Genomic DNA, 72089 nt, shown 5'->3' with positions numbered 1-72089 from the left:
AATCTAAAACTGGACACACAGGCGAGGTTTAAATCATAAAAAGTTAGAGTGTTAGGCCACTTGTACTTAAGTCGGCATTGTGCCTATTGTATTAAATTCGGATGCAATTTATGTGTTTCATCGTCAATAAGAAGGTCCAAGGGATACGGTTAACCTGAAGTGAAGCATCGGAATCTAAGACTGGACTCACAGGAGAGGTTCAATTCATAGAAAGTGAGGGTGTCAGTCCTATTGTACTTAAGTCGGCATTGTGCCTTTTTTATCAAATTTGGGTGCAATTTCTGTGTCTCATCGTCAATAAGAAGGTCCAAGGTATACAGTAAGCCAGCATTGAAGCTTCGGAATCTAAAACTGGACTCACAGGAGAGGTTCAAATCATAGAAACTTAGAGTGTGAGTCCTCTTGTACTTAAGTCGGCATTGTGCCTTTTGTATTAAATTCGGATGCAATTTCTGTGCTTCGTCGTCAATAAGAAGGACCAAGGGATATAGCAAACCTGAAGTGATGCATCGGAATCTAAAACTGGACTCACAGGAGAGGTTTAAATCATAGAAAGTTAGAGTGTGAGTCCTCTTGTACTTAAGATCGGCATTGTGCCATTTGTATTAAATGCGGATGCAAGTTCTGTGTTACATCGTCAATATGAAGGTCGAAGTTATACAGTAAACCTCACGTGAAGCATCGGAATGTAAAACAGGACTCATAGGAGAGGTTCAAATCATAGAAAGTTAGAGTGTCAGTGTTCTTGTACTTAAGTGAGCATAGTGCCTTTTGAATTTAATTCGGATGCAATATCTGTGTTTCATCGTCATTAAGAAGGTCCAATGGATACAGTAAACCTGAAGTGAAGCATCGGAATCTAAAACTATACTCACAGGAGTTGTTTAAATCATAGAAATGTAGAGTGTGAGTCCCCTTGTACCTAAGTCGGCATTGTGCCTTTTGTATTAAATGCGGATTCAATTTATGTGTTTCATCGTCAATAAGAAGGTCCAAGGTATACAGTAAATGTGAAGTGAAGCATCGGAATCTAAAACTGGACTCACAGGAGAGGTTCAAATCATAGAAAGTTAGAGTGTCAGTCCTCTTGTACTTAAGTCGGCATTGTGCCTTTTGAATTTAATTCCGATGCAATTACTGTGCTTCATCGTCAAGAAGATGGTCCAAGAGTTACAGTAAACCTGAAGTGAAGCATCGGAATCTAAAACTGGACTCACAGGAGAGGTTATAATCATAGAAAGTTAGAGTGTCAGTCCTCTTGTACTTAAGTCGGCATTGTGCCTTTTGTATTAAATTCGGATGTAATTTCTCTGTTTCATCGTCAATAAGAAGGTCCTAGGGACAAATTAAACCTGAAGTGAAGCATCGGAATCTAAAACTGGACTCACAGGAGAGGTTAAAATCATAGATAATTAGAGTGTCAGTCCTCTTGTACTTAAGTCGGCATTGTGCCTTTTGAGTTTAATTGCGATGCAATTACTGTGTTTCATCGTCAATAAGAAGGTCCAAGGGATACAGTACACCTGAAGTGAAGCATTGCAAACTAAAAAAGGACTCACAGGAGAGGTTCAAATCATAAAAAAGTTAGAGTGTCAGTCCTCTTGTACTTAAGTCGGCATTGTGGATTTTGAATTTAATTCCGATGCATTTTCTGTGCTACATCGTCAATAAGAAGGTCCAAGGTACACAGTCAACCTGAAGTGATGCATCGTAATCTAAAACTTGACTCACAGGAGAGGTTCGAATCAAAGAAAGTTATAGTGTCAGTCCTCTTGTACTTAAGTCGGCATTGTGCCTTTTGACTTTAATTCGGATACATTGCCTTTGTTTCATCGTCAATAAGAAGGTGCAAGGTATACAGTAAACCTGAAGTGAAGCATCGGAATCTAAAACTGGACTCACAGGGGATTTTCAAATCATAGAAAATTAGAGTGTCAGTCCTCTTATACTGATGTCGGCATTGTGCCTTTCGAATTTAATTCCGATGCAATTTCTGTGCTTCATCGTCATTAATAATGTCCAAGGTATACAGCAAACCTGAAGTGAAGCATCGGAATTTAAAACTGGACTCACAGGTGAGGTTCAAATCATAGAAAGTTAGAGTGTCAGTCCTCTTGTACTTATGTCGGCATTGTGCCTTTTATATTAAATTCGGATGCAATTTCTCTGTTTCATCGTCAATAAGAAGGTCCAAGGGACAAAGTAAACCTGAAGTGAATCATCGGAATCTAAAACTGGACTAACAGGAGAGGTTCAAATGATAGAAAGTTAGAGTGTCAGTCCTCTTGTACTTAAGTCGGCATTGTGCCTTTTGAATTTAATTCCGATGCAATTTATGTGCTTCATCGTCAATAAGAAGGTCCAAGGTACACAGTCAACCTGAAGTGATGCATCGTAATCTAAAACTTGACTCACAGGAGAGGTTCAAATCAAAGAAAGCTAGAGTGTCAGTCCTCTTGTACTTAAGTCGGCATTGTGCCTTTTGAATTTAATTCCGATGCAATTTCTGCTTTTCATTGTCAATAAGAAGGTCCAAGGTATACAGTAAACCTGAAGTGAAGCATCGGAATCTAAAATGGACTCACAGGAGAGGTCCAAATCATAGAAAGTTAGAGGGTCAGCCCTCTTGTACTTAGGACAGCATTGTGCATTTAGTATTAAATTCGGATGCAATTTCTGTACTTCATCGTCAATAGGAAGGTCCAAGGGATACAGTAAACCTGAAGTGAAGCATCGCAATCTAAAACTGGACTCACAGGAGAGGTTCAAATCATAGAAAGTTTGAGTGTCCGTCCTCTTGTACGTAAGTCGGCATTGTGCTTTTTGAATTTAATTCCGATGCAATTTCTGTGTTTCTTCGTCAACAAGAAGGTCCAAGATATACAGTAAACCTGAAATGAAGCATTGCAATCTGAAACTGGACCCACAGGAGAGGTTCAAATCATAGAAGGTTAGAGTGTCAGTCCACTTGTAATTAACTCCTCATTGTGCATTTGAATTTAAATCCGATGCAATTTCTGTGCTTCATCGTCAATAAGAAGATCCAAGGGATACTGTAAATCTGAAGTGAAGCATCGGAATCTAAAACTGGACTCACAGGAGAGGTTCAAATCACAGAAAGTTAGAGTGTCAGTCCTCTTGTACTTAAGTCAGCATTGTGCCTTTTGAATTTCATTCCGATGCAATTTCTGTGTTTCATCGGCAATAAGAAGGTCCTAGGGATACACTAAACCTGATGTGAAGCATCGGAATCTGAAACTGGACTCACAGGAGAGGTTCAAATCATAGAAAGTGAGAGTGTCAGTCCTCTTGTACTTAAGTCGGCATTGTGCCTATTGTATTAAATTCGGATGCAATTTCTGTGTTTCATCGTCAATAAGAAGGTCCAAGGGAAACAGTTAACCTGAAGTGAAGCATCGGAATCTAAAACTGGACTCACAGGAGAGGTTCAAATCATAGAAAGTGAGAGTGTCAGTCCTATTGTACTTAAGTCGTCATTGTGGCTTTTTTATTAAATTCGGGTGCAATTTCTGTGCTTCATCATCAAAATAAGGTCCAAGGTATACAGTAAGCCAGAAGTGAAGCATCGGAATCTAAAACTGGACTCACAGGAGAGGTTCAAATCATAGAAACTTAGAGTGTGAGTCCTCTTGTACTTAAGTCGGCACTGTGCCTTTTGTATTAAATTCGGATGCAATTTCTGTGCTTCATCGTCAATACGAAGGACCAAGGGACATAGCAAACCTGAAGTGTAGCATCGGAATCTAAAACTGGACTCACAGGAGAGGTTTAAATCATAGAAAGTTAGAGTGTGAGTCCTCTTGTACGTAAGTTCGGCATTGTGCCATTTGTATTAGATGCGGATGCAATTTCCGTGTTACATCGTCAATAAGAAGGTCGAAGGTATACAGTAAACCTCACGTGAAGCATCGGAATGTAAAACAGGACTCATAGGAGAGGTTCAAATCATAGAAAGTCAGAGTGTCAGTGTTCTTGTACTTAAGTCAGCATAGTGCCTTTTGAATTTAATTCAGATGCAATTTCTGTGTTTCATCGACATTAAAAAGGTCCAAGGGATACAGTAAACCTGAAGTGAAGCATCGGAATCAAAAACTGGTCTCACAGGAGAGGTTCAAATCATAGAATGTTAGAGTGTCCGTCCTCTTGTACTTAAGTCGGCATTGTGCCTATTGTATTAAATTCGGATGGAATTTCGGTGTTTCCTCGTCAAGAAGAAGGTCCACGATATACAGTAAACCTGAAATTAAGCATTGGAATCTAAAACTGGACCCACAGGAGAGGTTCAAATCATAGAAGGTTAGAGTGTCGGTCCTCTTGTACTTAACTCAGCATTGTGCATTTGAATTTAAATCCGATGCAATTTCTGTGCTTCATCGTCAATAAGAAGATCCAAGGGATACTGTAAACCTGAAGTGAAGCATCGGAATCTAAAACTTGACTCACAGGAGAGGTTCAAATCATAGAAAGTGAGAGTGTCAGTCCTCTTGTACTTAAGTCGGCATTGTGCCTATTGTATTAAATTCGGATGCAATTTCTGTGTTTCATCGTCAATAAGAGGGTCCAAGATATACTGGAAACCTGAAGGGAAGCATCGGATACTAAAACTGAACTCACAGGAGTGGTTCAAATCATAGAAAGTTAGACTGTCAGTTCTCTTGTACTTAAGTCGGCATGGTGAATTTTTTATTAAATTCGGATGCAATTTCTGTGTTTCATCGACATTAAGAAGGTCTAAGGTATACAGTAAACCTGAAGTGAAGCATCGGAATCTAAAACTATACTCACACGAGTTGTTTAAATCATAGAAATATAGAGTGTGAGTCCCCTTGTACCTAAGTCGGCATTGTGCCTTTTGTATTAAATTTGGATGCAATTTCTGTGTTTCATCGTCAATAAGAAGGTCCAATGGATACAGTTAACCTGAAGTGAAGCATCGGAATCTAAAACTGGACTCACAGGAGGGGTTCAATTCATAGAAAGTGAGAGTGTCAGTCCTATTGTACTTAAGTCGTTATTGTGCTTTTTTATTAAATTCGGATGCAATATCTGTGCTTCGTCGTCAATAAGAAGGTCCAAGGTATACAGTAAGCAAGAAGTGAAGCATCGGAATCTAAAACTGGACACACAGGAAAGGTTTAAGTCATAGAAACTTAGAGTGTGTGTATTCTAGTACTTAAGTCGTCATTGTGCCTTTTGTATTAAATTCGGATGCAATTTCTGTGCTTCATCTTCAATAAGGAGGACCAAGGGATATAGCAAACCTGAAGTGAAACATCGGAATCTAAAACTGGACTCACAGGAGAGGTTTAAATCATAGAAAGTTAGAGTGTGAGTCCTCTTGTACTTAAGTCGGCATTGTGCCATTTGTATTAAATGCGGATGCAATTTCTGTGTTTCATCGTCAATAAGAAGGTCCAAGGTATACAGTAAACCTGAAGTGAAGCATCGGAATCTAAAACTGGACTCACAGGAAAGGTTCAAATCATAGAAAGTTAGAGTGTCAGTCCTCTTGTACTTAAGTTGGCATTGTGCCTTTTGAATTTAATTCCGATGCAATATCTGTGCTTCATCGTCAAGTAGATGGTCTAAGGGTTACAGTAAACCTGAAGTGAAGCATCGGAATCTAAAACTGGACACACAGGCGAGGTTTAAATCATAAATAGTTAGAGTGTCAGTCCACTTGTACTTAAGTCGGCATTGTGCCTTTTGTATTAAATTCGGACGCAATATCTGTGTTTCATCGTCAATAAGAAGGTCTAAGGTATACAGTAAACCTCACGTGAAGCATCGGAATGTAAAACTGGACCCAAAGGAGAGGTTCAAATCCTAGAAAGTTAGAGTGTCAGTCCTCTTGTACTTAAGTCGGCATTGTGCCTTTTGAATTTAATTCCGATGCAATTTCTGTGCTTCATTGTCAATAAGAAGGTCCGAGGTACACAGTAATCCTGAGGTGATGCACCGGAATCTAAAACTGGACTCACAAGAGAGGTTCAAATCATAGAAAGTTAGAGTGCCAGTCCTCTTGTACCTAAGTCGGCATTTTGCCTTTTGAATTTAATTCCGTTGCAATTTCTGTGTTTCATCGTCAATAAGCAGGTCCAAGGTATACAGTAAAGCTGAAGTGAAGCATCGGAATCCTAAACTGGACTCACAGGAGAGGTTCAAATAATAGAAAGTTAGAGTGTCAGTCCACTTGTACTTAAGTCGGCATTGTGCCTTTTGACTTTAATTCCGATGCATTGCCTTTGTTTCATCGTCAATAAGAAGGTGCAAGGTATACAGTAAACCTGAAGTGAAGCATCGGAATCTAAAACCGGACTCACAGGAGAGGTTCAAATCATAGAAAATTAGAGTGTCAGTCCTCTTGTACTGAAGTCGGCATTGTGCCTTTCGAATTTAATTCCAATGCAATTTCTGTGCTTCATCGTCAATAATAAGGTCCAAGGTATACAGCAAACCTGAAGTGAAGCATCGGAATCTAAAACTGGACTCACAGGAGAGGTTCAAATCATAGAAAGTTAGAGTGTCAGTCCTCTTGTACTGAAGTCGGCATTGTGCCTTTTGAATTTAATTCCGATGCAATTTCTGTCTTCCATCGTCAATAAGAAGGTCCAAGGTATACAGTAAACCTGATGTGAAGCATCGGAATCTAAAACTGGACTCACAGGAGCGGTTCAAATCGTAGAAAGTTAGAGTGTCAGTCCTCTTGTACTTAAGTCGGCATTGTGCCCTTTGATTTTAATTCCGATGCTATTTCTGTGTTCCATCGTCAATAAGACGGTCCAAGGTATACAGTAAACCTGAAGTGAAGCATCGGAATCTAAAACTGGACTCACAGGAGAGTTTCAAATCATAGAAAGTTAGAGTTTCAGTCCTCTTGTACTTAAGTCGGCATTGTACCTTTTGAATATAATTCCGATGCAATTTCTGTGCTTCTTCGTCAATAAGAAGTTCCATGGTATACAGTAAACCTGAAGTGTAGCATCGGCATCTTAAACCGGACTCACAGGAGAGGTTCAAATCAAAGAAAGTTAGAGTGTCAGTCCTCTTGTACTTAAGATGGCATTGTGCCTTTTTAATTATTTCGAATGCAATTCCTTTGTTTCATCGTCAATATGAAGGTGCAAGGTATACAGTAAACCTGAAGTGAAGCATCGCAATCTAAAACTGGACCCACAGGAGAGGTTCAAATCATAGAAAGTTAGAGTGTCAGTCCTCTTGTACTTAAGTCGGCATTGTGCCTTTTGATTTTAATTCGGATGCATTGCCTTTGTTTCATCGTCAACAAGAAGGTGCAAGGTATACAGTAAACCTGAAGTGAAGCATCGGAATCTAAAACTGGACTCACAGGAGAGGTTCAAATCATAGAAAGTGAGAGTGTCAGTCCTTTTGTACGTAAGTCGGCATTGTGCCTTTTGAATTTAATTCCGATGCTGTTTCTGTGTTCCATCGTCAATAAGAAGGTTCAAGGTATACAGTAAAACTGAAGTGAAGCATCGGAATCTAAAACTGGACTCATAGGAGAGGTTCATATGATAGAAAGTTACAGTGCCAGTCCTCTTGTACTTAAGTCGGCATTGTACCTTTTGAATTTAATTCCGATGCAATTTCTGCGCTTCATCGTCAATAAGAAGTTCCATGATATACAGTAATCCTGAAGTGTAGCATCGGCGTCTTAAACTGGACTCACAGGTGAGGTTCAAATCAAAGAATGTTAGAGTGTCAGTCCTCTTGTACTTAAGTCGGCATTGTGCCTTTTTAATTTATTTCGGATGCAATTCCTTTGTTTCATCGTCAATAAGAAGGTGCAAGGTATACAATAAACCTGAAGTGAAGCATCGGAATCTAAAAGTGGACTCACAGGGGAGGTTTAAATCATAGAAAGTTAGAGTGTGAGTCCTCTTGTACTTAAGTCGGCATTGTGCCTTTTGAATTTAATTCCGATGCAATTTCTGTGTTTCATCGTCAGTAAGAAGGTCCAAGGGATACAGTAAACCTGAAGTGAAGCATCGGAATCTAAAACTGGACTCACAGGAGAGGTTCAAATCATAGAAAGTTAGAGTGTCGGTCCTCCTGTACCTAAGGCTTCATAGTGCCCTTTGAATTTAATTCCGATGCAATTTCTGTGTTTCATCGTCAATAAGAAGGTCCAAGGTATACAGTAAAGCGGAAGTGAAGCATAGGAACCTGAAACTGGACTCACAGGAGAGGTTAAAATCATAGAAAGTGAGAGTGTCAGTCCCCTTGAACTTAAAGCGGCATTGTGCCTTTTGAATTTAATTTCGATGCAATTTCTGTGTTTCATCGTCAATAAGAAGGTCCAACGGATACAGTACACCTGAAGTTAAGCATCGCAATCTAAAACCGGACTCACAGGAGAGTTTCAAATCATACAATGTTAGAGTGTCAGTCCTCTTGTACTTAAGTCGGCATTGTGCATTTTATATTAAATTCGGATGTAAGTTATGTGTTTCATCATCAATAAGAAGTTCCACGGGATACAGTAAACCTGAAGTGAAGCATCGGAATCTAAAACTGGACTTACAGGATAGGTTCAAATCATAGAAAGTGAGAGTGTCAGTCCTCTTGTACTTAAGTCGGCATTGTGCCTATTGTATTAAATTCGGATGCAATTTCTGTGTTTCATCGTCAATAAGAGGGTCCAAAATATACTGGAAACCTGAAGTGAAGCATCGGATACTAAAACTGGACTCACTGGAGTGGTTCAAATCATAGAAAGTTAGACTGTCAGTTCTCTTGTACTTAAGTCGGCATGGTGAATTTTGTAATAAATTCGGATGCAATTTCTGTGTTTCATCGACATTAAGAAGGTCTAAGGTATACAGTAAACCTGAAGTGAAGCATCGGAATCTAAAACTATACTCACACGAGTTGTTTAAATCATAGAAATATAGAGTGTGAGTCCCCTTGTACCTAAGTCGGCATTGTGCCTTTTGTATTAAATTCGGATGTAATTTCTGTGTTTCATCATCAATAAGAAGTTCCACGGGATACAGTAAAACTGAAGTGAAGCATCGGAATCTAAAACTGGACACACAGGAGAGGTTTAAGTCATAGAAACTTAGAGTGTGTGTCCTCTTGTACTTAAGTCGGCATTGTGCTTTTTGTATTAAATTCGGATGCAATTTCTGTGCTTCATCTTCAATAAGAAGGACCAAGGGATATAGCAAACCTGAAGTGAAGCATTGGAATCTAAAACTGGACTCACAGGAGAGGTTTAAATCATAGAAAGTTAGAGTGTGAGTCCTCTTGTATTTAAGTCGGCATTGTGCCATTTGTATAAAATGCGGATGCAATTTCTGTGTGTCATCGTCAGTAAGAAGGTCCAAGGTATACAGGAAACCTGAAGTGAAGCATCGGAATCTAAAACCGGACTCACAGGAGAGGTTCAAATCATAGAAAATTAGAGTGTCAGTCCACTTGTACTGAAGTCGGCATTGTGCCTTTCGAATTTAATTCCAATGCAATTTCTGTGCTTCATCGTCAATAATAAGGTCCAAGGTATACAGCAAACCTGAAGTGAAGCATCGGAATCTAAAACTGGACTCACAGGAGAGGTTCAAATCATAGAAAGTTAGATTGTCAGTCCTCTTGTACTGAAGTCGGCATTGTGCCTTTTGAATTTAATTCCGATGCAATTTCTGTCTTCCATCGTCAATAAGAAGGTCCAAGGTATACAGTAAACCTGATGTGAAGCATCGGAATCTAAAACTGGACTCACAGGAGCGGTTCAAATCGTAGAAAGTTAGAGTGTCAGTCCTCTTGTACTTAAGTCGGCATTGTGCCCTTTGATTTTAATTCCGATGCTATTTCTGTGTTCCATCGTCAATAAGACGGTCCAAGGTATACAGTAAACCTGAAGTGAAGCATCGGAATCTAAAACTGGACTCACAGGAGAGTTTCAAATCATAGAAAGTTAGAGTTTCAGTCCTCTTGTACTTAAGTCGGCATTGTACCTTTTGAATATAATTCCGATGCAATTTCTGTGCTTCTTCGTCAATAAGAAGTTCCATGGTATACAGTAAACCTGAAGTGTAGCATCGGCATCTTAAACCGGACTCACAGGAGAGGTTCAAATCAAAGAAAGTTAGAGTGTCAGTCCTCTTGTACTTAAGATGGCATTGTGCCTTTTTAATTATTTCGAATGCAATTCCTTTGTTTCATCGTCAATATGAAGGTGCAAGGTATACAGTAAACCTGAAGTGAAGCATCGCAATCTAAAACTGGACCCACAGGAGAGGTTCAAATCATAGAAAGTTAGAGTGTCAGTCCTCTTGTACTTAAGTCGGCATTGTGCCTTTTGATTTTAATTCGGATGCATTGCCTTTGTTTCATCGTCAACAAGAAGGTGCAAGGTATACAGTAAACCTGAAGTGAAGCATCGGAATCTAAAACTGGACTCACAGGAGAGGTTCAAATCATAGAAAGTGAGAGTGTCAGTCCTTTTGTACGTAAGTCGGCATTGTGCCTTTTGAATTTAATTCCGATGCTGTTTCTGTGTTCCATCGTCAATAAGAAGGTCCAAGGTATACAGTAAAACTGAAGTGAAGCATCGGAATCTAAAACTGGACTCATAGGAGAGGTTCATATGATAGAAAGTTACAGTGTCAGTCCTCTTGTACTTAAGTCGGCATTGTACCTTTTGAATTTAATTCCGATGCAATTTCTGCGCTTCATCGTCAATAAGAAGTTCCATGATATACAGTAAACCTGAAGTGAAGCATCGCAATCTAAAACTGGACCCACAGGAGAGGTTCAAATCATAGAAAGTTAGAGTGTCAGTCCTCTTGTACTTAAGTCGGCATTGTGCCTTTTGATTTTAATTCGGATGCATTGCCTTTGTTTCATCGTCAACAAGAAGGTGCAAGGTATACAGTAAACCTGAAGTGAAGCATCGGAATCTAAAACTGGACTCACAGGAGAGGTTCAAATCATAGAAAGTTAGAGTGTCAGTCCTCTTGTACTTAAGTCGGCATTGTGCCTTTTGAATTTAATTCCGATGCAATTTCTGTGCTTCGTCGTCAAGAAGATGGTCTAAGGGTTACAGTAAACCTGAGGTGAAGCATCGGAATCTCAAACTTTACTCACAGGAGAGGTTAAAATCATAGATAGTTAGAGTGTCAGTCTGCTTGTATTTAAGTCGGCATTGAGCCTTTTGTATTAAATTCGGATGCAATTCCTCTGTTTCATCGTCAATAAGAAGGTCCAAGGTATACAGTATACCTGAAGTGAAGCATCGGAATCTAAAACTGGACACACAGGCGAGGTTTAAATCATAAAAAGTTAGAGTGTCAGTCCACTTGTACTTAAGTCGGCATTGTGCCTTTTGTATTAAATTCGGATGCAATTTCTGTGTTTCATCGTCAATAAGAAGGTCCAAGGTATACAGTAAACCTCACGTGAAGCATCGGAATGTAAAACTGGACCCATAGGAGAGGTTCAAATCCTAGAAAATTAGAGTGTCAGTCCTCTTGTACTTAAGTCGCCATTGTGCCTTTTGAATTTAATTCCGATGCAATTTCTGTGCTTCATCGTCAATAAGAAGGTCCGAGGTACACAGTAATCCTGAAGTGATGCATCGGAATCTAAAACTGGACTCACAAGAGAGGTTCAAATCATAGAAAGTTAGAGTGCCAGTCCTCTTGTACCTAAGTCGGCATTTTGCCTTTTGAATTTAATTCCGTTGCAATTTCTGTGTTTCATCGTCAATAAGCAGGTCCAAGGTATACAGTAAAGCTGAAGTGAAGCATCGGAATCCTAAACTGGACTCACAGGAGAGGTTCAAATCATAGAAAGTTAGAGTGTCAGTCCTCTTGTACTTAAGTCGGCATTGTGCCTTTTGACTTTAATTCGGATGCATTCCCTTTGTTTCATCGTCAATAAGAAGGTGCAAGGTATACAGTAAACCTGAAGTGAAGCATCGGAATCTAAAACCGGACTCACAGGAGAGGTTCAAATCATAGAAAGTTAGAGTTTCAGTCCTCTTGTACTTAAGTCGGCATTGTACCTTTTGAATATAATTCCGATGCAATTTCTGTGCTTCATCGTCAATAAGAAGTTCCATGGTATACAGTAAACCTGAAGTGTAGCATCGGCATCTTAAACTGGACTCACAGGAGAGGTTCAAATCAAAGAAAGTTAGAGTGTCAGTCCTCTTGTACTTAAGACGGCATTGTGCCTTTTTAAATATTTCGAATGCAATTTCTGTGTTTCATCGTCAATAAGAAGGTCCAAGGTATACAGTAAAGCTGAAGTGAAGCATCGGAATCTAAAACTGGACTCACACGAGAGGTTCAAGTCATAGAAAGTTAGAGTGTCAGTCCTCTTGTACTTAAGTCGGGATTGGGCCTTTTGAATTTAATTCCGATGCAATATCTATGTTTCATCGTCAATAAGAAGGTCCAAGGGATACAGTACACCTGAAGTGAAGCATCGCAATCTAAAACTTGACTCACAGGAGAGGTTCAAATCATAGAAAGTGAGAGTGTCAGTCCTTTTGTACTTAAGTCGGCATTGTGCCTTTTGAATTTAATTCCGATGCTATTTCTGTGTTCCATCGTCAATAAGAAGGTCCAAGGTATACAGTAAAGCTGAAGTGAAGCATCGGAATCCTAAACTGGACTCACAGGAGAGGTTCAAATCATAGAAAGTTAGAGTGTCAGTCCTCTTGTACTTAAGTCGGCATTGTGCCATTTGTATTAAATTCGGATGCAATTTCTGTGTTTCATCGTCAATAAGAAGGCCAAAGGTATACAGTAATCCTCACGTGAAGCATCGGAATGTAAAACTGGACTCATAGGAGAGGTTCAAATCGTAGAAAGTTAGAGTGTCCGTCCTCTTGTATTTAAATCGGCATTGTGCCTTTTGAATTTAATTCCGATGCAATTTCTGTGTTTCATCGTCAGTAAGAAGGTCCAAGGGATACAGTAAACCTGAAGTGAAGCATCGGAATCTAAAACTGGACTCACAGGAGAGGTTCAAATCATAGAAAGTTAGGGTGTCGGTCCTCCTGTACCTAGGGCTTCATAGTGCCTTTTGAATTTAATTCCGATGCAATTTCTGTGTTTCATCGTCAATAAGAAGGTCCAAGGTATACAGTAAAGCGGAAGTGAAGCATCGGAACCTGAAATTGGACTCACAGGAGATGTTAAAATCATAGAAAGTGAGAGTGTCAGTCCCCTTGTACTTAAGTCGGCATTGTGCATTTTGAATTTAATTCCGATGCAATTTCTGTGTTTCATCGTCAATAAGAAGGTCCAACGGATACAGTACACCTGAAGTTAAGCGTCGCAATCTAAAACCGGACTCACAGGAGAGGTTCAAATCATACAATGTTAGAGTGTCAGTCCAATTGTACTTAAGTCGGCATAATGCATTTAATATTAAATTTGGATGAATTTTCTGTGTTTCATCGTCAATAAGTAGGTCCACGGGATACAGTAAACCTAAAGTGAAGCATCGGAATCTAAAGTTGGACTCACAGGAGAGGTTCAAATCATAGAAAGTTAGAGTGTCAGTCCTCTTATACTTAAGTCGGCATTGTGCCTTTTGAATTTAATTCCGATGCAATTTCTGTGTTTCATCGTCAGTAAAAAGGTGCAAGGTATACAGTAAACCTGAAGTGAAGCATCGGAATCTAAAACTGGACTCACAGGAGTGGTTCAAATCATAGAAAGTTAGAGTGTCAGTCCTCTTGTACCTAAGTCGGCATTGTGCCTTTTGAAATTAATTCCGATGCGATTTCTGCGTTCCATCGTCAATAAGAAGGTCCAAGGTATACAGTAAACCTGAAGTGAAGCATCGGAATCTAAAACTGGACTCACAGGAGAGGTTCAAACCATAGAAAGTGAGAGAGTAAGTCCTCTTGTACTTAAGTCGTCATTGTGCCTTTTGTATTAAATTCGGATGCAATTACTGTGCTTCATCGTCAATAAGAAAGTCCAAGGTATACAGTAAGCCTGACGTGATGCATCGGAATCTATAACTGGACTCACAGGAGAGGTTCAAATCATAGAAACTTAGAGTCTGAGTCCTCTTGTACTTCAGTCGGCATTGTGCTTTTTGTATTACATTCGGATGCAATTTCTGTGCTTCATCGTCAATAAGAAGGTCCAAGGGATATAGCAAACCTTAAGTGAAGCATCGGAATCTAAAACTGGACTCACAGGAGAGTTATAAATCATAGAAAGTTAGAGTGTGAGTCCTCTTGTACTTAAGTCTGCATTGTGTCTCTGTATTAAATTCGGATGCAATTTCAGTGTTACATCGTCAGTAAGAGGGTCCACGGTATCCAGTAAACCTGAAGTGAAGCATCGGAATCTAACACCGGACTCACAGGAGAGGTTCAAATCATAGAAAGTTAGAGTTTCAGTCCTCTTGTACTTAAGTCGGCATTGTACCTTTTGAATATAATTCCGATGCAATTTCTGTGCTTCATCGTCAATAAGAAGTTCCATGGTATACAGTAAACCTGAAGTGTAGCATCGGCATCTTAAACTGGACTCACAGGAGAGGTTCAAATCAAAGAAAGTTAGAGTGTCAGTCCTCTTGTACTTAAGACGGCATTGTGCCTTTTTAATTATTTCGAATGCAATTTCTGTGTTTCATCGTCAATAAGAAGGTCCAAGGTATACAGTAAAGCTGAAGTGAAGCATCGCAATCTAAAACTTGACTCACAGGAGAGGTTCAAATCATAGAAAGTGAGAGTGTCAGTCCTTTTGTACTTAAGTCGGCATTGTGCCTTTTGAATTTAATTCCGATGCTATTTCTGTGTTCCATCGTCAATAAGAAGGTCCAAGGTATACAGTAAACCTCACGTGAAGCATCGGAATGTAAAACTGGACTCATAGGAGAGGTTCAAATCGTAGAAAGTTAGAGTGTCCGTCCTCTTGTACTTAAATCGGCATTGTGCCTTTTGAATTTAATTCCGATGCAATTTCTGTGTTTCATCGTCAGTAAGAAGGTCCAAGGGATACAGTAAACCTGAAGTGAAGCATCGGAATCTAAAACTGGACTCGCAGGAGAGGTTCAAATCATAGAAATTTAGGGTGTCGGTCCTCCTGTACCTAGGGCTTCATAGTGCCTTTTGAATTTAATTCCGATGCAATTTCTGTGTTTCATCGTCAATAAGAAGGTCCAAGGTACACAGTAAAGCGGAAGTGAAGCATCGGAACCTGAAATTGGACTCACAGGAGAGGTTAAAATCATAGAAAGTGAGAGTGTCAGTCCCCTTGTACTTAAGTCGGCATTGTGCCTTTTGAATTTAATTCCGATGCAATTTCTGTGTTTCATCGTCAATAGGAAGGTCCAACGGATACAGTACACCTGAAGTTAAGCATTGCAATTTAAAACCGGACTCACAGGAGAGGTTCAAATCATACAATGTTAGAGTGTCAGTCCAATTGTACTTAAGTCGGCATAATGCATTTAATATTAAATTTGGATGAATTTTCTGTGTTTCATCGTCAATAAGTAGGTCCACGGGATACAGTAAACCTAAAGTGAAGCATCGGAATCTAAAGTTGGACTCACAGGAGAGGTTCAAATCATAGAAAGTTAGAGTGTCAGTCCTCTTGTACTTAAGTCGGCATTGTGCCTTTTGAATTTAATTCCGATGCAATTTCTGTGTTTCATCGTCAGTAAAAAGGTGCAAGGTATACAGTAAACCTGAAGTGAAGCATCGGAATCTAAAACTGGACTCACAGGAGTGGTTCAAATCATAGAAAGTTAGAGTGTCAGTCCTCTTGTACCTAAGTCGGCATTGTGCCTTTTGAAATTAATTCCGATGCAATTTCTGTGTTCCATCGTCAATAAGAAGGTCCAAGGTATACAGTAAACCTGAAGTGAAGCATCGGAATCTAAAACTGGACTCACAGGAGAGGTTCAAACCATAGAAAGTGAGAGAGTAAGTCCTCTTGTACTTAAGTCGTCATTGTGCCTTTTGTATTAAATTCGGATGCAATTTCTGTGCTTCATCGTCAATAAGAAAGTCCAAGGTATACAGTAAGCCTGACGTGATGCATCGGAATCTATAACGGGACTCACAGGAGAGGTACAAATCATAGAAACTTAGAGTCTGAGTCCTCTTGTACTTAAGTCGGCATTGTGCTTTTTGTATTACATTCGGATGCAATTTCTGTGCTTCATCGTCAATAAGAAGGTCCAAGGGATATAGCAAACCTTAAGTGAAGCATCGGAATCTAAAACTGGACTCACAGGAGAGTTATAAATCATAGAAAGTTAGAGTGTGAGTCCTCTTGTACTTAAGTCTGCATTGTGTCTCTGTATTAAATTCGGATGCAATTTCTGTGTTACATCGTCAGTAAGAGGGTCCACGGTATACAGTAAACCTGAAGTGAAGCATCGGAATCTAAAAGTGGACTCACAGGGGAGGTTTAAATCATAGAAAGTTAGAGTGTGAGTCCTCTTGTACTTAAGTCGGCATTGTGCATTTTGAATTTAATTCGGATGCAATCTCTGTGCTTCATCGTCAATAATAAAGTCCCACTGATACAGTAAACCTGAAGTGAAGGATCGGAATTTAAAACTGGACTCACAGGAGAGGTTCAAATCATAGAAAGTTAGAGTGTCAGTCCTCTTGTACCTAAGTCGGCATTGTGCCCTTTGAATTTAATTCCGATGCAATTTCTGTGTTTCATCGTCAATAAGAAGGTCCAAGGTATACAGTAAAGCTGAAGTGAAGCATCGGAATCTAAAATTGAACTCACAGGAGAGGTTCAAATCATAGAAAGTTTGAGTGTCAGTCCTATTGTACCTAAGTCGGCATTGTGCCTTTTGAATTTAGGTCCGATGCAATTTCGGTGTTTCATCGTCAATGAGAAGGTCGAAGGTATACAGTAAACCTGAAGTGAAGCATCGGAATCTAAAACTGGACTCACAGGATGGGTTCAAATCATAGAAAGTGAGAGTGTCAGTCCTCTTGTACTTAAGTCGGCATAGTGCCTTTTGAATTTAATTCCGATGCAATTTCAGTGTTTCTTCGTCAATAAGAAGGTCCAACGGATACAGTACACCTGAAGTGAAGCATCGCAATCTAAAACTGGACTCACAGGAGAGGTTCAAATCAGAGAAAGTAAGAGTGTCAGTCCTCTTGTACCTAAGTCGGCATTGTGCCTTTTGAATTAATTTCAGATGCCATTTCTGTGTTCCATCGTCAATAAGAAGGTCCAAGGTATACAGTAAACCTGAAGCGAAGCATCGGAATCTAAAACTGGACTCACAGGAGAGCTTCAAATCATAGAATGTTAGAGCGTCAGTGTTCTTGTACTTAAGTCGGCATTGTGCCTTTTGAATTAAATTCCGATGCAATTTCTGTGTTTCATCGTCAGTAAAAACGTCCAAGGTATACAGTTATCCTGAAGTGAAGCATCGGAGTCTAAAACTGGCCTCACAGGAGAGGTTCAAATCATAGAAAGTAAGAGGATCAGTCCTCTTGTACTTAAGGCAGCACTGTGCCATTTGTTTTAAATTCGGATGCAATTTCTGTGCTTCATCGTCAATAAGAAGGTCAAAGGGATACAGTAAACCTGAAGTGAAGCATCGGAATCTAAAACTGGACTCACAGGAGAGAATCAAATCATAGAAAGTTAGAGTGTCAGTCCTCTTGTACCTAAGTCGGCATTGTGCCTTTTGAATTTAATTCCGATGCAATTTCTGTGTTTCATCGTCAGTAAGAAGGTCCAAGGCATACAGTAAAGCTGAAGTGAAGCATCGGAATCTAAAAGTGGACTCACAGGGGAGGTTTAAATCGTAGACAGTTAGAGTGTGAGTCCTCTTGTACTTAAGTCGGCATTGTGCTTTTTGTTTTAAATTCGGATGCAATTTCTGTGCTTCATCGTCAATAAGAAGGTCCAAGGGATATAGCAAACCTTAAGTGAAGCATCGGAATCTAAAACTGGACTCACAGGAGAGTTATAAATCATAGGAAGTTAGAGTGTGAGTCCTCTTGTACTTAAGTCTGCATTGTGTCTCTGTATTAAATTCGGATGCAATTTCTGTGTTACATCGTCAGTAAGAGGGTCCAAGGTATACAGTAAACCTGAAGTGAAGCATCGGAATCTAAAAGTGGACTCACAGGGGAGGTTTAAATCATAGAAAGTTAGAGTGTGAGTCCTCTTGTGCTTAAGTCGGCATTGTGCATTTTGAATTTAATTCGGATGCAATCTCTGTGCTTCATCGTCAATAATAAAGTCCCAGGGATACAGTAAACCTGAAGTGAAGAATCGGAATCTAAAACTGGACTCACAGGAGAGGTTCAAATCATAGAAAGTTAGAGGGTCAATCCTCCTGTACTTAAGTCGGCATTGTTCCTTTTGAATTTAATACCAATGCAATCTCTGTGCTTCATCGTCAATAAGAAGGTCCAAGGTATACAGTAAACCTGAAGTGAAGCATCGGAATTTAAAACAGAACTCACAGGAGAGCTTCAAATCATAGAATGTTAGAGTGTCAGCGTTCTTGTACTTAAGTCGGCATTGTGCCTTTTGAATTTAATTCCGATGCAATTTCTGTGTTTCATCGTCAGTAAAAACGTCCAAGGTATACAGTAATCCTGAAGTGAAGCATCGGAATCTAAAACTGGACTCACAGGAGAGGTTCAAATCATAGAAAGTTAGAGGGTCAATCCTCTTGTACTTAAGTCGGCATTGTTCCTTTTGAATTTAATACCAATGCAATTTCTGTGCTTCATCGTCAATAAGAAGGTCCAAGGTATACAGTAAACCTGAAGTGAAGCATCGGAATTAAAAACTGAACTCACCGGAGAGCTTCAAATCATAGAATGTTAGAGTGTCAGTGTTCTTGTACTTAAGTCGGCATTGTGCCTTTTGAATTTAATTCCGATGCAATTTCTGTGTTTCCTCGTCAGTAAAAACGTCCAAGGTATACAGTAATCCTGAAGTGAAGCATCGGAATCTAAAACTGGACTCACAGGAGAGGTTCAAATCAAAGAAAGTTAGAGGGTCAGTCCTCTTGTACTTAAGACAGCATTGTGCCTTTTGTATTAAATTCGAATGCAATTTCTGTACTTCATCGTCAATAAGAAGGTCCAAGGGGTACAGTAAACCTGAAGTGAAGCATCGGAATCTAAAACTGGACTCACAGGAGAGGTTCAAATCATAGAAAGTTAGAGTGTCAGTCCTCTTGTACCTAAGTCGGCATTGTGCCTTTTGAATTTAATTCCGATGCAATTTCTGTGTTTCTTCGTCAATAAGAAGGTCCAAGGTATACAGTAAAGCTGAAGTGAAGCATCGGAATCTAAAATTGAACTCACAGGAGAGGTTCAAATCATAGAAAGTTAGAGTGTCAGTCCTATTGTACCTAAGTCAGCATTGTGCCTTTTGAATTTAGGTCCGATGCAATTTCGGTGTTTCATCGTCAATGAGAAGGTCGAAGGTATACAGTAAACCTGAAGTGAATCATCAGAATCTAAAAGTGGACTCACAGGATGGGTTCAAATCATAGAAAGTGAGAGTGTCAGTCCTCTTGTACTTATGTCGGCATAGTGCCTTTTGAATTTAATTCCGATGCAATTTCAGTGTTTCTTCGTCAATAAGAAGGTCCAACGGATACAGTACACCTGAAGTGAAGCATCACAATCTAAAACCGGACTCACTGGAGAGGTTCAAATCATACAATGTTAAAGTGTCTGTCCACTTGTACTTAAGTCGGCATAGTGCCTTTTATATTAAATTTGGATGCAATTTCTGTGTTTCATCGTCAATAAGAAGGTCCACGGGATACAGTAAACCTGAAGTGAAGCATCGGAATCTAAAATTGGACTCACAGGAGAGGTTCAAATCATAGAAAGTTAGAGTGTCAGCCCTCTTGTACGTAAGTCGGCATTGTGACTTTTGAATTTAATTCCGATGCAAGTTCTGTGCTTCATCGTCAATAATAAGGTCCAAGTGATACAGTAAACCTGAAGTGAAGCATCGGAATCTAAAACTGGACTCACAGGATGGGATCAAATCATAGAAAGTGAGAGTGTCAGTCCTCTTGTACTTAAGTCGGCATTGTGCCTTTTGAATTTAATTCCGATGCAATTTCAGTGTTTCTTCGTCAATAAGAAGGTCCAACGGATACAGTACACCTGAAGTGAAGCATCACAATCTAAAACCGGACTCACTGGAGAGGTTCAAATCATACAATGTTAAAGTGTCAGTCCACTTGTACTTAAGTCGGCATAGTGCCTTTTATATTAAATTTGGATGCAATTTCTGTGTTTCATCGTCAATAAGAAGGTCCACGGGATACAGTAAACCTGAAGTAAAGCATCGGAATCTAAAATTGGGCTCACAGGAGAGGTTCAAATCATAGAAAGTTAGAGTGTCAGTCCTCTTGTACCTAAGTCGGCATTGTGCCTTTTGAATTTAGGTCCGATGCAATTTCGGTGTTTCATCGTCAATGAGAAGGTCGAAGGTATACAGTAAACCTGAAGTGAAGCATCGGAATCTAAAACTGGACTCACAGGATGGGTTCAAATCATAGAAAGTGAAAGTGTCAGTCCTCTTGTACTTAAGTCGGCATTGTGCCTATTGAATTTAATTCTGATGCAACTTCAGTGTTTCTTCGTCAATAAGAAGGTCCAACGGATACAGTACACCTGAAGTGAAGCATCACAATCTAAAACCGGACTCACTGGAGAGGTTCAAATCATACAATGTTAAAGTGTCAGTCCACTTGTACTTAAGTCGGCATAGTGCCTTTTATATTAAATTTGGATGCAATTTCTGTGTTTCATCGTCAATAAGAAGGTCCACGGGATACAGTAGACCTGAAGTGAAGCATCGGAATCTAAAATTGGACTCACAGGAGAGGTTCAAATCATAGAAAGTTAGAGTGTCAGTCCCCTTGTACCTAAATCGGCATTGTGCCTTTTGAATTTAATTCCGATGCAATTTCTGAGTTTCATCGTCAGTAAGAAGGTCCAAGGCATACAGTAAAGCTGAAGTGAAGCATCGGAATCTAAAACTGGACTCACAGGAGAGGTTCAAATCATAGAAAGTTAGAGTGTCAGTCCTCTTGTACCTAAGTCGGCATTGTGCCTTTTGAATTTAGGTCCGATGCAATTTCGGTGTTTCATCGTCAATGAGAAGGTCGAAGGTATACAGTAAACCTGAAGTGAAGCATCGGAATCTAAAACTGGACTCACAGGATGGGTTCAAATCATAGAAAGTGAGAGTGTCAGTCCTCTTGTACTTAAGTCGGCATTGTGCCTTTTGAATTTAATTCCGATGCAATTTCAGTGTTTCTTCGTCAATAAGAAGGTCCAACGGATACAGTACACCTGAAGTGAAGCATCACAATCTAAAACCGGACTCACTGGAGAGGTTCAAATCATACAATGTTAAAGTGTCAGTCCACTTGTACTTAAGTCGGCATAGTGCCTTTTATATTAAATTTGGATGCAATTTCTGTGTTTCATCGTCAATAAGAAGGTTCACGGGATACAGTAAACCTGAAGTGAAGCATCGGAATCTAAAATTGGACTCACAGGAGAGGTTCAAATCATAGAAAGTTAGAGTGTCAGCCCTCTTGTACGTAAGTCGGCATTGTGACTTTTGAATTTAATTCCGATGCAATTTCTGTGCTTCATCGTCAATAATAAGGTCCAAGTGATACAGTAAACCTGAAGTGAAGCATCGGAATCTAAAACTGGACTCACAGGATGGGATCAAATCATAGAAAGTGAGAGTGTCAGTCCTCTTGTACTTAAGTCGGCATTGTGACTTTTAAATATAATACCGATGCATTTTCTGTGCTTCATGGTCAATACGAAAGTCCAAGGTATACATTAATCCTGAAGTGAAGCATAGGAATTTAAAACTGGACTCACAGGAGAGGTTCAAATCATAGAAAGTTAGAGTGTCCGTCCTCTTGTACTTAAGCCGGCATTGTGCCTTTTGAATTTAATTCCGATGCAATTTCTGTGTTTCATCGTCAATAAGAAGGTCCAGGGTATACAGAAAACCTGAAGTGAAGCTTCGGAAACTTAAACTGGACTCACAGGAGAGGTTCAAATCATAGAAAGTTAGAGTGTCAGTCCTCTTGTACTTAAGTCAGCATTGTGCCTTTTGTATTAAATTCGGATGCAATTTCTGTGTTTCATCGCCAATAAGAAGGTCAGGGCGATACAGTAAACCTGAAGTGAAGCATCGGAATCTGAAACTGGACTCAGAGCAGAGTTTCAAATCATAGAAAGTTAGAGTGTCAGTCCTCTTTTACTTAATTCGGCATTGTGACTATTGTATTAAATTCGGATGCAATTTCTGTGTTTCATCGTCAATAAGAATGTCCAAGGTATACAGTAAACCTGAAGTGAAGCATCGGAAAATAAAACTGGACTCAGAGGAGAGGTTCAAATCATAGAACGTTAGAGTGTCAGTCCTCTTGTACTTAAGTCGGCATTGTGACTTTTGTATTAAATTCGTATGTAATTTCTGTGTTTCATAGTCAGTAAGAAGGTCCAAGGGATACAGTAAACCTGAAGTGAAGCATCGGAATCTAAAACTGGAGTCACAGGAGAGGTTCAAATCATAGAAAGTTAGAGTGTCAGTCCTCTTGTACTTAAGTCGCCATTGTGCCTTTTGTTTCACATTCGGATGCTATTTCTTTGTTTTTTCCGTCAATAAGAAGGTGCAAGGTATACAGTAAAACTAAAGTGAAGCATCGGAATCTAAAACTGGACTCACAGGAGAGGTTCAAATCATAGAAAGCGAGAGTGTCAGTCCTCTTGTACTTATGTCGGCATTGTGCCTTTTGTATTAAATTAGGATGCAATTTCTGTGTTTCATCGTCAATAAGAAGGTCCAGGTTATACAGTAAACCTGAAGTGAAGCATCGGAATCCAAAACAGGACTCACAGGAGAGGTTCAAATCATAGAGAGTTAGAGTGTCAGTCCTCTAGTACTTAAGTCAGTATTGTGCTTTTGTATTAAATTGGGATGCAATTTCTGTGTTTCATCGTCAATAAGAAGGTCCAAGGGATACAGTAATCCTGAAGTGAAGCATCGGAATCTAAAACTGGACTCACAGGAGAGGTTCAAATCATAGAAAAATAGAGTGTCAGTCCTCTTGGACTTTAGTCGGCATTGTGGCTTTTGTATTAAATTGGGATGCAATTTCTGTGCTTCATCGTCATTAAGAAGGTCCAAGGTATACAGTAAACCGGATGTGAAGCATCGGAATCTATGACTGGGCTCACAGGAGATGTTCAAATCACAGAAAGTTAGAGTGTCGGTCCACTTGTACTTAAGTCGGCATTGTGGCTTTTGTATTAAATTCGGATGCAATTTCTGTGTTTCATCGACAATAAGAAGGTCCAAGGTATACAGTAAACCTGAAGTGAAGCATCGGAATCTAAAACTAGACTCACAGAAGAGTTTCAAATCATTAAAAGTTAGAGTGTCAGTCCTCTTGTATGTAAGTCGGCATTGTGCATTTTGAATTCATTTCCGATGAAAATTCTGTGCTTCATCGTCAATAAGAAGATCCCAGGGATACAGTAAACCTGAAGTGAAGCATCGGAATCTAAAACTGGACCCACAGGAGAGGTTTAAATCATAGAAAGTTAGAGCGTCAGTCCACTTGTACTTATTCGGCATTGTGCCTTTTGAATTTAATTCCCATGCAAGTTCAGTGCTTCATCGTCAATAAGAAGGTAGAAGATTTACAGTAAATCTGAAATAAAGCATGGGAATCTAAAACTGGTCTCACAGGAGAGGTTCAAATCATAGAATGTTAGAGTGGTAGTCCACTTGTACTTAAGTCGGTATTGTGGCTTTTGTATTAATTCGGATGCAATTTCTGTGTTTCATCGTCAATAAGAAGGTCCAAAGTATACGGTAAACCTGAAGTGAAGCATCGGAATCTAAAACTGGACTCACAGAAGAGTCTCAAATCCTTAAAAGTTAGAGTGTCAGTCCTCTTGTACTTAAGTCGGCATTGTGCATTTTGAATTTAATTGCGGTGAAATTTCTGTGCTTCATCGTCAATAAGAAGGTCCCAGGGATACAGTAAACCTGAAGTGAAGCATCGGAATCTATGACTGGACTCACAGGAGATGTTCAAATCATAGACAGTTAGAGTGTCAGTCCTCTTGTACTTAAGTCGGCATTGTGCCTTTTGAATTTCATTCCAATGCAAGTTCAGTGCTTCATCGTCAATAAGAAGTTAGAAGGGATACAGTAAATGTGAAATGAAGCATCGGAATCTAAAACTGATCTCACATGAGAGGTTAAAATCATAGAAAGTTAGAGTGTCAGTCCTCTTGTACTTATGTCGGCATTGTGGCTTTTAAATTTAATTCCGATGCAATTTCTCTGTTTCCTCGACAATAAGAAGGTCCAAGGGATACACTAAACCTGAAGTGAAGCATCGGAATCTAAAACTGGACTCACAGGAGAAGTTCAAATCATAGAAAGTTAGAGTGTCAGTTCTCTTGTACTTAAGTCGGCACTGTGCATTTTGTATTAAATTCGGATGCAATCTCTGTGTTTCTTCGTCAATAACAAGGTCCAAGGGATACAGTAAACCTAAAGTGAAGTATCGGAATCTAAAACTGGACTCACAGGAGAGGTTCAAATCATAGAGAGTTAGGGTGTCTGTCCTCTTGTACTTACGTCGGCATTGTGCCTTTAGAATTTAATTGCGATGCAATTTCTGTGTTTCATCGTCAATAAGAAGGTCCAAGGCATACAGTAAACCTGAAGTGAAGCATCGGAATCTAAAACTGGAGTCATAGGAGAGGTTCAAATCATAGAATGTAAGAGTGTCGGTCCTCTTGTACATAAGTCGGCATTGTGCCTTTTGTATTTAATTCCGACGGAATTTCTGTGCTTCATCGTCAATAAGATGGTCCAAGGTATACAGTAAACCTGAAGTAAAGCATCGGAATCGAAAACTGGACTCACAGGAGAGGTTCAAATCGTAGAAAGTTAGAGTGTCAGTCCTCTTGTAACTAAGTCAGCGTGGTGTTTTATGCATTAAATTCGGATGCAATTTCTGTGTTTCATCGTCAATAAGAATTCCAAGGTACAGAGTAAACCTGAAGTGAAGCATCGGAATCTAAAACTGGACTCACAAGAGAGGTTCAAATCATAGAAAGTTAGAGTGTCAGTCCTCTTGTACTTAAGTCGGCATTGTGCCTTTTGAATTTAATTCCGATGCATTTTCTGTGCTTCATCGTCAATAAGAAGGTCCAAGGTATACAGTAAACCTGATGTGAAGCATCGGAATCAAAAACTGGACTCATAGGAGAGGTTCAAATCATAGAAAGTTAGAGTATCCCTCCTCTTGTTCTTAAGTCGGCATTGTGTCTTATGAATTTATTTCCGATGCAATTTCTGTGTTTCATCGTCTATACGAAGGTCCAAGGTATACAGTAAACCTGAAGTGACGCATCGGAATCTGAAACTGGACCCACAGGAGAGGTTCAAATCATAGAAAGTTAGAGTGTCTACCCTCTTGTACATAACTGGGCATTGTGCCTTTTGAATTTAATTCCCATGCAAGTTCAGTGATTCATCGTCAATAAGAAGGTAGAAGGGATACAGTAAATCTGAAATGAAGCATCGGAATCTAAAACTGGTCTCACAGGAGAGGTTCAAATCATAGAAAGTTAGAGTGTCAGTCCTCTTGTACTTAAGTCGGCATTGTGGCTTTTGAATTAAATTCCGATGCAATTTCTGTGTTTCTTTGACAATACGAAGGTCCAAGGGATACACTAAACCTGAAGTGAACCATCGGAATCTAAAACTGGACTCAGAGGAGAAGTTCAAATCATAGAAAATTAGAGTGTCATTCCTCTTGTACTTAAGTCGGCACTGTGATTTTTGTATTAAATTTGGATGCAATCTGTGTGTTTCTTCGTCAATAACAAGGTCCAAGGGATACAGTAAACCTGAAGTGAAGTATCGGAATCTAAAACTGGACTCACAGGAGAGGTTCAAATCATAGAATGTTAGAGTGTCTGTCCTCTTGTACTTAAGTCGGCATTGTGCCTTTTGAATTTCATTCCGATGCAATTTCTGTGTTTCATCGACAATAAGAAGGTCCAAGGTATACAGTAAACCTGAAGTCAAGCATCGGAATCTAAAATTGAACTCACAGGAGAGGTTCAAATCATTGAATGTTAGAGTGTCGGTCCTCTTGTACTTAAGTCGGCATTGTACCTTTTGAATTTAATTCCGATGCAATTTCTGAGTTTCATCGTCAATAAGAAGGTCCTAGGTATACAGTAATCCTGAAGTAAAGCATCGGAATCCAAAACTGAACTCACAAGAGAGTTTCAAATCATAGAAAGTTGGAGTGTCAGTCGTTTGTACCTAAGTCGGCATTGTGCCTTTTCTATTTAATTGCGACGCAATTTCTGTGCTTCATCGTCAATAAGAAGGTCCAAGGTATACAGTAAACCTGAAGTAAAGCATCGGAATCTAAAACTGGACTCACAGGAGAGGTTCAAATCATAGAAAGTTAGAGTGTCAGTCCTCTTGTACCTAAGTCAGCATGGTGCTTTTTGCATTAAATTCGGATGCAATTTCTGTGTTTCAACGTCAATAAGAATTCCAAGGTACACAGTAAACCTGAAGTGAAGCATCGGAATCTAAAACTGGACTCACAAGAGAGGTTCAAATCATAGAAAGTTAGAGTGTCAGTCCTCTTGTACTCAAATCGGCATTGTGCCTTTTGAATTTAATTCCGATGCATTTTCTGTGCTTCATCGTCAATACGAAAGACCAAGGTATACAGAAATCCTGAAGTGAAGCATAGGAATCTAAAACTGGACTCACAGGAGAGGTTCAAATCATAGAAAGCTACAGTGTCCGTTCTCTTGTACTTAAGCCGGCATTGTGCCTTTTGAATTTAATTCCTATGCAATTTCTGTGTTTATTCGTCAACAAGAAGGTCCAAGGTATACAGTTAACCTGAAGTGAAGCATCGGAATCTACAACTGGACTCACAGGAGGGGTTCAAATCATAGAAAGTTAGAGTGTAAGTAATCTTGTACTTAAGTCGGCATTGTCAGTTTTGTATTAAATTCGGATGCAATTTCTGTGTTTCATTGTTAATAAGAAGGTCCAAGGGATACAGTAAAAAGGAAGTGAAGCATCGGAATCTAAAACTGGTCTCACAGGAAAGGTTCAAAACATAGAAAGTGAGAGTGTCAGTCCTCTTGTACTTAAGTCGGCATTGTGCCTTTTGAATTAAATTCGGATGCAATTTCTGTGTTTCATCGTCAATAAGAAGTTCCGAGGGATACAGTAAACCTGAAGTGAAGCATCGGAATCTAAAATTGGACACACAAGAGAGGTTCAAATCATAGAAAGTTAGAGTGTCAGTCCTCTTGTACTAAAGTCGGCATTGTGCCACTTGTATTAAATTCGGATGCAATTTCAGTGTTTCATCGTCAATAAGAAGGTCGAAGGTATATAGTAAACCTGAAGTGAAGCATCCGCATCTAAAACTGGACTCACAGGAGAGGTTCATGTCATAGAAAGTTAGAGTGTCTGTCCTCTTGTACATAAGTCGGCATTGTGCCTTTTGAATTTTATTCCCATGCAAGTTCAGTGCTTCATCGTCAATAAGAAGGTAGAAGGGATACAGTAAATCAGAAATGATGCATCGGAATCTAAAACTGGTCTCACAGGAGAGGTTCAAATCATAGAAAGTGAGAGTGTCAGTCCTCTTGTACTTAGGCCTGCATTGTGCCTTTTGAATTTAATTCCTATGCAATTTCTGTGTTTATTCGTCAATAAGAAGGTCCAAAGTATACAGTAAACCTGAAGTGAAGCATCGAAAACCAAAACTGGACTCACAGGAGGGGTTCAAATCATAGAATGTTAGAGTGTCAGTCCTCTTGTACTTAAGTCGGCATTGTGCCTTTTGTATTAAATATGGATGCAATTTCTGTGTTTCATCGTCAATACGAAGGTCCAAGGGATACAGTAATCCTGAAGTGAAGAATCGGAAACTAAAACTGGACTCACAGGAGAGGTTCAAATCATAGAAAGTTAGAGTGTCAGTCCTCTTGTACTTTAGTCGGCATTGTGCCATTTGTATTAAATTTGAATGCTATTTCTGTGTTTCATCGTCAATAAGAAGGTCCAAGGTATACAGTAAACCTGTAGTGGAGCATCGGAATCTATGACTGGACTCACAGGAGATGTTCAAATCATAGTAAGTTAGGGTGTCAGTCCACTTGTACTTAAGTTGGCATTGTGGCTCTTGTACTAAATTCGGATGCAATATCTGTGTTTCATCGTCAATAAGAAGGTCCAAGGTATACAGTAAACCTGAAGTGAAGCATCGGAATCTAAAACTGGACTCACAGAAGAGTTTCAAAACATTAAAAGTTAGAGTGTCAGTCCTCTTGTACTTAAGTCGGCATTGTGCTTTTTTAATTCAATTCCGATGAAATTTCTGTGCTTCATCGTCAATAAGAAGGACCCAGGGATACAGTAAACCTGAAGTGAAGCATCGGAATCTGAAACTGGACTCACAGGAGAGATTCAAATCATAGAAAGTTAGAGTGTCAGTCCTCTTGTACATAAGTTGGCATGGTACCTTTTGAATTTAATTCCGATGCAATTTCTGTTTTTCATCGTCAACAAGAAGGTCCAAGGTACACAGTAAACCTGAAGTATAGCATCGGAATCCAAAACTGGACTCACAGGAGAGTTTCAAATCATAGAAAGTTAGAGTGTCAGTCCTCTTGTACCTAAGTCAGCATTGTGCTTTTTACAGTAAATTCGGATGCAGATTCTGTGTTTCATCGTCAATAAGAATTCCAAGGTATACAGTAAACCTGAAGTGAAGCATCGGAATCTAAAAGTGGACTCACAAGAGAGGTTCAAATTATAGGAAGTTAGAGTGTCAGTCCTCTTGTACTTAAGTCGGCATTGTGCTATTTGAATTTAATTCCGATGCATTTTCTGTGCTTCACCGTCAATAGGAAGGTCCAATGTATACAGTAAACCTGATGTGAAGCATCGGAAACTAAAACTGGACTCACAGGAGAGGTTTAATCATAGAAAGTTAGAGTGTCAGTCCTCTTGTACTTTAGTCGGCATGGTGCCTTTTGTATTAAATTCGAATGCTATTTCTGTGTTTCATCGTCAATAAGAAGGTCCAAGGTATACAGTAAACCTGAAGTGGAGCATCGGAATCTATGACTGGACTCACAGGAGATGTTCAAATCGTAGAAAGTTAGAGTGTCAGTCCACTTGTACTTAAGTCGGTATTGTGGCTTTTGTATTAAATTCGGATGCAATTTCTGTGTTTCATCGTCAATAAGAAGGTCCAAAGTATATGGTAAACCTGAAGTGAAGCATCGGAATCTAAAACTGGACTCACAGAAGAGTTCAAATCCTTAAAAGTTAGAGTGTCAGTCCTCTTGTACTTAAGTCGGCATTGTGCATTTTGAATTTAATTGCGGTGAAATTTCTGTGCTTCTTCGTCAATAAGAAGGTCCCAGGGATACAGTAATCCTGAAGTGAAGCATCGGAATCTATGACTGGACTCACAGGAGTTGTTCAAATCATAGACAGTTAGAGTGTCAGTCCTCTTGTACTTCAGTCGGCATTGTGCCTTTTGAATTTCATTCCAATGCAAGTTCAGTGCTTCATCGTCAATAAGAAGTTAGAAGGGATACAGTAAATGTGAAATGAAGCATCGGAATCTAAAACTGGTCTCACATGAGAGGTTAAAATCATAGAAAGTTAGAGTGTCAGTCCTCTTGTACTTATGTCGGCATTGTGGCTTTTAAATTTAATTCCGATGCAATTTCTGTGTTTCCTCGACAATAAGAAGGTCCAAGGGATACACTAAACCTGAAGTGAAGCATCGGAATCTAAAACTGGACTCACAGGAGAAGTTCAAATCATAGAAAGTTAGAGTGTCAGTTCTCTTGTACTTAAGTCGGCACTGTGCATTTTGTATTAAATTCGGATGCAATCTCTGTGTTTCTTCGTCAATAACAAGGTCCAAGGGATACAGTAAACCTAAAGTGAAGTATCGGAATCTAAAACTGGACTCACAGGAGAGGTTCAAATCATAGAAAGTTAGGGTGTCTGTCCTCTTGTACTTACGTCGGCATTGTGCCTTTAGAATTTAATTGCGATGCAATTTCTGTGTTTCATCGTCAATAAGAAGGTCCAAGGCATACAGTAAACCTGAAGTGAAGCATCGGAATCTAAAACTGTACTAACAGGAGAGGTTCAAATCATAGAAAGTGAGAGTGTCAGTCCTCTTGTACTTAAGTCCGCATTGTGCCTTTTGTATTAAATTCGGATGCTATTTCTGTATTTCAATGTCAATAAGAAGGTGTAGGGTATACAGTAAATCTGAAGTGAAGCATCGGAATCTCAAACTTGACACACAGGAGAGATTCAAATCATAGAAAGTGAGAGTGTCAGTCCTCTTGTAACTAAGTCAGCGTGGTGTTTTATGCTTTAAATTCGGATGCAATTTCTGTGTTTCATCGTCAATAAGAATTCCAAGGTACACAGTAAACCTGAAGTGAAGCATCGGAATCTAAAACTGGGCTCACAAGAGAGGTTCAAATCATAGAAAGTTAGAGTATCCCTCCTCTTGTTCTTAAGTCTGCATTGTGCCTTATGAATTTATTTCCGATGCAATTTCTGTGTTTCATCGTCTATACGAAGGTCCAAGGTATACAGTAAACCTGAAGTGACGCATCGGAATCTGAAACTGGACTCACAGGAGAGGTTCAAATCATAGAAAGTTAGAGTGTCTGTCCTCTTGTGCATAAGTGGGCATTGTGCCTTTTGAATTTAATTCCCATGCAAGTTCAGTGCTTCATCGTCAATAAGAAGGTAGAAGGGATACAGTAAATCTGAAATGAAGCATCGGAATCTAAAACTGGTCTCACAGGAGAGGTTCAAATCATAGAAAGTTAGAGTGTCAGTCCTCTTGTACTTAAGTCGGCATTGTGGCTTTTGAATTAAATTCCGATGCAATTTCTGTGTTTCTTTGACAATACGAAGGTCCAAGGGATACACTAAACCAGAAGTGAACCATCGGAATCTAAAACTGGACTCACAGGAGAAGTTCAAATCATAGAAAATTAGAGTGTCATTCCTCTTGTACTTAAGTCGGCACTGTGCCTTTTGTATTAAATTTGGATGCAATCTGTGTGTTTCTTCGTCAATAACAAGGTTCAAGGGATACAGTAAACCTGAAGTGAAGTATCGGAATCTAAAACTGGACTCACAGGAGAGGTTCAAATCATAGAATGTAATAGTGTCTGTCCTCTTGTACTTAAGTCGGCATTGTGCCTTTTGAATTGAATTCCGATGCAATTTCTGTGTTTCATCGACAATAAGAAGGTCCAAGGTATACAGTAAACCTGAATTGAAGCATCGGAATCTAAAACTGAACTCACAGGAGAGGTTCAAATCATTGAATGTTAGAGTGTCGGTCCTCTTGTACTTAAGTCGGCATTGTACCTTTTGAATTTAATTCCGGTGCAATTTCTGAGTTTCATCGTCAATAAGAAGGTCCTAGGTATACAGTAAACCTGAAGTAAAGCATCGGAATCCAAAACTGAACTCACAAGAGAGTTTCAAATCATAGAAAGTTGGAGTGTCAGTCGTTTGTACCTAAGTCGGCATTGTGCCTTTTGTATTTAATTGCGACGCAATTTCTGTGCTTCATCGTCAATAAGAAGGTCCAAGGTATACAGTAAACCTGAAGTAAAGCATCGGAATCTAAAACTGGACTCACAGGAGAGGTTCAAATCATAGAAAGTTAGAGTGTCAGTCTTCTTGTACCTAAGTCAGCATGGTGCTTTTTGCATTAAATTCGGATGCAATTTCTGTGTTTCATCGTCAATAAGAATTCCAAGGTACACAGTAAACCTGAAGTGAAGCATCGGAATCTAAAACTGTACTCACAAGAGAGGTTCAAATCATAGAAAGTTTGAGTGTCGGTCCTCTTGTACTTAAATCGGCATTGTGCCTTTTGAATTTAATTCCGATGCATTTTCTGTGCTTCATCGTCAATACGAAAGACCAAGGTATACAGAAATCCTGAAGTGAAGCATAGGAATCTAAAACTGGACTCACAGGAGAGGTTCAAATCATAGAAAGCTACAGTGTCCGTTCTCTTGTACTTAAGCCGGCATTATGCCTTTTGAATTTAATTCCTATGCAATTTCTGTGTTTATTCGTCAACAAGAAGGTCCAAGGAATACAGTTAACCTGAAGTGAAGCATCGGAAACCAAAACTGGACTCACAGGAAAGGTTCAAATCATAGAAAGTTAGAGTATCAGTCCTCTTGTACTTAAGTCGGCATTGTTTGTTTTGTATTGAATTCGGATGCAATTTCTGTGGTTCATCGCAAATAATAAGGTCCAAGGGATACAGTAAACCTGAAGTGAAGCATCGGAACCTTCAACTGGACTCACAGGAGGGGTTCAAATCATAGAATGTTAGAGTGTCAGTCCTGTTGTACTTAAGTCGCCATTGTGCCTTTTGTTTTAAATTCGGATGCAATTTCAGTGTTCCATCGTCAATAAGAAGGTCGAAGGTATATAGTAAACCTGAGGTGAAGCATCCGCATCTAAAACTGGACTCACAGGAGAGGTTCATGTCATAGAAACTTAGAGTGTCTGTCCTCTTGTACTTAAGTCATCATTGTGCCTTTTGTATTAAATTCGGATGCAATTTCTGTGTTTCATCGTCAATAAGAAGGTCCGAGTGATACAGTAAACCTGAAGTGAAGCATCGGAATCTAAAATTGGACACACAAGAGAGGTTCAAATCATAGAAAGTTAGAGCGTCAGTCCTCTTGTACTTAAGTCGGCATTATGCCTATGGTATTTAATTCCGACGCAATTTCTGTGCTTCATCGTCAATAAGAAGGTCCAAGGTATACAGTAAACCTGAATTAAAGCATCGGAATCTAAAACTGGACTCACAGGAGAGGTTCATATCATAGAAGGTTAGAGTATCCCTCCTCTTGTACTTATGTCGGCATTGTGCCTTTTGAATTTATTTCCGATGCAATTTCTGTTTTTCATCGTCTATAAGAAGGTCCAAGGTATACAGTAAACCTGAAGTGAAGCATCGGAATCTGAGACTGGACTCACAGGAGAGGTTCAAATCATAGAAAGTTAGAGTGTCAGTCCTCTTGTACATAAGTCGGCATTGTGCCTTTTGAATTCAATTCCAATGCAAGTTCAGTGCTTCATCGTCAATAAGAAGGTAGAAGGGATACAGTAAATCTGAAACGAAGCATCGGAATCTAAAACTGGTCTCACAGGAGAGGTTCAAATCATAGACAGTTAGAGTGTCAGTCCACTTGTACTTAAGTCGGCATTGTGGCTCTTGTATTAAATTCGGATGCAATATCCGTGTTTCATCGTCAATAAGAAGGTCCAAAGTATACAGTAAACCTCAAGTGAAGCATCGAAAACCAAAACTGGACTCACAGGAGGGGTTCAAATCATAGAATGTTAGAGTGTCAGTCCTCTTGTACTTAAGCCGGCATTGTGCCTTTTGTATTAAATATTAATGCAATTTCTGTGTTTCATCGTCAATACGAAGGTCCAAGGGATACAGTAATCCTGAAGTGAAGAATCGGAAACTAAAACTGGACTCACAGGAGAGGTTCAAATCATAGAAAGTTAGAGTGTCAGTCCTCTTGTACTTTAGTCGGCATTGTGCCTTTTGTATTAAATTCGAGTGCTATTTCAGTGTTTCATCGTCAATAAGAAGGTCCAAGGTATACAGTAAACCTGTAGTGGAGCATCGCAATCTATGACTGGACTCACAGGAGATGTTCAAATCATAGTAAGTTAGAGTGTCAGTCCACTTGTACTTAAGTCGGCATTGTGGCTCTTGTATTAAATTCGGATGCAATATCTGTGTTTCATCGTCAATAAGAAGGTCCAAGGTATACAGTAAACCTGAAGTGAAGCATGGGAACCTAAAACTGGACTCACAGAAGAGTTTCAAAACATTAAAAGTTAGAGTGTCTGTCCTCTTGTACTTAAGTCGGAATTGTGCCTTTTGAATTCAATTCCAATGCAAGTTCAGTGCTTCATCGTCAATACGAAGGTCCAAGGGATACAGTAATCCTGAAGTGAAGAATCGGAAACTAAAACTGGACTCACAGGAGAGGTTCAAATCATAGAAAGTTAGTGTGTCAGTCCTCTTGTACTCAAGTCGGCATTGTGGCTTTTGAATTTAATTCCGTTGCAATTTCTGTGTGTCTTCGACAATAAGAAGGTCCAAGGGATACACTAAACCTGAAGTGAAGCATCGGAATCTAAAACTGGACTCACAGGAGGGGTTCAAATCATAGAAAGTTAGAGTGTAAGTAATCTTGCACTTAAGTCGGCATTGTGAGTTTGGTATTAAATTCGGAAGCTATTTCTGAGTTTCATTGTCAATAAGAAGGTCCAAGGGATACAGTAAACCTGAAGTGAAGCATCGGAATCTTCAACTGGACTCACAGGAGGGGTTCAAATCATAGAATGTTAGAGTGTCAGTCCTGTTGTACTTAAGTCGCCATTGTGCCTTTTGTTTTAAATTCGGATGCAATTTCAGTGTTCCATCGTCAATAAGAAGGTTGAAGGTATATAGTAAACCTGAAGTGAAGCATCCGCAACTAAAACTGGACTCACAGGAGAGGTTCATGTCATAGAAACTTAGAGTGTCTGTCCTCTTGTACTTAAGTCATCATTGTGCCTTTTGTATTAAATTCGGATGCAATTTCTGTGTTTCATCGTCAATAAGAAGGTCCGAGTGATACAGTAAACCTGAAGTGAAGCATCGGAATCTAAAATTGGACACACAAGAGAGGTTCAAATCATAGAAAGTTAGAGCGTCAGTCCTCTTGTACTTAAGTCGGCATTATGCCTATGGTATTTAATTCCGACGCAATTTCTGTGCTTCATCGTCAATAAGAAGGTCCAAGGTATACAGTAAACCTGAATTAAAGCATCGGAATCTAAAACTGGACTCACAGGAGAGGTTCATATCATAGAAGGTTAGAGTATCCCTCCTCTTGTACTTATGTCGGCATTGTGCCTTTTGAATTTATTTCCGATGCAATTTCTGTTCTTCATCGTCTATAAGAAGGTCCAAGGTATACAGTAAACCTGAAGTGAAGCATCGGAATCTGAGACTGGACTCACAGGAGAGGTTCAAATCATAGAAAGTTAGAGTGTCAGTCCTCTTGTACATAAGTCGGCATTGTGCCTTTTGAATTCAATTCCAATGCAAGTTCAGTGCTTCATCGTCAATAAGAAGGTAGAAGGGATACAGTAAATCTGAAACGAAGCATCGGAATCTAAAACTGGTCTCACAGGAGAGGTTCAAATCATAGAAAGTTAGAGTGTCAGTCCACTTGTACTTAAGTCGGCATTGTGGCTCTTGTATTAAATTCGGATGCAATATCCGTGTTTCATCGTCAATAAGAAGGTCCAAAGTATACAGTAAACCTCAAGTGAAGCATCGAAAACCAAAACTGGACTCACAGGAGGGGTTCAAATCATAGAATGTTAGAGTGTCAGTCCTCTTGTACTTAAGCCGGCATTGTGCCTTTTGTATTAAATATGGATGCAATTTCTGTGTTTCATCGTCAATACGAAGGTCCAAGGGATACAGTAATCCTGAAGTGAAGAATCGGAAACTAAAACTGGACTCACAGGAGAGGTTCAAATCATAGAAAGTTAGAGTGTCAGTCCTCTTGTACTTTAGTCGGCATTGTGCCTTTTGTATTAAATTCGAATGCTATTTCAGTGTTTCATCGTCAATAAGAAGGTCCAAGGTATACAGTAAACCTGTAGTGGAGCATCGCAATCTATGACTGGACTCACAGGAGTTGTTCAAATCATAGTAAGTTAGAGTGTCAGTCCACTTGTACTTAAGTCGGCATTGTGGCTCTTGTATTAAATTCGGATGCAATATCTGTGTTTCATCGTCAATAAGAAGGTCCAAGGTATACAGTAAACCTGAAGTGAAGCATGGGAACCTAAAACTGGACTCACAGAAGAGTTTCAAAACATTAAAAGTTAGAGTGTCTGTCCTCTTGTACTTAAGTCGGAATTGTGCCTTTTGAATTCAATTCCAATGCAAGTTCAGTGCTTCATCGTCAATAAGAAGGTAGAAGGGATACAGTAAATCTGAAACGAAGCATCGGAATCTAAAACTGGTCTCACAGGAGAGGTTCAAATCATAGAAAGTTAGAATGTCAGTCCTCTTGTACATAAGTCGGCATTGTGCCTTTTGAATTTAATTCCCATGCAAGTTCAGTGCTTCATCGTCAATAAGAAGGTAGAACGGATACAGTAAATCTGAAATGAAGCATCGGAATCTAAAACTGGTCTCACAGGAGAGGTGCAAATCACAGAAAGTTAGTGTGTCAGTCCTCTTGTACTCAAGTCGGCATTGTGGCTTTTGAATTTAATTCCGTTGCAATTTCTGTGTGTCTTCGACAATAAGAAGGTCCAAGGGATACTCTAAACCTGAAGTGAAGCATCGGAATCTAAAACTGGACTCACAGGAGGGGTTCAAATCATAGAAAGTTAGAGTGTAAGTAATCTCGCACTTAAGTCGGCATTGTGAGTTTGGTATTAAATTCGGAAGCTATTTCTGAGTTTCATTGTCAATAAGAAGGTCCAAGGGATACAGTAAACCTGAAGTGAAGCATCGGAATCTAAAACTGGACTCACAGGAGAGGTTCAAATCGTAGAATGTTAGAGTGTCGGTCCTCTTGTACATAAGTCGGCATTGTACATTTTGAATTTAATTCCGATGCAATTTCTGTTTTTCATCGTCAACAAGAAGGTCCAAGGTACACAGTAAACCTGAAGTATAGCATCGGAATCCAAAACTGGACTCACAGGAGAGTTTCAAATCATAGAAAGTTGGAGTGTCAGTCGTCTTGTACTTAAGTCGGCATTGTGCATTTTGTATTTAATTCCGACGCAATTTCTGTGCTTCATCGTCAATAAGAAGGTCCAAGGTATACAGTAAACCTAAAGTAAAGCATCGGAATCTAAAACTGGACTCACAGGAGAGGTTCAAATCATAGAAAGTTAGAGTGTCAGTTCACTTGTACCAAAGTCAGCATTGTGCTTTTTGCATTAAATTCGGATGCAGATTCTGTGTTTCATCGTCAATAAGAATTCCAAGGTGTACAGTAAACCTGAAGTGAAGCATCGGAATCTAAAAGTGGACTCACAAGAGAGGTTCAAATTATGGGAAGTTAGAGTGTCAGTCCTCTTGTACTTAAGTCGGCATTGTGCTATTTGAATTTAATTCCGATGCATTTTCTGAGCTTCACCGTCAATAGGATGGTCCAATGTATACAGTAAAACTGATGTGAAGCATCGGAATCTAAAACTGGACTCACAGGAGACTTTTAATCATAGAAAGTTAGAGTGTCAGTCCTCTTGTACTTTAGTCGGCATTGTGCCTTTTGTATTAAATTCGAATGCTATTTCTGTGTTTCATCGTCAATAAGAAGGTCCAAGGTATACAGTAAACCTGAAGTGGAGCATCGGAATCTATGACTGGACTCACAGGAGATGTTCAAATCGTAGAAAATTAGAGTGTCAGTCCACTTGTACTTAAGTCGGTATTGTGGCTTTTGTATTAAATTCGGATGCAATTTCTGTGTTTCATCGTCAATAAGAAGGTCCAAGGTATACGGTAAACCTGAAGTGAAGCATCGGAATCTAAAACTGGACTCACAGAAGAGTTTCAAATCCTTAAAAGTTAGAGTGTCAGTCCTCTTGTACTTAAGTCGGCATTGTGCATTTTGAATTTAATTGCGGTGAAATTTCTGTGCTTCATCGTCAATAAGAAGGTCCCTGGGATACAGTAAACCTGAAGTGAAGCATCGGAATCTATGACTGGACTCACAGGAGATGTTCAAATCATAGAAAGTTAGAGTGTCAGTCCTCTTGTACTTAAGTGGGCATTGTGCCTTTTGAATTTCATTCCCATGCAAGTTCAGTGCTTCATCGTCAATAAGAAGTTAGAAGGGATACAGTAAATGTGAAATGAAGCATCGGAATCTAAAACTGGTCTCACATGAGAGGTTCAAATCATAGAAAGTTAGAGTGTCAGTCCTCTTGTACTTAAGTCGGCATTGTGGCTTGTAAATTTAATTCCGATGCAGTATCTGTGTTTCCTCGACAATAAGAAGGTCCAAGGGATACACTAATCCTGAAGTGAAGCATCGGAATCTAAAACTGGACTCACAGGAGAAGTTCAAATCATAGAAAGTTAGAGTGTCAGTTCTCTTGTACTTAAGTCGGCTCTGTGCATTTTGTATTAAATTCGGATGCAATCTCTGTGTTTCTTCGTCAATAACAAGGTCCAAGGGATACAGTAAACCTAAAGTGAAGAATCGGAATCTAAAAGTGGACTCACAGGAGAGGCTCAAATCATAGAAAGTTAGGGTGTCTTTCCTCTTGTACTTACGTCGGCATAGTGCCTTTAGAATTTACTTGCGATGCAATTTCTGTGTTTCATCGTCAATAAGAAGGTCCAAGGCATACAGTAAACCTGAAGTGAAGCATCGGAATCTAAAACTGGAGTCACAGGAGAGATTCAAATCATAGAATGTTAGAGTGTCGGTCCTCTTGTACATAAGTCGGCATTGTGCCTTTTGAATTTAATTCCCATGCAAGTTCAGTGCTTCATCGTCAGTAAGAAGGTAGAAGGGATACAGTAAATCTGAAATGAAGCATCGGAATCTAAAACTGGTCTCACAGGAGAGGTTCAAATCATAGAGAGTTAGAGTGTCAATCCTCTTGTACTTAAGTCGGCATTGTGATTTTGAATTTAATTCCGATGCAATTTCTGTGTTTCATCGACAATACGAAGGTCCAAGGTATACAGTAAACCTGAAGTGAATCATCGGAATCTAAAACTGATCTCACAGGAGAGGTTCAAATCATTGAATGTTAGAGTGTCGGTCCTCTTGTACTTAAGTCGGCATTGTACCTGTTGAATTTAATTCCGATGCAATTTCTGAGTTTCATCGTCAATAAGAAGGTCCAAGGTACACAGTAAACCTGAAGTAAAGCATCGGAATCCAAAACTGAACTCACAAGAGAGTTTCAAATCATAGAAAGTTGGAGTGTCAGTCGTTTGTACCTAAGTCGGCATTGTGCCTTTTGTATTTAATTCCGACGCAATTTCTGTGCTTCATCGTCAATAAGAAGGTCCAAGGTATACAGTAATCCTGAAGTAAAGCATCGGAATCTAAAACTGGACTCACAGGAGAGGTTCAAATCATAGAAAGTTAGACTGTCAGTCCTCTTGTACCTAAGTCAGCATGGTGCTTTTTGCATTAAATTCGGATGCAATTTCTGTGTTTCATCGTCAATAAGAATTCCAAGGTACACAGTAAACCTGAAGTGAAGCATCGGAATCTAAAACTGGACTCACAAGAGAGATTCAAATCATAGAACGTTAGAGTGTCAGTCCTCTTGTACTTAAATCGGCATTGTGCCTTTTGAATTTAATTCCGATGCATTTTCTGTGCTTCATCGTCAACAAGAAGGTCCAAGGTATACAGTAAACCTCATGTGAAGCATCGGAATCTAAAAGTGGACTCACAGGAGAGGTTCAAATCATAGAAAGTTAGAGTATCCCTGCTCCTGTACTTAAGTCGGCATTGTGCCTTTTGAATTTATTTCCGATGCAATTTCTGTGTTTCATCGTCTATTTGAAGGTCGAAGGTATACAGTAAACCTGAAGTGAAGCATCAGAATCGAAAACTGGACTCACACGAGAGGTTCAATTCATAGAAAGTTAGAGTGTCAGTCCTCTTGTACTTAAGTCGGCATTGTGCCTTTTGAATTTAATTCCGATGCATTTTCTGTGCTTCATCGTCAATACGAAAGGCCAAGGTATACAGAAATCCTGAAGTGAAGCATAGGAATCTAAAACTGGACTCACAGGAGCGGTTCAAATCATAGAAAGTTACAGTGTCCGTTCTCTTGTACTTAAGCCGGCATTGTGCCTTTTGAATTTAATTCCTATGCAATTTCTGTGTTTATTCGTCAACAAGAAGGTCCAAGGTATACAGTTAACCTGAAGTGAAGCATCAAAATCTACAACTGGACTCACAGGAGAGGTTCAAATCATACAAAGTTAGAGTGTCAGTCCTCTTGTACTTAAGTCAGCATTGTGCCTTTTGTATTAAATTGGGATGCAAGTTCTGTGTTTCATCGTCAATAAGATGGTCCAAGGGATACAGTAATCCTGAAGTGAAGCATCGGAATCTAAAACTGGACTCACAGGAGAGGTTCAAATCATAGAAAGTTAGAGTGTCAGTCCTCTTGTACTTTAGTCGGCATTGTGGCTTTTGTATTAAATTTGAATGCTATTTCGGTGTTTCATCGTTAATAAGAAGGTCCAAGGTATACAGTAAACCTGAAGTGGAGCATCGGAATCTATGACTGGACTCACAGGAGATGTTCAAATCATAGAAAGTTAGAGTGTCAGTCCACTTGTACTTAAGTCGGCATTGTGGCTTTTGTATTAAATTCGGATGCAATTTCTGTGTTTCATCGTCAATAAGAAGGTCCAAGGTATACAGTAAACCTGAAGTGAAGCATCGGATTCTAAAACATGACTCACAGGAGGGGTTCAAATCTTAGAAAGTTAGAGTGTCAGTCCTCTTGTACTTTAGTCGGCATTGTGCCTTTTGTATTAAATTCGAATTCTATTTCGGTGTTTCATCGTTAATAAGAAGGTCCAAGGTATACAGTAAACCTGAAGTGAAGCATCGAAATCTAAACCTGGACTCACAGGAGAAGTTCAAATCATAGAAAGTTAGAGTGTCAGTCCTCTTGTGCTAAAGTCGGCACTGTGCCTTTTGTATTAAATTCGGATGCTATCTCTGTGTATCTTCGTCAATAACAAGGTCCAAGGGATACAGTAAACATGAAGTGAAGTATCTGAATCTAAACTGGACTCACAGGAGAGGTTCAAATCATAGAAAGTTAGAGTGTCTGTCCTCTTTTACTTAGGTCGGCATTGTGCCTTTTGAATTTAAATCCGATGCAATTTCTGTGTTTCATCGTCAATAAGAAGGTCCAAGGTATACAGTAAACCTGAAGTGAAGCATTGGAATCTAAAACTGGACTCACAGCGGAGGTTCAAATCATAGAATGTTAGAGTGTCGGTCCTCTTGTACTTATGTCGGCATTGTACCTTTTGAATTTAATTCCGATGCAATTTCTGTGTTTCATCGTCAATAAGAAGGTCCAAGGTATACAGTAAACCTGAAGTGAAGCATCGGAATCTAAAACTGGACTCACAGAAGAGTTTCAAATCCTTAAAAGTTAGAGTGTCAGTCCTCTTGTACTTAAGTCGGCATTGTGCATTTTGAATTTAATTCCGATGAAATTTCTGTGCTTCATCGTCAATAAGAAGGTCCCAGGGATACAGTAAACCTGAAGTGAAGCATCGGAATCTAAAACTGGACTCACAGGAGAGGTTCAAATCATAGAAAGTTAGAGTGTCAGTCCTCTTGTACTTAAGTCGGCATTGTGCCCTTTCAATTTAATTCCGATGCAATTTCTGTGTTTCATCGTCAATGAGAAAGTCCAAGGTATACAGTAAACCTGAAGTGAAGCATCGGAATCTAAAACTGGACTCACAGGAGAGGTTCAAATCATAGAATGTTAGAGTGTCGGTCCTCTTGTACTTAAGTCGGCATTGTACCTTTTGAATTTAATTCCGATGCAATTTCTGTGTTTCATCGTCAATTAGAAGGTCCATGGTATACAATAAACCTGAAGTAAAGCACCGGAATCCAAAACTGGACTCACAGGAGAGGTTCAAATCATAGGAAGTTGGAGTGTCAGTCGTCTTGTACTTAAGTCGGAATTGTGCCTTTGGAATTTCATTCCCATGCAAGTTCAGTGCTTCATCGTCAATAAGAAGTTAAAAGGGATACAGTAAATGTGAAATGAAGCATCGGAATCTAAAACTGGTCTCACATGAGAGGTTCAAATCATAGAAATTTGGAGTGTCAGTCCTCTTGTACTTAAGCCAGCATTGTGGCTTTTGAATTTAATTCCGATGCAATTTCTGTGTTTCCTCGACAATAAGAAGGTCCAACGGATACACTTAACCTGAAGTGAAGCATCGGAATCTAAAACTGGACTGACAGGAGAAGTTCAAATCATTGAAAGTTAGAATGTCAGTCCTCTTGTACGTAAGTCGTCACTGTGCATTTTGTATTAAATTCGGATGCAATCTCTGTGTTTCTTCGTCAATAACAAGGTCCAAGGGATACAGTTAACCTGAAGTGTAGTATCGGAATCTAAAACTGGACTCACAGGAGAGGTTCAAATCATAGAAAGTTAGAGTGTCTGTCCTCTTGAACTTAAGTCGGCATTGTGCCTTTTCAATTTAATTCCGATGCAATTTCTGTGTTTCATCGTCAATAAGAAAGTCCAAGGTATACAGTAAACCTGAAGTGAAGCATCGGAATCTAAAACTGGACTCACAGGAGAGGTTCAAATCATAGAATGTTAGAGTGTCGGTCCTCTTGTACTTAAGTCGGCATTGTACCTTTTGAATTTAATTCCGATGCAATTTCTGTGTTTCATCGTCAATTAGAAGGTCCATGGTATACAGTAAACCTGAAGTAAAGCATCGGAATCTAAAACAGGACTCACTGGAGAGGTTCAAATCATAGAAAGTTAGAGTGTCAGTCCTCTTGTACCTAAGACAGCATTGTGCTTTTTGCATTAAAATCGGATGCAATTTCTGTGTTTCATCGTCAATATGAATTCCAAGGTATACAGTAAACCTGAAGTGAAGCATCGGAATCTAAAACTGGACTCACAGGAGAGGTTCAAATCATAGAAAGTTAGAGTGTCCGTCCTCCTGTACTTAGGCCGGCATTGTGCCTTTTGAATTGAATTCCTATGCAATTTCTGTGTTTATTCGTCAATAAGAAGGTCCAAGGTATACAGTAAACCTGACGTGAAGCATCGGAAACCAAAACTGGACTCACAGGAGAGGTTCAAATCATAGAAAGTTAGAGTGTCGGTCCTCTTGTACTTAAGTCGGCATCTCGTGTTTTGTATTAAATTCGGATTTAATTTCAGTGTTTCATCGCCAATAAGAAGGTCCAAGCGATACAGTAAACCTGAAGTGAAGCACCAGAATCTAATACTGGACTCAGAGGAGAGGTTCAAATCATAGAAAGTTAGAGTGTCAGTCCTCTTCTACTTAATTCGGCATTGTGACTATTGTATTAAATTCGGATGCAATTTCTGTGTTTCATCGTCAATAAGAATGTCCAAGGGATACAGTGAACCTGAAGTGAAGCATCGGAATCTAAAACTGGACTCACAGGAGAGGTTCAAATCATAGAAAGTTAAAGTGTCAGTCTTCTTGTACTTAAGTCGGCATTGTCACTTTTGTATTAAATTCGGATGCAATTTCTGTGTTTCATTGTCAATAAGAAGGTCCCAGGGATACAGTAAACCTGAAGTGAAGCATCGGAATCTAAAACTGGACTCACAGGCGAGGTTCAAATCATAGAAAGTTAGTGTGTCAGTCCTCTTGTACTTAAGTCGGCATTGTGGCTTTTGAATTTATTTCCGATGCAATTTCTGTGTTTCCTCGACAATAAGAAGGTCCAAGGGATAAACTAAACCTGAAGTGAAGCATCGGAATCTAAAACTTGACTCACAGGAGAAGTTCAAATCATAGAAAGTAAGAGTGTCTGTCCTCTTGTACTTAAGTCGGCACTGTGCCTTTTGTATTAAATTCGGATGCAATCTCTGTGTTTCTTCGTCAATAACAAGGCCCAAGTTATACAGTAAACCTGAAGTGAAGCATCGGAATCTAAAACAGGACTCACAGGAGAGGTTCACATCATAGAAAGTTAAGTGTCAGTCATCTAGTAATTAAGTAGGCATTGTGCCTTTTGTATTAAATCCGATTCAATTTCTGTGTTTCATCGTCAATAAGAAGGTCCAAGGGATACAGTAATTCTGAAGTGAAGCATCGGAATCTCAAACTGAACTCACAGGAGAGGTTCAAATCAAAGAAAGTGAGAGTGTCAGTCCCCTTGTACCTAAGTATGCATTGTGCCTTTTGTGTTAAATTGGGATGCAATTTCTGTGTTTCGTCGTCAATAAGAAGGTCCGAGGGATACAGTAATCCTGAAGTGAAACATCGGAATCTAAAACTGGACTCACAGGAGAGGTTCAAATCATAGAAAGTTTGAGTGTCAGTCCTCTTGTACTTTAGTCGGCATCGTGCCTTTGTATTAAATTCGAATGCTATCTCTGTGTTTCATCGTCAATAAGAAGGTCCAAGGTAGACAGTAATCCTGAAGTGAAGCATCGGAATCTAAAACTGTACTCGCAGAAGAGTTTCAAATCATTAAAAATTACAGTGACAGTCCTCTTGTACTTAAGTCAGCATTGTGCCTTTTGAATTTAATTCCCATGCAAGTTCAGTGCTTCATCGTCAATAAGAAGGTAGAAGGGATACAGTAAATCTGAAATGAAGCATCGGAATCTATAACTGGTCTCACAGGAAAGGTTCAAATCATAGAAAGTTAGAGTGTCAGTCCACTTGTACTTACGTCGGCATTGTGCCTTTTGAATTTATTTCCGATGCATTTTCTGAGCTTCATCGTCTATAAGAAAGTCCAAGGTATACAGTAAACCTGAAGTGAAGCATCGGAATCTATAACAGAACTCACAGGAGAGGTTCAAATCATAGAAAGTTAGAGTGTCAGTCCTCTTGTACTTAAGTCGGCATTGTGCCTCTTGAATTTAATTCCGATACAATTCCTGTGTTTCATTGTCTATAAGAAGGTCCAAGGTATACAGTAAACCTGAAGTGAAATATCGAAATCTAAAACTGGGCTCACAGGAGAGGTTCAAATCATAGAAAGTTAGAGTGTCAGTCCTCTTGTACTTAAGTCGGCATTGTGCCTTTTGAATTTAACTCCGATGCATTTTCTGTGCTTCATCGTCAATAAGAAAGGCCAAGGTATACAGTAATCCTGAAGTGAAGCATAGGAATATAAAACTGGACACACAGGAGAGGTTTAAATCATAGAAAGTTAGAGTGTCCGTCCTCCTGTACTTAGGCCGGCATTGTGCCTTTTGAATTTAATTCCTATTCAATTTCTGTGTTTATTCGTCAATAAGAAGGTCCAAGGTATACAGTAAACCTGACGTGAAGCATCGGAAACCAAAACTGGACTCACAGGAGAGGTTCAAATCATAGAAAGTTAGAGTGTCGGTCCTCTTGTACAAGACGGCATCTCGTGTTTTGTATTAAATTCGGATGCAATTTCAGTGTTTCATCGCCAATAAGAAGGTCCAAGCGATACAGTAAACCTGAAGTGAAGCATCAGAATCTAAAAGTGGACTCAGAGGAGAGGTTCAAATCATAGAAAGCTAGAGTGTCAGTCCTCTTGTACTTAATTCGGCATTGTGACTATTGTATTTAATTCGGATGCAATTTCTGTGTTTCATCGTCAATAAGAATGTCCAAGGGATACAGTGAACCTGAAGTGAAGCATCGGAATCTAAAACTGGACTCACAGGAGAGGTTCAAATCTTAGAAAGTTAAAGTGTCAGTCCTCTTGTACTTAAGTCGGCATTGTGACTTTTGTATTAAATTCGGATGCAATTTCTGTGTTTCATTGTCAATAAGAAGGTCCCAGGGATACAGTAAACCTGAAGTGAAGCATCGGAATCTAAAACTGGACTCACAGCCGAGGTTCAAATCATAGAAAGTTAGAGTGTCAGTCCTCTTGTACTTAAGTCGGCATTGTGGCTTTTGAATTTAATTCCGATGCAATTTCTGTGTTTCCTCGACAATAAGAAGGTCCAAGGGATACACTAAACCTGAAGTGAAGCATCGGAATCTAAAACTGGACTCACAGGAGAAGTTCAAATCATAGAAAGTAAGAGTGTCTGTCCTCTTGTACTTAAGTCGGCACTGTGCCTTTTGTATTAAATTCGGATGCAATCTCTGTGTTTCTTCGTCAATAACAAGGCCCAAGTTATACAGTAAACCTGAAGTGAAGCATCGGAATCTAAAACAGGACTCACAGGAGAGGTTCACATCATAGAGAGTTAAGTGTCAGTCTTCTAGTACTTAAGTCGGCAATGTGCCTTTTGTATTAAATTCGATTCAATTTCTGTGTTTCATCGTCAATAAGAAGGGCCAAGGGATACAGTAATTCTGAAGTGAAGCATCGGAATCTAAAACTGGACTCACAGGAGAGGTTCAAATCATAGAAAGTTAGAGTGTCAGTCCTCTTGTACCTAAGTCAGCATTGTGCATTTTGCATTAAATTCGGATGCATTTTCTGTGTTTCATCGTCAATAAGAATTCCAAGGTATACCCTAAACCTGAAGTGAAGCATTGGTATCTAAAACTGGACGAAAAAGAGAGGTTCAAATCATAGAAAGTTAGAGTGTCAGTCCTCTTGTACTTACGTCGGCATCGTGCCTTTTGTATTAAATTCGAATGCTATCTCTGTGTTTCATCGTCAATAAGAAGGTCCAAGGTAGACAGTAAACCTGAAGTGAAGCATCGGAATCTAAAACTGGACTCACAGAAGAGTTTCAAATCATTAAAAATTACAGTGACAGTCCTCTTGTACTTAAGTCAGCATTGTGCCTTTTGAATTTAATTCCCATGCAAGTTCAGTGCTTCATCGTCAATAAGAAGGTAGAAGGGATACAGTAAATCTGAACTGAAGCATCGGAATCTATAACTGGTCTCACAGGAAAGGTTCAAATCATAGAAAGTTAGAGTGTCAGTCCACTTGTACTTAAGTCGGCATTGTGGCTTTTGAATTTAATTCCGATGCAATTTCTGTGTTTCCTCGACAATAAGAAGGTCCAAGGGATACATTAAACCTGAAGTGAAGCATCGGAATCTAAAACTGGACTCACAGGAGAAGTTCAAATCATAGAAAGTTAGAATGTGGGTCCTCTTGTACTTAAGTCGGCACTGTGCCTTTTGTATAAAATTCGGATGCAATATCTGTGTTTCTTCGTCAATAACACGGTCCAAGGGATACAGTAAACCTGCAGTGAAGTATCGGAATCTTAAACTGGACTCACAGGAGAGGTTGAAATCATAGAAAGTTAAAGTGTCTGTCCTCTTGTACTTAAGTCGGCATTGTGCCTTTTGAATTTAATTCCGATGCAATTTCTGTGTTTCATCGTCAATAAGAAGGTCCAAGGTATACAGTAAACCTGAAGTGAAGCATCAGAATCTAAAACTGGATTCACAGGAGAGGTTCAAATCATAGAATGTTAGAGTTTCGGTCCTGTTGTACTTAAGTCGGCATTGTACCTTCTGAATTTAATTCCGATGCAATTTCTGTGTTTCATCGTTAATAAGGAGGTCCAAGGTATACAGTAAACCTGAAGTAAAGCATCGGAATCTAAAACTGGACTCACAGGAGAGTTTCAAATCATAGGACGTTGGAGTGTCAGTCGTCTTGTACTTAAGTCGGCATTGTGCCTTTTGTATTTAATTCCGACGCAATTTCTATGCTTCATCGTCAATAAGAAGGTCCAAGGTATACAGTAAACCTGAAGTAAAGCATCGGAATCTAAAACTGGACTCACAGGAGAGGTTCAAATCATAGAAAGTTAGAGTGTCAGTCCTCTTGTACCTAAGTCAGCATTGTGCATTTTGCATTAAATTCGGATGCAATTTCTGTGTTTCATCGTCAATAAGAATTCCAAGGTACACCCTAAACCTGAAGTGAAGCATCGGAATCTAAAACTGGACGAAAAAGAGAGGTTCAAATCATAGAAAGTTAGAGTGTCAGTCCTCTTGTACTTAAGTCGGCATTATGCCTTTAGAATTTAATTCCAATGCGTTTACTGAGCTTTATCGTCAATAAGAAGGTTTAAGGTATAGAGTAAACCTGATGTGAACCATCGGAATCTAAAACTGGACTCACAGGTTAGGTTCAAATCATAGAAAGTTAGAGTATCCCTCCTCTTGTACTTAAGTCGGCATTGTGCCTTTTGTATTAAATTAGGATGCAAATTCTGTGTTTCATCGTCAATAAGAAGGTCCAAGTTATACAGTAAACCTGAAGTGAAGCATCGGAATCTAAAACAGGAGTCACAGGAGAGGTTCAAATCATAGAAAGTGAGAGTGTCAGTCCTCTTGTACTTAAGTTGGCATTGTGCCTTTTGTATTAAATTCGAATGCAATTTCTATGTTTCATCGACAATAACAAGGTCCAAGGGATACAGTAAATCTGAAATGAAGCATCGGAATCTAAAACAAGTCTCACAGGAGAGGTTCAAATCATAGAAAGTTAGAGTGTCAGTCCTCTTGTACTTAAGTCGGCATTGTGCCTTTTGAATTTAATTCCGATGCAATTTCTGTGTTTCATCGTCAATACGATGGTCCAAGGTATACAGTAAACCTGAAGTAAAGCACCGCAATTCAAAACAGGTCCCAGAGGAGAGCTTCAAATCATAGAAAGTTGGAGTGTCAGTCGACTTGTACTTAAGTCGGCATTGTGCCTTTTGTATTTAATTCCGACGCAATTTATGTGGTTCATCGTCAATGAGAAGGTCCAAGGTAGACAGTAAACCTGAAGTAAAGCATCGAAATCTAAAACAGGACTCACAGGAGAGGTTCTAATCATAGAAAGTTAGTGTGTCAGTCCTCTTGTACTTAAGTCAGCATTGTGGCTTTTGAATTTAATTCCGATGCAATTTCTGTGTTTCCTCGAAAATAAGAAGGTCCAAGGGATACACTAAACCTGAAGTGAAGCATCGGAAACTAAAACAGGACTCACAGGAGAAGTTCAAACCATAGAAAGTTAGAGTGTCAGTCCTCTTGTACTTAAGTCGGCACTGTGCATTTTGTATTAAATTCGGATGCAATCTCTGTGTTTCTTCGTCAATAACAAGGTCCAAGGGATACAGTAAACCTGAAGTGAAGTATCGGAATCTAAAACTGGACTCACAGGAGAGGTTCAAATCATAGAAAGTTAGAGTGTCTGTCCTCTTGTACTTAAGTCGACATTGTGTCTTTTGAATTTAATTCCGATGCAATTTCTGTGTTTCATCGTCAATAAGAAGGTCCATGGTATACAGTAAACCTGAAGTGAAGCATCGGAATCTAAAACTGGACTCACAGGAGAGGTTCAAATCATAGAATGTTAGAGTGTCGGTCTCTTGTACTTAAGTCGGCATTGTACCTTTTGAATTTAATTCCGATGCAATTTCTGTGTTTCATCGTCAATTAGAAGGTCCATGGTATACAGTAAACCTGAAGTAAAGCATCGGAATTAAAAACTGGACTCACAGGGGAGTTTCAAATCATAGTAAGTTGGAGTGTCAGTCGTCTTGTACTTAAGTCGGCATTGTGCCTTTTGTATTTAATTCCGACGCAATTTATGTGCTTCATCGTCAATAAGATGGACCAAAGTATACAGTAAACCTGAAGTAAAGCATCGGAATCTAAAACAGGACTCACAGGAGGGGTTCAAATCATAGAAAGTTAGAGTGTCAGTCCTCTTGTACCTAAGACAGCATTGTGCTTTTTGCATTAAAATCGGATGCAATTTCTGTGTTTTATCGTCAATAAGAATTCCAAGGTATACAGTAAACCTGAAGTGAAGCATCGGAATCTAAAACTGTACTCACAAGAGAGGTTCAAATCATAGAAAGTTGGAGTGTCAGTCCTCTTGTACTTAAGTCGGCATTGTGCCTTTTGAATTTAGTTCCGATGCATTTTCTGTGCTTCATCGTTAATTAGAAGGTCCAAGGAATACAGTAAACCTGACGTGAAGCATCGGAATCTAAAACTGGACACACAGGAGAAGTTCAAATCATAGAAAGTAAGAGTGTCAGTCCTCTTGTACTTAAGTCGGCACTGTGCCTTTTGAATTAAATTCTGATGCAATCTCTGTGTTTCTTCGTCAATAACAAGGTGCAAGTTATACAGTAAACCTGAAGTGAAGCATCGGAATCTAAAACAGGACTCACAGGAGAGGTTTACATCATAGAAAGTTAAGTGTCAGTCTTCTAGTACTTAAGTCGGCATTGTGCCTTTTGTATTTAATTCCGATGCATTTTCTGTGCTTCATCGTCAATAAGAAAGTCCAAAGTATACAGGAATCCTAAAGTGAAGCATAGAATCTAAAACTGGACTCACAGGAGAGGTTCAAATCATAGTAAGTTAGAGTGTCCGTCCTCTTGTACTTAAGTCGGCATTGTCCCTTTTGAATTTATTTCCGATTCAATTTCTGTGTTTCGTTGTCAATAAGAAGGTCCAAGGTATACAGTAATCCTGAAGTGAAGCATCGGAATCTAAAACAGGAGTCACAGGAGAGGTTCAAATCATAGAAAGTGAGAGTGTCAGTCCTCTTGTACTTAAGTCGGCATTGTGCCTTTTGTATTAAATTAGGATGCAATTTCTGTGTTTCATCGTCAATAAGAAGGTCCAAGTTATACAGTAAACCTGAAGTGAAGCATCGGAATCTAAAACAGGAGTCACAGGAGAGGTTCAAATCATAGAAAGTGAGAGTGTCAGTCCTCTTGTACTTAAGTTGGCATTGTGCCTTTTGTATTAAATTCGAATGCAATTTCTATGTTTCATCGACAATAACAAGGTCCAAGGGATACAGTAAATCTGAAATGAAGCATCGGAATCTAAAACAAGTCTCACAGGAGAGGTTCAAATCATAGAAAGTTAGAGTGTCAGTCCTCTTGTACTTAAGTCGGCATTGTGCCTTTTGAATTTAATTCCGATGCAATTTCTGTGTTTCATCGTCAATAAGATGGTCCAAGGTATACAGTAAACCTGAAGTAAAGCACCGCAATTCAAAACTGGTCTCAGAGGAGAGTTTCAAATCATAGAAAGTTGGAGTGTCAGTCGACTTGTACTTAAGTCGGCATTGTGCCTTTTGTATTTAATTCCGACGCAATTTATGTGGTTCATCGTCAATGAGAAGGTCCAAGGTAGACAGTAAACCTGAAGTAAAGCATCGGAATCTAAAACAGGACTCACAGGAGAGGTTCTAATCATAGAAAGTTAGTGTGTCAGTCCTCTTGTACTTAAGTCAGCATTGTGGCTTTTGAATTTAATTCCGATGCAATTTCTGTGTTTCCTCGACAATAAGAAGGTCCAAGGGATACACTAAACCTGAAGTGAAGCATCGGAAACTAAAACTGGACTCACAGGAGAAGTTCAAACCATAGAAAGTTAGAGTGTCAGTCCTCTTGTACTTAAGTCGGCATTGTGCCTTTTGAATTTAATTCCCATGCAAGTTCAGTGCTTCATCGTCAATAAGAAGGTAGAAGGGATACAGTAAATCTGAAATGAAGCATCGGAATCTATAACTGACCTCACAGGAGAGGTTCAAATCAAAGAAAGTTGGAGTGTCAGTCCACTTGTACTTAAGTCGGCATTGTGGCTTTTGAATTTAATTCCGATGCAATTTCTGTGTTTCCTCGACAATACGAAGGTCCAAGGGATACACTAAACCTGAAGTGAAGCATCGGAATCTAAAACTGGACTCACAGGGGAAGTTCCAATCATAGAAATTTAAAGTGTCGGTCCTCTTGTACTTAAGTCGGCACTGTGCCTTTTGTATTAAATTCGGATGCAATCTCTGTGTTTCTTCGTCAATAACACGGTCCAAGGGATACAGTAAACATGAAGTGAAGTATCGGAATCTAAAACTGGACTCACAGGAGAGGTTGAAATCACAGAAAGTTAAAGTGTCTGTCCTCTTGTACTTAAGTCGGCATTGTGCCTTTTGAATTTAATTCCGATGCAATTTCTGTGTTTCATCGTCAATACGAAGGTCCAAGGTATACAGTAAACCTGAAGTGAAGCATCAGAACCTAAAACTGGACTCACAGGAGAGGTTCATATCATAGAATGTTAGAGTTTCGGTCCTCTTGTACTTAAGTCGGCATTGTACCTTTTAAATTTAATTCCGATGCAATTTCTGTGTTTCATCGTCAATAAGAAGGTCCAAGGTATACAGTAAACCTGAAGTAAAGCATCGGATCTAAAACTGGACTCACAGGAGGGTTTCAAATCATAGGACGTTGGAGTGTCAGTCGTCTTGTACTTAAGTCGGCATTGTGCCTTTTGTATTTAATTCCGACGCAATTTCTATGCTTCATCGTCAATAAGAAGGTCCATGGTATACAGTAAACCTGAAGTAAAGCATCGGAATCTAAAACTGGACTCACAGGAGAGGTTCAAATCATAGAAAGTTAGAGTGTCAGTCCTCTTGTACCTAAGTCAGCATTGTGCCTTTTGCATTAAATTCGGATGCAATTTCTGTGTTTCATCGTCAATAAGAATTCGAAGGTATACCGTAAACCTGAAGTGAAGCATCGGAATCTAAAACTGGACGAACAAGAGAGGTTCAAATCATAGAAAGTTAGAGTGTCAGTCCTCTTGTACTTTAGTCGGCATTGTGCCTTTAGAATTTAATTCCGGTGCATTTACTGAGCTTTATCGTCAATAAGAAGGTTTAAGGTATAGAGTAAACCTGATGTGAAGCATCGGAATCTAAAACTGGACTCACAGGTTAGGTTCAAATCATAGAAAGTTAGAGTATCCCTCCTCTTGTACTTAAGTCGGCATTGTGCCTTTTGAATTTATTTCCGATGCAATTTCTGTGTTTCATCGTCTATACGAAGGTCCAAGGGATACAGTAAACCTGAAGTGAAGCATCGGAATCTAAAACTGGACTCACAGGAGAGGTTCAAATCATAGAAAGTTAGAGTGTCAGTGCTCTTGTACTTAAGTCGGCATTGTGCCTTTTGCACTTAATTCCGATGCATTTTCTGTTCTTCATCGTCAATAAGAAAGTCCAAAGTATACAGGAATCCTGAAGTGAAGCATAGGAATCTAAAACTGGACTCACAGGAGAGGTTCAAATCATAGTAAGTTAGAGTGTCCGTCCTCTTGTACTTAAGTCGGCATTGTGCCTTTTGAATTTATTTCCGATTCAATTTCTGTGTTTCATCGTCAATAAGAAGGTCCAAGGTATACAGTAAACCTGAAGTGAAGCATCGGAATCTAAAGCAGGAGTCACACGAGAGGTTCAAATCATAGAAAGTGAGAGAGTCAGTCCTCTTGTACTTAAGTCGGCATTGTGCCTTTTGTATTAAATTAGGATGCAATTTCTGTGTTTCATCGTCAATAAGAAGGTCCAAGTTATACATTAAACCTGAAGTGAAGCATCGGAATCTAAAACAGGAGTCACAGGAGAGGTTCATATCATAGAAAGTGAGAGTGTCAGTCCTCTTGTACTTAAGTCGGCATTGTGCCTTTTGTATTAAATTCGAATGCAATTTCTGTATTTCATCGACAATAACAAGGTCCAAGGGATACAGTAAATCTTAAATGAAGCATCGGAATCTAAAACTGGTCTCACAGGAGAGGTTCAAATCATAGAAAGTTAGAGTGTCAGTCCTCTTGTACTTAAGTCGGCATTGTGCCTTTTGAATTTAATTCCAATGCAATTTCTGTGTTTCATCGTCAATAAGATGGTCCAAGGTATACAGTAAACCTGAAGTGAAGCATCGGAATCTAAAACTGGACTCACAGAAGAAGTTCAAATCATAGAATGTAAGAGTGTCGGTCTTCTTGTACTTAAGTCGGCATTGTACCTTTTGAATTTAATTCCGATGCAATTTCTATGTTTCATCGTCAATTAGAAGGTCCATGGTATACAGCAAACCTGAAGTAAAGCACCGGAATCCAAAACTGGTCTCAGAGGAGAGTTTCAAATCATAGAAAGTTGGAGTGTCAGTCGTCTTGTACTTAAGTCGGAATTGTGCCTTTTGAATTTCATTCCCATGCAAGTTCAGTGCTTCATCGTCAATAAGAAGTTAAAAGTGATACAGTAAATGTGAAATGAAGCATCGGAATCTAAAACTGGTCTCACATGGGAGGTTCAAATCATAGAAAGTTAGAGTGTCAGTCCTCTTGTACTTAAGTCGGCATTGTACCTTTTGAATTTAATTCCGATGCAATTTCTGTGTTTCATCGTCAATAAGAAGGTCCAAGGTATACAGTAAACCTGAAGTGAAGCATCGGAATCTAAAACTGGACTCACAGGAGAGGTTCAAATCATAGAATGTAAGAGTGTCGGTCCTCTTGTACTTAAGTCGGCATTGTACCTTTTGAATTGAATTCCGATGCAATTTCTGTGTGTCATCGTCAATTAGAAGGTCCATGGTATACAGTAAACCTGAAGTAAAGCATCGGAATCCAAAACTGGACTCACAGGAGAGTTTCAAATCATAGAAAGTTGGAGTGTCAGTCGTCTTGTTGTTAAGTCGGCATTGTGCCTTTTGTATTTAATTCCGACGCAATTTATGTGCTTCATCGTCAATGAGAAGGGCCAAGGTATACAGTAAACCTGAAGTAAGGCATCGGAATCTAAAACAGGACTCACAGGAGAGGTTCAAATCATAGAAAGTTAGAGTGTCAGTCCTCTTGTACCTAAGTCAGCATGGTGGTTTTTGCATTAAATTCAGATGCAATTTCCATGTTTCATCGTCAATAAGAATTCCAAGGTACACAGTAAACCTGAAGTGAAGCATCGGAATCTAAAACTAAACTCACAAGAGAGGTTCAAATCATAGAAAGTTAGAGTGTCAGTCCTCTTGTACTTAAATCGGCATTGTGCCTTTTGAATTTAATTCCGATGCATTTTCTGTGCTTCATCGTCAACAAGAAGGTCCAAGGTATACAGTAAACCTGATGTGAAGCATCGGAATCTAAAAGTGGACTCACAGGAGAGGTTCAAATCATAGAAAGTTAGAGTATCCCAGCTCCTGTACTTAAGTCGGCATTGTGCCTTTTGAATTTGTTTCCGATGCAATTTCTGTGTTTCATCGTCTATTTGAAGGTCCAAGGTATACAGTAAACCTGAAGTGAAGCATCAGAATCGAAAACTGGACTCACAGGAAAGGTTCAAATCATAGAAAGTTAGAGTGTCAGTCCTCTTGTACTTAAGTCGGCATTGTGCCTTTTGAATTTAATTCCGATGCATTTTCTGTGCTTCATCGTCAATACGAAAGACCAAGGTATACAGAAATCCTGAAGTGAAGCATAGGAATCTAAAACTGGACTCACAGGAGAGGTTCAAATCATAGAAAGTTACAGTGTCCGTTTTCTTGTACTTAAGCCGGCATTGTGCCTTTTGAATTTAATTCCTATGCAATTTCTGTGTTTATTCGTCAACAAGAAGGTCCAAGGTATACAGTTAACCTGGAGTGAAGCATCGGAAACCAAAACTGGACTCACAGGAGAGGTTCAAATCATAGAAAGTTAGAGTGTCAGTCCACTTGTACTTAAGTCGGCATTGTGGCTTTTGTATTAAATTCGGATGCAATTTCTGTGTTTCATCGTCAATAAGAAGGTCCAAGGTATACAGTAAACCTGAAGTGAAGCATCGGATTCTAAAACATGACTCACAGGAGAGGTTCAAATCATAGAAAGTTAGAGTGTCAGTCCTCTTGTACTTTAGTCGGCATTGTGCCTTTTGTATTAAATTCGAATGCTATTTCGGTGTTTCATCGTTAATAAGAAGGTCCAAGGTATACAGTAAACCTGAAGTGAAGCATCGGAATCCAAAACTAGACTCACAGGAGAAGTTCAAATCATAGAAAGTTAGAGTGTCAGTCCTCTTGTGCTAAACTCGGCACTGTGCCTTTTGTATTAAATTCGGATGCTATCTCTGTGTATCTTCGTCAATAACAAGGTCCAAGGGATACAGTAAACCTGAAGTGAAGCATTCGAATCTAAAACTGGACTCACAGCGGAGGTTCAAATCATAGAATGTTAGAGTGTCGGTCCTCTTGTACTTAAGTCGGCATTGTACCTTTTGAATTTAATTCCGATGCAATTTCTGTGTTTCATCGTCAATAAGAAGGTCCAAGGTATACAGTAAACTTGAATTAAAGCATCGGAATCCAAAACTGGACTCACAGGAGAGTTTCAAATCATAGAAAGTTGGTGCGTCAGTCGTCTTGTACTTAAGTCGGCATTGTGCCTTTTGTATTTAATTCCGACGCAATTTCAGAGCTTCATCGTCAATAAGAAAGTCCAAAGTATACAGTAAACCTGAAGTAAAACATCGGAATCTAAAACTGGGCTCACAGGAGAGGTTCGAATCATAGAAAGTTAGAGTGTCAGTCCTCTTGTACCTAGGTCAGCATTGTGCTTTTTGCATTAAATTCGGATGCAATATCTGTGTTTCATCGTCAATAAGAATTCCAAGGTATACAGTAAACCTGAAGTGAAGCATCGGAATCTAAAACTGGACTCGCAAGAGAGGTTCAAATCATAGGACGTTAGAGTGTCAGTCCTCTTGTACTTAAGTCGGCATTGTGCCTTTTGAATTTAATTCCGATGCATTTTCTGTGCTTCACCGTCAATAAGAAGGTCAAAGGTATACAGTAAACCTGATGTGAAGCATCGGAATATAAAACTGGACTCACAGGAGATGTTCAAATCATATAAAGTTAGAGTGTCAGTACTCTTGTACTTTAGTCGGCATTGTGCCTGTTGTATTTAATTCGAATGCTATTTCTGTGTTTCATCGTCAATAAGAAGGTCCAAGGTATACAGTAAACCTGAAGTGGAGCATCGGAATCTATGACTGGACTCACAGGACATGTTCAAATCATAGAAAGTTAGAGTGTCAGTCCACTTGTACTTAAGTCGGTATTGTGGCTTTTGTATTAACTTCGGATGCAATTTCTGTGTTTCATCGTCAATAAGAAGGTCCAAGGTATACAGTAAACCTGAAGTGAAGCATCGGAATCTAAAACTGGACTCACAGAAGAGTTTCAAATCCTTAAAAGTTAGAGTGTCAGTCCTCTTGTACTTAAGTCGGCATTGTGCATTTTGAATTTAATTCCGATGAAATTTCTATGCTTCATCGTCAATAACAAGGTCCCAGGGATACAGTACACCTGAAGTGAAGCATCGGAATCTAAAACTGGTCTCACATGGGAGGTTCAAATCATAGAATGTTAGAGTGTCAGTCCTTTTGTACTTAAGTCAGCATTGTGGCTTTTGAATTTAAATCCGACGCAATTTCTGTGTTTCATCGTCAATAAGAAGGTCCAAGGTATACAGTAAACCTGAAGTGAAGCATTGGAATCTAAAACTGGACTCACAGCGGAGGTTCAAATCATAGAATGTTAGAGTGTCGGTCCTCTTGTACTTAAGTCAGCATTGTACCTTTTGAATTTAATTCCGATGCAATTTCTGTGTTTCATGGTCAATAAGAAGGTCCAAGGTATACAGTAAACCTGAATTAAAGCATCGGAATCCAAAACTGGACTCACAGGAGAGTTTCAAATCATAGAATGTAAGAGTGTCGGTCCTCTTGTACTTAAGTCGGCATTGTGCCTTTTGAATTTATTTCCGATGCAATTTCTGTGTTTCATCGTCTATACGAAGGTCCAAGGGATACAGTAAACCTGAAGTGAAGCATCGGAATCTAAAACAGGAGTCACAGGAGAGGTTCAAATCATAGAAAGTGAGAGTGTCAGTCCTCTTGTACTTAAGTCGGCATTGTGCCTTTTGTATTAAATTCGAATGCAATTTCTGTGTTTCATCGACAATAACAACGTTCAAGGGATACAGTAAATCTGAAATGAAGCATCGGAATCTAAAACTAGTCTCACTGGAGAGGTTCAAATCATAGAAAGTTAGAGTGTCAGTCCTCTTGTACTTAAGTCGGCATTGTGACTTTTGAATTTAATTCCGATGCAATTTCTGTGTTTCATCGTCAATAAGATGGTCCAAGGTATACAGTAAACCTGAAGTAAAGCACCGCAATCCAAAACTGGTCTCAGAGGAGAGTTTCAAATCATAGAAAGTTGGAGTGTCAGTCGACTTGTACTTAAGTCGGCATTGTGCCTTTTGTATTTAATTGCGACGCAATTTATGTGGTTCATCGTCAATGAGAAGGTCCAAGGTAGACAGTAAACCTGAAGTAAAGCATCGGAATCTAAAACAGGACTCACAGGAGAGGTTCTAATCATAGAAAGTTAGTGTGTCAGTCCTCTTGTACTTAAGTCAGCATTGTGGCTTTTGAATTTAATTCCGATGCAATTTCTGTGTTTCCTCGACAATAAGAAGGTCCAAGGGATACACTAAACCTGAAGTGAAGCATCGGAATCTAAAACTGGACTCACAGGCGAAGTTCAAACCATAGAAAGTTAGAGTGTCAGTCCTCTTGTACTTAAGTCGTCACTGTGCATTTTGTATTAAATTCGGATGCAATCTCTGTGTTTCTTCGTCAATAACAAGGTCCAAGGGATACAGTAAACCTGAAGTGAGGTATCGGAATCTAAAACTGGACTCACAGGAGAGGTTCAAATCATAGAAAGTTAGAGTGTCTGTCCTCTTGTACTTAAGTCGACATTGTGCCTTTTGAATTTAATTCCGATGCAATTTCTGTGTTTCATCGTCAATAAGAAGGTCCAAGGTATACAGTAAACCTGAAGTGAAGCATCGGAATCTAAAACTGGACTCACAGGAGAGGTTCAAATCATAGAATGTTAGAGTGTCGGTCCTCTTGTACTTAAGTCGGCATTGTACCTTTTGAATTTAATTCCGATGCAATTTCTGTGTTTCATCGTCAATTAGAAGGTCCATGGTATACAGTAAACCTGAAGTAAAGCATCGTAATTAAAAACTGGACTCACTGGGGAGTTTCAAATCATAGTAAGTTGGAGTGTCAGTCGTCTTGTACTTAAGTCGGCATTGTGCCTTTTGTATTTAATTCCGACGCAATTTATGTGCTTCATCGTCAATGAGATGGTCCAAGGTATACAGTAAACCTGAAGTAAAGCATCGGAATCTAAAACAGGACCCACAGGAGGGGTTCCAATCATAGAAAGTTAGAGTGTCAGTCCTCTTGTATCTAAGACAGCATTGTGCTTTTTGCATTAAAATCGGATGCAATTTCTGTGTTTTATCGTCAATAAGAATTCCAAGGTATACAGTAAACATGAAGTGAAGCATCGGAATCTAAAACTATACTCACAAGAGAGGTTCAAATCATAGAAAGTTGGAGTGTCAGTCCTCTTGTACTTAAGTCGGCATTGTGCCTTTTGAATTTATTTCCGATGCATTTTCTGTGCTTCATCGTTAATAAGAAGGTCCAAGGAATACAGTAAACCTGACGTGAAGCATCGGAATCTAAAACTGGACACACAGGAGAAGTTCAAATCATAGAAAGTAAGAGTGTCAGTCCTCTTGTACTTAAGTCGGCACTGTGCCTTTTGTATTAAATTCTGATGCAATCTCTGTGTTTCTTCGTCAATAACAAGGTCCAAGTTATACAGTAAACCTGAAGTGAAGCATCGGAATATAAAACAGGACTCACAGGAGAGGTTTACATCATAGAAAGTTAAGTGTCAGTCTTCTAGTACTTAAGTCGGCATTGTGCCTTTTGTATTAAATTCGATTCAATTTCTGTGTTTCATCGTCAATAGGAAGGTCCAAGGGATACAATAATTCTGAAGTGAAGCATTGGAATCTCAAACTGAACTCACAGGAGAAGTTCAAATCAAAGAAAGTGAGAGTGTCAGTCCCCTTGTACTTAAGTCAGCATTGTGCCTTTTGTGTTAAATTGGGATGCAATTTCTGTGTTTCTTCGACAATACGAAGGGCCAAGGGATACACTAAACCTGAAGTGAAGCATCGGAATCTAAAACTGGACTCACAGGAGAAGTTCCAATCGTAGAAAGTTAGAGTGTCGGTCCTCTTGTACTTAAGTCCTCACTGTGCCTTTTGTATTAAATTCGGATGCAATCTCTGTGTTTCTTCGTCAATAACACGGTCCAAGGGATACAGTAAACCTGAAGTGAAGTATCGGAATCTAAAACTGGACTCACAGGAGAGGTTGAAATCACAGAAAGTTAAAGTGTCTGTCCTCTTGTACTTAAGTCGGCATTGTGCCTTTTGAATTTAATTCCGATGCAATTTCTGTGTTTCATCGTCAATAAGAAGGTCCAAGGTATACAGTAAACCTGAAGTGAAGCATCAGAACCTAAAACTGGACTCACAGGAGAGGTTCATATCATAGAATGTTAGAGTTTCGGTCCTCTTGTACTTAAGTCGGCATTGTACCATTTGAATTTAATTCCGATGCAATTTCTGTGCTTCATCGTCAATAAGAAGGTCCAAGGTATACAGTAAACCTGAAGTAAAGCATCGGAATCTAAAACTGGACTCACAGGAGAGTTTCAAATCATAGGACGTTGGTGTGTCAGTCGTCTTGTACTTAAGTCGGCATTGTGCCTTTTGTATTTAATTCCGACGCAATTTCTATGCTTCATCGTCAATAAGAAGGTCCATGGTATACAGTAAACCTGAAGTAAAGCATCGGAATCTAAAACTGGACTCACAGGAGAGGTTCAAATCATAGAAAGTTAGAGTGTCAGTCCTCTTGTACCTAAGTCAGCATTGTGTCTTTTGCATTAAATTCGGATGCAATTTCTGTGTTTCATCGTCAATAAGAATTCCAAGGTATACCGTAAACCTGAAGTGAAGCATCGGAATCTAAAACTGGACGAACAAGAGAGGTTCAAATCATAGAAAGTTAGAGTGTCAGTCCTCTTGTACTTTAGTCGGCATTGTGCCTTTAGAATTTAATTCCGATGCATTTACTGAGCTTTATCGTCAATAAGAAGGTTTAAGGTATACAGTAAACCTGAAGTGAAGCATCGGAATCTAAAACTGGACTCACAGGTTAGGTTCAAATCATAGAAAGTTAGAGTATCCCTCCTCTTGTACTTAAGTCGGCATTGTGCCTTTTGAATTTATTTCCGATGCAATTTCTGTGTTTCATCGTCTATTCGAAGGTCCAAGGGATACAGTAAACCTGAAGTGAAGCATCGGAATCTAAAACTGGACTCACAGGAGAGGTTCAAATCATAGAAAGTTAGAGTGTCAGTCCTCTTGTACTTAAGTCGGCATTGTGCCTTTTGCATTTAATTCCGATGCATTTTCTGTGCTTCATCGTTAATAAGAAAGTCCAAAGTATACAGGAATCCTGAAGTGAAGCATAGGAATCTAAAACTGGACGCACAGGAGAGGTTCAAATCATAGTAAGTTAGAGTGTCCGTCCTCTTGTACTTAAGTCGGCATTGTGCCTTTTGAATTTATTTCCGATTCAATTTCTATGTTTCATCGTCAATAAGAAGGTCCAAGGTATACAGTAAACCTGAAGTGAAGCATCGGAATCTAAAGCAGGAGTCACACGAGAGGTTCAAATCATAGAAAGTGAGAGAGTCAGTCCTCTTGTACTTAAGTCGGTATTGTGGCTTTTGTATTAAATTAGGATGCAATTTCTGTGTTTCATCGTCAATAAGAAGGTCCAAGTTATACAGTAAACCTGAAGTGAAGCATCGGAATCTAAAACAGGAGTCACAGGAGAGGTTCATATCATAGAAAGTGAGAGTGTCAGTCCTCTTGTACTTAAGTCGGCATTGTGCCTTTTGTATTAAATTCGAATGCAATTTCTGTGTTTCATCGACAATAACAAGGTCCAAGGGATACAGTAAATCTTAAATGAAGCATCGGAATCTAAAACTGGTCTCACAGGAGAGGTTCAAATCATAGAAAGTTAAAGTGTCAGTCCTCTTGTACTTAAGTCGGCATTGTGCCTTTTGAATTTAATTCCGATGCAATTTCTGTGTTTCATCGTCAATAAGATGGTCCAAGGTATACAGTAAACCTGAAGTGAAGCATCGGAATCTAAAACTGGACTCACAGAAGAGGTTCAAATCATAGAATGTTAGAGTGTCGGTCCTCTTGTACTTAAGTCGGCATTGTACCTTTTGAATTTAATTCCGATGCAATTTCTATGTTTCATCGTCAATTAGAAGGTCCATGGTATACAGTAAACCTGAAGTAAAGCACCGGAATCCAAAACTGGTCTCAGAGGAGAGTTTCAAATCATAGAAAGTTGGAGTTTCAGTCGTCTTGTACTTAAGTCGGCATTGTGCCTTTTGTATTTAATTCCGACGCAATTTATGTGCTTCATCGTCAATGAGAATGTCCAAGGTAGACAGTAAACCTGAAGTAAAGCATCGGAATCTAAAACAGGACTCACAGGAGAGGTTCTAATCATAGAAAGTTAGAGTGTCAGTCCTCTTGTACTTAAGTCAGCATTGTGGCTTTTGAATTTATTTCCGATGCATTTTCTGTGTTTCTTCGACAATAAGAAGGTCCAAGGGATACACTAAACCTGAAGTGAAGCATCGGAATCTAAAACTGGACTCACAGGAGAAGTTCAAACCATAGAAAGTTAGAGTGTCATTCCTCTTGTACTTAAGTCGTCACTGTGCATTTTGTATTAAATTCGGATGCAATCTCTGTGTTTCTTCGTCAATAGCACGGTCCAAGGGATACAGTTAACCTGAAGTGAAGTATCGGAATCTAAAACTGGACTCACAGGAGAGGTTCAAATCATAGAAAGTTAGTGTGTCTGTCCTCTTGTACTTAAGTCGGCATTGTGCCTTTTCAATTTAATTCCGATGCAATTTCTGTGTTTCGTCGTCAATAAGAAGGTCCAAGGTAAACAGTAAACCTGAAGTAAAGCATCGGAATCCAAAACTGGACTCACAGGAGAGTTTCTAATCATAGAAAGTTGGAGTGTCAGTCGTCTTGTACTTAAGTCGGCATTGTGCCTTTTGTATTTAATTCCGACGCAATTTATGTGCTTCATCGTCAATGAGAAGGGCCAAGGTATACAGTAAACCTGAAGTAAGGCATCGGAATCAAAAACAGGACTCACAGGAGAGGTTCAAATCATAGAGAGTTAGAGTGTCAGTCCTCTTGTACCTAAGTCAGCATGGTGCTTTTTGCATTAAATTCAGATGCAATTTCTGTGTTTCATCGTCAATAAGAATTCCAAGGTACACAGTAAACCTGAAGTGAAGCATCGGAATCTAAAACTGGACTCACAAGAGAGGTTCAAATCATAGAAAGTTAGAGTGTCAGTCCTCTTGTACTTAAATCGGCATTGTGCCTTTTGAATTTAATTCCGATGCATTTTCTGTGCTTCATCGTCAACAAGAAGGTCCACGGTATACAGTAAACCTGATGTGAAGCATCGGAATCTAAAAGTGGACTCACAGGGGAGGTTCAAATCATAGAAAGTTAGAGTATCCCAGCTCCTGTACTTAAGTCGGCATTGTGCCTTTTGAATTTATTTCCGATGCAATTTCTGTGTTTCATCGTCTACTTGAAGGTCCAAGGTATACAGTAAACCTGAAGTGAATCATCAGAATCGAAAACTGGACTCACAGAAGAGGTTCAAATCATGGAAAGTTAGAGTGCCAGTCCTCTTGTACTTAAGTCAGCATTGTGCCTTTTGAATTTAATTCCGATGCATTTTCTGTGCTTAATCGTCAATACGAAAGACCAAGGTATACAGAAATCCTGAAGTGAAGCATAGGAATCTAAAACTGGACTCACAGGAGAGGTTCAGGTCATAGAAAGTTACAGTGTCCGTTCTCTTGTACTTAAGCCGGCATTGTGCCTTTTGAATTTAATTCCTATGCAATTTCTGTGTTTATTCGTCAACAAGAAGGTCCAAGGTATACAGTTAACCTGAAGTGAAGCATTGGAAACTAAAACTGGACTCACAGGAGAGGTTCAAATAATAGAAAGTTAGAGTATCAGTCCTCTTGCACTTAAGTCGGCATTGTTTGTTTTGTATTGAATTCGGATGCAATTTCTGTGTTTCAACGCAAATAAGAAGGTCCAAGGGATACAGTAAACCTGAAGTGAAGCATCGGAATCTACAACTGGACTCACAGGAGGGGTTCAAATCATAGAAAGTTAGAGTGTAAGTAATCTTGTACTTAAGTCGGCATTGTGAGTTTTGTATTACATTCGGATGCAATTTCTGTGTTTCATTGTCAATAAGAAGGTCCAAGGTATACAGTAAACCTGAAGTGGAGCATCGGAATCTATGACTGGACTCACAGGAGATGTTCAAATCATAGAAAGTTAGAGTGTCAGACCACTTGTACTTAAGTCAGCATTGTGCCTTTTGTATTAAATTCGGATGCAATTTCTGTGTTTCATCGTCAATAAGAAGGTCCAAGGTATACAGTAAACCTGAAGTGAAGCATCGGATTCTAAAACATGACTCACAGGAGAGGTTCAAATCATAGAAAGTTAGAGTGTCAGTCGTCTTGTACTTTAGTCGGCATTGTGCCTTTTGTATTGAATTCGAATGCTATTTCGTTGTTTCATCGTTAATAAGAAGGTCCAAGGTATACAGTAAACCTGAAGTGAAGCATCGGAATCTAAAACTGGACTCACAGGAGAAGTTCAAATCATCGAAAGTTAGAGTGTCAGTCCTCTTGTGCTAAAGTCGGCACTGTGCCATTTGTATTAAATTCAGATGCTATCTCTGTGTATCTTCGTCAATAACAAGGTCCAAGGGATACAGTAAACATGAAGTGAAGTATCGGAATCTAAAACTGGACTCACAGGAGAGGTTCATATCATAGAAAGTTAGAGTGTCTGTCCTCTTGTACTTAAGTCGGCATTGTGCCTTTTGAATTTAAATCCGATGCAATTTCTGTGTTTCATCGTCAATAAGAAGGTCCAAGGTATACAGTAAACCTGAAGTGAAGCATTGGAATCTAAAACTGGACTCACAGCGGAGGTTCATATCATAGAATGTTAGAGTGTCGGTCCTCTTGTACTTAAGTCGGCATTGTACCTTTTGAATTTAATTCCGATGCACTTTCTGTGTTTCATCGTCAATAAGAAGGTCCAAGGTATACAGTAAACCTGAATTAAAGCATCGGAATCCAAAACTGGACTCACAGGAGAGTTTTAAATCGTAGAAAGTTGGAGTGTCAGTCATCTTGTACTTAAGTCGGCATTGTGCCTTTTGTATTTAATTCCGACGCAATTTCTGTGCTTCATCGTCAATAAGAAAGTCCAAAGTATACAGTAAACCTGAAGTAAGGCATCGGAATCAAAAACAGGACTCACAGGAGAGGTTCAAATCATAGAAAGTTAGAGTGTCAGTCCTCTTGTACCTAAGTCAGCATGGTGCTTTTTGCATTAAATTCAGATGCAATTTCTGTGTTTCATCGTCAATAAGAATTCCAAGGTACACAGTAAACCTGAAGTGAAGCATCGGAATCTAAAACTGGACTCACAAGAGAGGTTCAAATCATAGAAAGTTAGAGTGTCAGTCCTCTTGTACTTAAATCGGCATTGTGCCTTTTGAATTTAATTCCGATGCATTTTCTGTGCTTCATCGTCAACAAGAAGGTCCACGGTATACAGTAAACCTGATGTGAAGCATCGGAATCTAAAAGTGGACTCACAGGAGAGGTTTAAATCATAGAAAGTTAGAGTATCCCAGCTCCTGTACTTAAGTCGGCATTGTGCCTTTTGAATTTATTTCCGATGCAATTTCTGTGTTTCATCGTCTATTTGAAGGTCCAAGGTATACAGTAAACCTGAAGTGAAGCATCAGAATCGAAAACTGGACTCACAGAAGAGGTTCAAATCATGGAAAGTTAGAGTGCCAGTCCTCTTGTACTTAAGTCAGCATTGTGCCTTTTGAATTTAATTCCGATGCATTTTCTGTGCTTCATCGTCAATACGAAAGACCAAGGTATACAGAAATCCTGAAGTGAAGCATAGGAATCTAAAACTGGACTCACAGGAGAGGTTCAAATCATAGAAAGTTACAGTGTCCGTTCTCTTGTACTTAAGCCGGCATTGTGCCTTTTGAATTTAATTCCTATGCAATTTCTGTGTTTATTCGTCAACAAGAAGGTCCAAGGTATACAGTTAACCTGAAGTGAAGCATTGGAAACCAAAACTGGACTCACAGGAGAGGTTCAAATCATAGAAAGTTAGAGTATCAGTCCTCTTGTACTTAAGTCGGCATTGTTTGTTTTGTATTGAATTCGGATGCAATTTCTATGTTTCAACGCAAATAAGAAGGTCCAAGGGATACAGTAAAACTGAAGTGAAGCATCGGAATCTACAACTGGACTCACAGGAGGGGTTCAAATCATAGAAAGTTAGAGTGTAAGTAATCTTGTACTTAAGTCGGCATTGTGAGTTTTGTATTACATTCGGATGCAATTTCTGTGTTTCATTGTCAATAAGAAGGTCCAAGGTATACAGTAAACCTGAAGTGGAGCATTGGAATCTATCACTGGACTCACAGGAGATGTTCAAATCTTAGAAAGATAGAGTGTCAGTCCACTTGTACTTAAGTCAGCATTGTGCCTTTTGTATTAAATTCGGATGCAATTTCTGTGTTTCATCGTCAATAAGAAGGTCCAAGGTATACAGTAAACCTGATGTGAAGCATCGGATTCTAAAACATGACTCACAGGAGAGGTTCAAATCATTGAAAGTTAGAGTGTCAGTCGTCTTGTACTTTAGTCGGCATTGTGCCTTTTGTATTAAATTCGAATGCTATTTCTTTGTTTCATCGTTAATAAGAAGGTCCAAGGTATACAGTAAACCTGAAGTGAAGCATCGGAATCTAAAACTGGACTCACAGGAGAGTTTCAAATCATAGAAAGTTAGAGTGTCAGTCCTCTTGTGCTAAAGTCGGCACTGTGCCTTTTGTATTAAAGTCGGATGCTATCTCTGTGTATCTTCGTCAATAACAAGGTCCAAGGGATACAGTAAACATGAAGTGAAGTGACGGAATCTAAAACTGGACTCACAGGAGAGGTTCATATCATAGAAAGTTAGAGTGTCTGTCCTCTTGTACTTAAGTCGGCATTGTGCCTTTTGAATTTAATTCCGATGCAATTTCTGTGTTTCATCGTCAATAAGAAGGTCCAAGGTATACAGTAAACCTGAAGTGAAGCATTGGAATCTAAAACTGGACTCACAGCGGAGGTTCAAATCATAGAATGTTAGAGTGTCGGTCCTCTTGTACTTCAGTCGGCATTGTACCTTTTGAATTTAATTCCGATGCACTTTCTGTGTTTCATCGTCAATAAGAAGGTCCAAGGTATACAGTAAACCTGAATTAAAGCATCGGAATCCAAAACTGGACTCACAGGAGAGTTTTAAATCGTAGAAAGTTGGAGTGTCAGTCATCTTGTACTTAAGTCGGCATTGTGCCTTTTGTATTTAATTCCGACGCAATTTCTGTGCTTCATCGTCAATAAGAAAGTCCAAAGTATACAGTAAACCTGAAGTAAAACATCGGAATCTAAAACTGGGCTCACAGGAGAGGTTCGAATCATAGAAAGTTAGAGTGTCAGTCCTCTTGTACCTAGGTCAACATTGTGCTTTTTGCATTAAATTCGGATGCAATATCTGTGTTTCATCGTCAATAAGAATTCCAAGGTATACAGTAAACCTGAAGTGAAGCATCGGAATCTAAAACTGGACTCGCAAGAGAGGTTCAAATCATATAAAGGTAGAGTGTCAGTACTCTTGTACTTTAGTCGGCATTGTGCCTGTTGTATTTAATTCGAATGCTATTTCTGTGTTTCATCGTCAATAGGAAGGTCCAAGGTATACAGTAAACCTGAAGTGGAGCATCGGAATCTATGACTGGACTCACAGGAGATGTTCAAATCATAGAAAGTTAGAGTGTCAGTCCACTTGTACTTAAGTCGGTTTTGTGGCTTTTGTATTAACTTCGGATGCAATTTCTGTGTTTCATCGTCAATAAGAAGGTCCAAGGTATACAGTAAACCTGAAGTGAAGCATCGGAATCTGAAACTGGACTCACAGGAGAGGTTCAAATCATAGAATGTTAGAGTGTCGGTCCTCTTGTACTTAAGTCGGCATTGTACCTTTTGAATTTAATTCCGATGCAATTTCTGTGTTTCATCGTCAATTAGAAGGTCCATGGTATACAGTAAACCTGAAGTAAAGCATCGGAATCCAGAACTGGACTCACAGGAGAGTTTCAAATCATAGAAAGTTGGAGTGTCAGTCGTCTTGTACTTAAGTCGGCATTGTGCCTTTTGTATTTAATTCCGACGCAATTTATGTGCTTCATCGTCAATGAGAAGGGCCAAGGTATACAGTAAACCTGAAGTAAGGCATCGGAATCTAAAACAGGACTCACAGGAGAGGTTCAAATCATAGAAAGTTAGAGTGTCAGTCCTCTTGTACCTAAGACAGCATTGTGCTTTTTGCATTAAAATCGGATGCAATTTCTGTGTTTCATCGTCAATAAGAATTCCAAGGTATACCGTAAACCTGAAGTGAAGCATCGGAATCTAAAACTGTACTCACAAGAGAGGTTCAAATCATAGAAAGTTAGAGTGTCAGTCCTCTTGTACTTAAGTCGGCATTGTGCCTTTTGAATTTAGTTCCGATGCATTTTCTGTGCTTCATCGTTAATAAGAAGGTCCAAGGCATACAGTAAACGTGACGTGAAGCATCGGAATCTAAAACTGGACTCACAGGAGAGGTTCAAATCATAGAAAGTTAGAGTATCCCTCCTCTTGTACTTACGTCGGCATTGTGCCTTTTGAATTTATTTCCGATGCAATTTCTGTGTTTCATCGTCTATAAGAAAGTCCAAGGTATACAGTAAACCTGAAGTGAAGCATCGGAATCTATAACTGGACTCACAGGAGAGGTTCAAATCATAGAAAGTTAGTGTGTCAGTCCACTTGTACTTAAGTCAGCATTGTGCCTTTTGTATTAAATTCGGATGCAATTTCTGTGTTTCATCGTCAATAAGAAGGTCCAAGGTATACAGTAAACCTGAAGTGAAGCATCGGATTCTAAAACATGACTCACAGGAGAGGTTCAAATCATAGAAAGTTAGAGTGTCAGTCGTCTTGTAGTTTAGTCGGCATTGTGCCTTTTGTATTAAATTCGAATGCTATTTCGTTGTTTCATCGTTAATAAGAAGGTCCAAGGTATACAGTAAACCTGAAGTGAAGCATCGGAATCTGAAACTGGACTCACAGGAGAAGTTCAAATCATAGAAAGTTAGTGTGTCAGTCCTCTTGTGCTAAAGTCGGCACTGTGCCTTTTGTATTAAATTCGGATGCTATCTCTGTGTATCTTCGTCAATAACAAGGTACAAGGGATACAGTAAACATGAAGTGAAGTATCGGAATCTAAAACTGGACTCACAGGAGAGGTTCATATCATAGAAAGTTAGAGTGTCTGTCCTCTTGTACTTAAGTCGGCATTGTGCCTTTTGAATTTAAATCCGATGCAATTTCTGTGTTTCATCGTCAATAAGAAGGTCCAAGGTATACAGTAAACCTGAAGTGAAGCATTGGAATCTAAAACTGGACTCACAGCGGAGGTTCATATCATAGAATGTTAGAGTGTCGGTCCTCTTGTACTTAAGTCGGCATTGTACCTTTTGAATTTAATTCCGATGCACTTTCTGTGTTTCATCGTCAATAAGAAGGTCCAAGGTATACAGTAAACCTGAATTAAAGCATCGGAATCCAAAACTGGACTCACAGGAGAGTTTTAAATCGTAGAAAGTTGGAGTGTCAGTCATCTTGTACTTAAGTCGGCATTGTGCCTTTTGTATTTAATTCCGACGCAATTTCTGTGCTTCATCGTCAATAAGAAAGTCCAAAGTATACAGTAAACCTGAAGTAAGGCATCGGAATCAAAAAGAGGACTCACAGGAGAGGTTCAAATCATAGAAAGTTAGAGTGTCAGTCGTCTTGTAGTTTAGTCGGCATTGTGCCTTTTGTATTAAATTCGAATGCTATTTCGTTGTTTCATCGTTAATAAGAAGGTCCAAGGTATACAGTAAACCTGAAGTGAAGCATCGGAATCTGAAACTGGACTCACAGGAGAAGTTCAAATCATAGAAAGTTAGTGTGTCAGTCCTCTTGTGCTAAAGTCGGCACTGTGCCTTTTGTATTAAATTCGGATGCTATCTCTGTGTATCTTCGTCAATAACAAGGTACAAGGGATACAGTAAACATGAAGTGAAGTATCGGAATCTAAAACTGGACTCACAGGAGAGGTTCATATCATAGAAAGTTAGAGTGTCTGTCCTCTTGTACTTAAGTCGGCATTGTGCCTTTTGAATTTAAATCCGATGCAATTTCTGTGTTTCATCGTCAATAAGAAGGTCCAAGGTATACAGTAAACCTGAAGTGAAGCATTGGAATCTAAAACTGGACTCACAGCGGAGGTTCATATCATAGAATGTTAGAGTGTCGGTCCTCTTGTACTTAAGTCGGCATTGTACCTTTTGAATTTAATTCCGATGCACTTTCTGTGTTTCATCGTCAATAAGAAGGTCCAAGGTATACAGTAAACCTGAATCAAAGCATCGGAATCCAAAACTGGACTCACAGGAGAGTTTTAAATCGTAGAAAGTTGGAGTGTCAGTCATCTTGTACTTAAGTCGGCATTGTGCCTTTTGTATTTAATTCCGACGCAATTTCTGTGCTTCATCGTCAATAAGAAAGTCCAAAGTATACAGTAAACCTGAAGTAAGGCATCGGAATCAAAAACAGGACTCACAGGAGAGGTTCAAATCATAGAAAGTTAGAGTGTCAGTCCTCTTGTACCTAAGTCAGCATGGTGCTTTTTGCATTAAATTCAGATGCAATTTCTGTGTTTCATCGTCAATAAGAATTCCAAGGTACACAGTAAACCTGAAGTGAAGCATCGGAATCTAAAACTGGACTCACAAGAGAGGTTCAAATCATAGAAAGTTAGAGTGTCAGTCCTCTTGTACTTAAATCGGCATTGTGCCTTTTGAATTTAATTCCGATGCATTTTCTGTGCTTCATCGTCAACAAGAAGGTCCACGGTATACAGTAAACCTGACGTGAAGCATCGGAATCTAAAAGTGGACTCACAGGAGAGGTTTAAATCATAGAAAGTTAGAGTATCCCAGCTCCTGTACTTAAGTCGGCATTGTGCCTTTTGAATTTATTTCCGATGCAATTTCTGTGTTTCATCGTCTATTTGAAGGTCCAAGGTATACAGTAAACCTGAAGTGAAGCATCAGAATCGAAAACTGGACTCACAGAAGAGGTTCAAATCATGGAAAGTTAGAGTGCCAGTCCTCTTGTACTTAAGTCAGCATTGTGCCTTTTGAATTTAATTCCGATGCATTTTCTGTGCTTCATCGTCAATACGAAAGACCAAGGTATACAGAAATCCTGAAGTGAAGCATAGGAATCTAAAACTGGACTCACAGGAGAGGTTCAAATCATAGAAAGTTACAGTGTCCGTTCTCTTGTACTTAAGCCGGCATTGTGCCTTTTGAATTTAATTCCTATGCAATTTCTGTGTTTATTCGTCAACAAGAAGGTCCAAGGTATACAGTTAACCTGAAGTGAAGCATTGGAAACCAAAACTGGACTCACAGGAGAGGTTCAAATCATAGAAAGTTAGAGTATCAGTCCTCTTGTACTTAAGTCGGCATTGTTTGTTTTGTATTGAATTCGGATGCAATTTCTATGTTTCAACGCAAATAAGAAGGTCCAAGGGATACAGTAAACCTGAAGTGAAGCATCGGAATCTACAACTGGACTCACAGGAGGGGTTCAAATCATAGAAAGTTAGAGTGTAAGTAATCTTGTACTTAAGTCGGCATTGTGAGTTTTGTATTACATTCGGATGCAATTTCTGTGTTTCATTGTCAATAAGAAGGTCCAAGGTATACAGTAAACCTGAAGTGGAGCATTGGAATCTATCACTGGACTCACAGGAGATGTTCAAATCTTAGAAAGATAGAGTGTCAGTCCACTTGTACTTAAGTCAGCATTGTGCCTTTTGTATTAAATTCGGATGCAATTTCTGTGTTTCATCGTCAATAAGAAGGTCCAAGGTATACAGTAAACCTGAAGTGAAGCATCGGATTCTAAAACATGACTCACAGGAGAGGTTCAAATCATTGAAAGTTAGAGTGTCAGTCGTCTTGTACTTTAGTCGGCATTGTGCCTTTTGTATTAAATTCGAATGCTATTTCTTTGTTTCATCGTTAATAAGAAGGTCCAAGGTATACAGTA

The sequence above is a fragment of the Schistocerca americana genome, unplaced genomic scaffold, assembly GCF_021461395.2.
Source record: "Schistocerca americana isolate TAMUIC-IGC-003095 unplaced genomic scaffold, iqSchAmer2.1 HiC_scaffold_23, whole genome shotgun sequence".
NCBI lineage: Eukaryota > Metazoa > Arthropoda > Insecta > Orthoptera > Acrididae > Schistocerca > Schistocerca americana.
Note: the sequence above shows the minus strand (reverse complement) of the source record.